The sequence below is a fragment of the Pithys albifrons genome, chromosome Z, assembly GCF_047495875.1.
Source record: "Pithys albifrons albifrons isolate INPA30051 chromosome Z, PitAlb_v1, whole genome shotgun sequence".
Lineage (NCBI taxonomy): Eukaryota > Metazoa > Chordata > Aves > Passeriformes > Thamnophilidae > Pithys > Pithys albifrons.
Genome location: NC_092497.1, coordinates 73,242,397 through 73,314,485, shown reverse-complemented (window position 1 = coordinate 73,314,485; position 72,089 = coordinate 73,242,397).

The following is a 72,089-nucleotide window of genomic DNA, read 5'->3' as shown; positions in this document are numbered from 1 at the left end:
TGGAAAATGTGCTTATAAATCCTTGGCAAGGTCACATGTTGATTGTAGAGTGGTTCTGGTCCTATATGCCTTCTTTAAATCTGATAGTAGAACAGGAAAAGACATTAAATGTTATAAAGGTGATCAGAATTACTGCATAGCTCTTTTCATTGCATTTTTCACCCTATAGCTGGTTGTAGGCATGTTTAAGACACAATACTGCTAAGAGTTGCTAGTAATTCTACCAAAGCTACGTCTTCCATTCTTTCATTCCTGAAGTTTTAATAGCACTCTCTCTTTTCCAGTTCTTGTCACATCCACTGATATATGTCATCTGTTTGTCAGATCTCTCCCATAGTTGCAATGACTATATGTAAATGCTTGTTTGAGAGGGCTCTTGTTTTCTTGACAAGTCAAAAGCCTGAAGTCAGCATGAATCTTGATCATTCGCTTATCCTTAAAAGGTAGATGTACTAATAAAAAGTAATGTAGTAGTAAGGTTAAGTAGTGCTGCCTGAACTTTAAAGTAAGCTGTTACTGCTTGTTTAAATCCTAGTTATTTGTCAGGAAACTACACCAGACTTTTCCTAGATCATCATCTATTTGCTACTGGAATAATTTGTCTACAGACATTCTGCCAAAAGGGCAAAGAGTCTGAAATTAATCTCTGAATCTACTTTGTGCAAAGGTCACTTTTTGTGTTTAGTACTTTACTTGGCAATGTGCAATAGTGTAACAATAGATCCACTGACATTATTTAAATGTAGGTATAGGTGATGGGAGGAGCCATAAAGGTGACCTGCAGTAAAAAAGACCTGAACATGAAAGTCATACCTTGTGTAATTATATTTTCATCAGTTAAATTATAATACTTACAAGAAATTTACTGACAGACATGATAATAGTCATAGATTTTTTATCCAATATTTTAAAAAATACTCTTTGACCACAAATTATGTGTTTCCCAAAACCTGAGTCATTTTCAAAAAAGCAGCCTATAGGTAACAGGGCAAAACAGCTTGGTACCTGCCTCACACTGATGTAACAATAGCATTCATTTAAGGATTCCAAGTGGAGACAAGATTCTAAAGAACAATGGTGCAAACAAACTGCAACTAAAAAGTAAGAGCAAACTTTTCAGTTTTTCTTTAAATCAGGGTCTTAGTTGTAACTTGCTTCGGAAGATCATGTTCTTTAAATAATTTCACCAGAATTAAGAACATTCTTAATGATTACTACATTGCAATTTTTTTTTTCCAATTTGTTGTTTGCCCAGGAAAACATGCAGAGACAGAATTTGGCATTACTTAGAATAAGACCTTGAACACTGATAATGTACTTCTGCATGTGCTCTACAAGCATTCACTCAGGGCAAGAGTCTGCTTCACCTAAAAGCAGAGAAATCAGCCTATCTTCTGAAGTTATCCAATTACCTTTTCTTTGGAGTCTTATTTAAAGATACAGTAGATGCACCATTTTTTAATCTGTAGCAAAACCTCTTCCCTTGCACTGAGGACAAATAGGCTATAAATTAAAGAGGAAAGAGGCCATGCATCATGTAAAGTTCATGTTTAGTAGCACAAATTGCTATAATTATGTCAGAACGATTCTAGCAAACCTTCATTTTTTTCCTTCTGAAGCCTGCTCATAAAGAGTATACCATTTCAGTGAAACAGAGGAAACAAGAAAAGCAGAAAAACTTACTGACATGACAGGGTTCTTAAAGACCACTGCTGAAATAGGTCTTTGGGATGAAAAAGCTGAACAGAAAGAAGTCAAGAGAAATGAAAATATTTCTAAATAGGAACTTATATTATCTAGTTAAAAAAATTAAGTAGCGTTGTACAGGCATCCAACTTGAAGTTGTACTCTGTAAATGTTTACTATTTCATGAAAAAAAAAGAATTTCATTATTTTGTTCAGACTGTATTTCACATGTCTGTTCCTTCTGAGGTTTTTTCCCCTAGGCTTGATAGATCATTGTAAAAAGTCTGTCTGGCAAACAGCTAAATGGAAGATGGGAGGGAGCCTAAAGACCTCTCAGGACGTAAAAGATCTGGCATTTTGCCTTACAATTAGGTTGCAGAATAAAATATAACTTAAAAGTCTTGAACCCTTTGAGCTATAATGTATAGAAGTTCTTACAGTACCTTCAATATTACACTATCTTTACACAGGGTACATTAAATGATATGATAAACAGTGTGCATAATTACTTTCTTTTTCATTTTCTTCTCCAGAAGGAAAATGATATGTGCATTATCTCATAATATCTCATATTTCTGGGTTTATTGATGCTTAAAATCTTGTGCTACTAAATTTTAAACATTAAGAGGCAGAAGCCCTACTTTTAACTTCTCTCCCACCAAAAGTTTGAAGCCTGACTCCTCTTTATCCACACCCTTCTCAGCCCCTGCCTCTGCCCAACACAGACTGTGCTGTACAGGACCTGGAGATCTGTATGTTTACAACAACAAAAGTAAAGCTCAAGGAGCAGGGATTTTCATTGCAACTAATGATTCTGGGTGCCCAAATATCACTGTTTGCTAGGTGTTGTCGTTTGCACTGAAGCATCACAGCAATAGCTTACTAGCCTGCTTATCCTATCCTGGGAAGGAAGGGAAACTATAGTTGGTAGTGACTCTCAAGGGCATAAGTAGAGTTTCTACTTCACCAGTGATGGATGGGTGGAATGTTGTCCTCCACGAGAAGTGCCTGCTCCCCAGACTATGAGACAAGATGTGAGGCTACCTACAGAATGCAACGAGAAGTTAAACAAAAATGTATTCACAGATATATTCTATTTTCTGGATCTTCCTCTTGCTACATAAGCAGAGTCAAAAGCAGAGCAAATCCTCCTCTGTCTTTATTGTGGGTTACTCTAAGACTTACCACTTTTTTTTCTTGGAAAGATGTTGGTCCAGGCCACTCAAATATATCAAATCAAAACACAAATAATATCACTGTAACCCAACCACAAGAGCCAAGAAAAAATATTCTGCTAAAGCATTAGTTTTAAACCAGCATGCCTTATAGAGGAAAGGTTACCCAGGATTCATAAGTGTTGCCTGAATTACCATGGGTTTGTCCATTCTTTGTTTTCTATTCTTCAGAACACACCCTATATAACTGAAGAGAGAATGAAAAAAAAAAAAAAGAATGCTGGAGACCTGAAAGCTGTTATTAGCAATGCTCAAAGAGGCAGATGGTGGATTTTTTCAAGGCAGGAAGCACAAACTGTGAAGAAAGTCCCTAATGGGGAGGGCGTTGTCTCTTGTGTGGGGGAGATCCCAGAATATGTGAATGTTCTGTAGGTAGTTCCTGTGTCTTCAGCAGACAGTGTGAGGAGGTGGAGCACAATGTTTTCTCTCATACTGTACACAAATGTCCTGTGGACTCTCAGGGACAATGGGCAGTAGCTTCCTAAGCTCCTATCATCAATTTTTGGAGCCCTGGCTACAGAGCCAAAAGGGCCCTTTGGCTTAGCACTTTATTCCACGTCTAGTGGTGAAAACATAGACACAGAAGTGCAGAAAAGCCTTCCCAGAATACCCATTCTGGATCTTGCTATCATGAGCAATTACACCAACTAATCTCTCTCAGAAATAACACTATCTATTTTAAGGCTTGTAAGGGTTCTCTCTGCTGTAGCTGGAAAACTCCAAACTACATTCAGCATGAAAATACAGAGTAAAACAGCACCTATTAAAAAGAGCTACCAATAAACCAGAAATTACCTCATTAAAACACTCATGACTTCATTTTTTCTGCTGAAAAGCATATTCTTTCATCCTTTCCTGAAAGGTTTTGTACTCTCCTGACTGTTGCCATAGCCTTCCTCTGCAGCTGTTCTGGCTAAATTTGACTTTAAGGGCATGGGTAGTCATATCAAGAAGCAAAGCACAAGCAAGTTCTCTTTGTACACAAGTTGCCTTGTATGAAGTCACTAACATCCTTCTTCCTGAAAGAAAAGTATCTCATCTGATATATTTGCTTTCTGTCACAAATTGTGATGCTGTTGGGTCACAGTCATCCAGTGAGTCACCATTACTCTCTCCACTTATGATATGTCACATTTTCATAATGGTCCTTGACACCCTAGTACTGTTTAAAATGTCTGTTAATTCCAAATAGTGAAAGCTAGATTTTTGAAGGTGCAAGATTCAAACGTAGACTACCATCTGTAATTACAGGTTTGTTGGAGGCACTCATTTTATTGTTTAATTGGTAAATCTGTGGTTGTATTACATATATATGTAGAGACTTTTGAAATTCATGGGTTTTGCCATACATGAATGTCATTAACATGCATTTCATTTAACCCCAAGGAGTCATTTAAACCTCTTGGGTGAAATTACATTTATACATGTTTTCTATGAAATGTGTTTTGTTTTTCCACTGCAACATGAGAGCACTGAAGGAGCCACAAAACTATAAATGTGTATGTAAGAGCATTGAAAAGGAGATTCCTTGGAAAGTCTCATTCTGTGACATCAATACTGTGGGTATAGCACTCCACTTGGGAAATTTAAAAAAAAATGGAAAAAATAAATGAAAGAAAATAAGCAAGGAAGAGATGAAAAAGAGACTGTCAAAAAGAGAATAGAAAAAGCTTTATTAAGTGTGCCTATGACATTGCTTAATGTGCAAGCTGAATATGGTAAGTTGACACAGAAACCCTGGGGAGAGTCAGAATAGAAAGGACCACCAACTAAAAGTTGTAACATTCGGTTGTGTCTGTGGTTTCTGTGTCCTGGAAATCCCCCACTGCCTGCACCCTGGTTATTTTCAAAGAGTTTTCTCAGTTCCTTCACAGCTCTTGCAGTGAATAGTCATTACAGAAGATTTTGGCCCTTCTCTGTGTCAAATCACTGCTTTGCAAAAGTTGCCATTTACACTGCTTCAATCCCCCATGATCAGGACAACAGTCCAAAATAAAACCTAGAAATCATCATTGTTTTCAGCTTGTTACCTAGCATAAACCTTCAGAATACCCTCCCAGATCTGAGTAGAAGCAATATAAGGATAATGAGGGAAGAGCTACAGGAACATCTGTAAATCAGCCAGAGATGTGCTGGAGTGATTAAAAGAAAATAGGGTAAAAAAAAAACGTGTTTTGATGGCTTGAGTACTTTTGAAAGGGAGAACTCTTTGTTAAAAATATAATTAGCAAGGACAAAGCATTGAAATCATATATAATTTATATACTATACTATATTATACCATAGCATAGCATACCATACCATACTATATTATACTGTACTATACTATGCTATGCTATACTGTACTGTACTATCCTACACTATACTACACTATACTATACTATACTATAATATACTATACTGTACTGTACTGTACTATACTATACTATACTATACTATAGCAAGGACCAACATGCTGACTGAGAATTAGAATGCATTTTCTAAATTGAAAATTTTGGGAAAATTCTGTTTTAACCTCAACCCTAAATGATTTTTATGTTTTTAACTTTGGGATTGTCAAAGTCAGAACATTGTGCTCTGTGGTGAATTCACCACTGGCTGCCACAAGAGAGGAGCCCCAAAGAAGAGATACAAGGATTCCCTGAAACAATACCTCAGCCTTGGTCATATTGACTGCCATCAGTGGTCCACTCTGGCCTCCAATTGGGATTCTCGGGGACATACCATTCACAGTGCTGCTGCTTCCTTTGAGAATGCATGAGGGATCAGTCTCAAGGAGAAAAGACAACGCAGAAAGAACCGCTCCTTGCCAATATCACCTAAGGAGACTTTCCACTGTGCTTTTTGTGACCAAACTTGCCTATCCTGCATCAGCCTCTTTAGCCACGAGCACGCTTGCAGCAAGTGTGGGTAGTGCTCTTCCCAAATCTTCATTCACAAAGCCTAGCCATGATGATCAAATTCAGAATATCCATTATTTCCTTGCCTGTACATTGAACACATTCCTACTGGGAGACACATCTTCTTTCCAGACTAAAAATAGTAAAAACCTTGATAATATTTACCCTAAATCACAGGGGAAGCAAGAGTCAATAGCACAAGAAAACTATCTAGGATATCTCTTCTCAGTGTATTTTTAGTCACCAGGTAAAAATAAATGCAAACCCAGTACCTCAAGCTTGTTCCTATGTTTTTGAGTACTTATCAGGTATGTTGATTACTTATCAGGCTCCTGCCCAAGGTACACATTGCTGAGGTCACTTTGCTCTGCAGCTGCTGACTGACCTTGAGAACAGCATAGCTCTTAAACAAAAACTTCTGTCACGGCCAGCTCCAGTCAGACACTGGCTGCGGCTGCACTTGTGGACCACCACTGTGCTGCTGGAGGACACTTGGTACAAGTGAGCTGTGCAGAAGGGCACAACTAAGTATGGACACAAATGAGACACTGTGGAACATGGAGCCTTCTTCCAGAAGTTTTAGAATCAGTTGTTCCTTTCATATTCAGTTACTTTTCAACAGTGCAATTTTTACCTTAACAACTTAAATTCTCTGCAGAGAAGATTTGCTTTTAACTGCTAACAAATTTATCAAAGCCTGTGATCTTCCCTGATAAGAACAAGTTTTCATGTCATGAGAAGGTAAATTTAGGGTGAATTCTGACAGGTGTCTTTAAAGTTTATAATGCTGACACTATAATTTCAGGTGTTATTTATTAATTTTTAAAAATTTTATTAAAACACAATAAATATTACTGAAGTTACAGGGTTTTTTTAAAGGAAAATACATGCTTTGAAAGCTATCTCAGATGTCAAACAGAATGCATTTTGCATTATTTCTGTATAAATTTTATTGAATTCAAACGTTTAACTAAATCTTTCTGTATCTAATGCCTCTTATCAAAGCACAACCCCCCATTATCTGATTACCAGAAGAATCTTGGAATTCACTGTCTTCAAATTTAATAGACTCCTGATGCTTTCTTCCTTACCTAGACTGTTTTTAAGACATTTTACAGTATTTTATACATTATAAATGGATTCCTTTCTTGGCTTAGCAATTCACCTAATGGACAATGGATACAAAAAAGCTCTAACTCCAGGGACATTAAATTGGTTCTAAACTCTGAAAATTACAGCTTTTACAAAAAGAGGAAAATACTAAAAACATATCTAATGCAACACTGCATCTCATTTTCTGCTGCCTTCAGAATATGTCTAAAAGCTCCTAAATTTCTTAATGACACAATATGTTAAAATTGCATTCCGTTATATTTAGATCTCTAAAACATTTTTTCTTCTTTAGAACCCCAAGGAGTTCCACCAGCACATGGAAAAAAATTTCTTAGCATTCCAACAGCTGGGAACATAGAAAGCTATGCACTGTACAAGAAAGGTCTGTATTTTATATCTGACCCTGGTCAAAGCTGACTACCTTAGAGAGATGCAGATACTCTCTCGTAATGAATCTGATTCTACATCTCACTTTGGGTAAACAACGGTATGTAACATTAGGTAAATACAACATACAACTACACTGCAGAAGGAAGTCCGCTGTAAAGACCTTCAAACTCTGAATCATAATTTCTTCCCTTAGATCCTCTACTTTAGGCATTTTCAGCAACCAGGAATGCCACTGATGTAGGGCCATCTCTCTGTCTACTGATCTCTTTCGTGGGAAATTCCAGTGCTGTGGAATCTAGTCTTTGACCTTACACATCTTGAGAGCAACAGCAAGCCATACATAGAAGAGGAAAAGCAACTTTTATTTTCCCCATTAATTTATATTGCTGTAGAAAGGGAATGTGGGGTGGAGGGAAGTATGCTTTCTGAATTCCTGCTGCTAGTTTATCACTTTGTGAATCAAGCGTGTTCATGACATTACTATAGTATTTAAAAAACAACAACAACAAAATAAAAAAAAACCAAAACAAAAAAAAAAGGCAGAAAATGGGAGGCTCTGACTGTTGTAATCCACCACTTCCAAATTTTCTCCAATAGTAAGTTTGCAGTAATAGTACTTTGACTTGCATAGAGAGAAAGCAGCTCTCATGGATTCTGCTGCAAACTTTTTGTTTAGAAATCATAGAAATATAGAACCAGAGAATGGCTTTGTTGGAACAGACAGTAAGGATCAGCCAGTTCCAAACCCACTGCCATGGGCAAGGATTCCACTCACATGATCAGGTTGCTCAGAGCCCCACCCAACCTGGCCTTTAACACTTTCAGGAATGGGGCATCTTCCACCTCTCTGGCCAACGTGTTCCAGTGCCTCATGACACTCACAGTAAAGAATTTCTTCCTAACATCTAACTTAAGATAATCTGATGTTAATAAAATAATTAATTGATTTACATTTCCTCAGCATCCCAAATATAGACACAAAAAGTATTATTGAAAATAAATTTATCACAGATTTATAGTTTCTAAGATTTTTGTACAAGGTCCAATTACAATCAGTGAATTTTTGCCCCACATTGTGGCACACATCTTAGATGGTCTTATTTCAAATGAACAGAGTTCAAATCCTGGAATATATATTTTTAACTATTTTTTGATAAAGAATTTTAGGTTATTTGGGACATTGTAACGATGCTCAAAGAGTTTAAATAAGATCTACAATACAGTATTAGGAGAAATAAAATTTTGCACAAAGTACAGATACATTAATATTATGGAGAATGTAGCTAAATTATAAAACTAGTCAAAATCTAGCAACAACTTGAGGGACATACAGCAATTTTGTTTGCATAGATTGTCAGTTCCTGAACCATGTTTTTCAGCTATTTCATTGTAAGTACTTGTTCCAACTGGAAAGTTTCTTTCGTTTTTAATACTGATGCCTAAATTCCTGAAAAAGACTCTCAAAACAACACTAGTGGAGATAGGTAGATAAAGTAGTCCCTTTATTGAAAACTTCCAAGGTGCACAACAAAAGTATCCACATGCATGTCAGCCAAATGTTACAGCTTTTATAACTTTCAGTAATTAACCTGTCATATCTATAGCCAAACCATGGCACCATTTTCTCCTGATGTCCACCCTTGGAACTCCTTAGAACTGCCCCTTGGAGCCTTTCTAAGGGCTCTGAGCTGATTCCTGTTTTGACTACGAGCTGTCTTATTGTCTCAGTTGGAGTTCTTGAAGGTGTTCTTCAAAACAGTATGTTCTTGATAATGTGATAATAAAGTTTAGAAATGTGTGAGAACTTGCTTAGTGACTTCTAAATACCACCTAAAATTTGAGAAACTTAGGAAAACTTATTCAACTTATATAACTCTCTGAAAATTTACAAAATACACACTAAAATCCTTAGGCATAAATACCAATAGAAGTCTTAAATGTAGTACCTATTTTAACTGTGGCAAATCTCTTATACTCAACCATTAGAGTCAAGGGAACTGTCTAATACTACAGCTTGTAGTTTATATTTTACTCATACTGTATATTGAGCTGACTAGGAAACAGATTTTCTTGAACCTTATCCACCTGTTCTTCTGTGTCTTCATAGTAAAACTGTAGTTTTTGGAAGAGTCAGTGTTTAAAAATGAAACAATGGAAGTCTAGTCAAGATTCAGGAATTCTAGTGGTATAAAAAAGCTGCGTGCTTTTCAGCAAAAATGGACATTTCAGGACACACATGGATTCTCTGGACTTAGATCAAATTTGTACTCTATTAAATTGTTACACTCTCTCTCTCTTTTTTTTTCTTTAATTAAAGAAAATTAAAGACAGGTCTGATCACATGATGGCAAACTTTCCAGACTGCAGGAAACTCAGAATATAAAGGAAGAAGGATGGAAGAAAAATTGTTGCAGGTTAGACAACATAATCTGTAGGTAATAACACAGCACAGGGCTATGAGTTAGGTCTCCTGCATGAAGGTCCTGGCATTTCATTTGATCTTGAGTCAACTACTAAATAACACATTTTCAAATATAGTCATGTAATGTATATCAAGAAAGTCTGAGTTTATGTTTTTATATACAGTAATTAAACAACTACATACATCAGTATCCCTTTTTAAACTCCTCTCAAACCAAGCATGGGAAAATATGTTACTCTTCTGGATATGCATGCATTTCTACTGGCATTATTTCTGAGTCCAGATTTTAAAGAATTTCAACTGAAAAATTGATATGAAAATGGCAGCTAACATAATCTATCTACTTCAAAAGAGTGTTGCAAGTTTTTAAGGATGACTGTTCACAAAACACTTGGAAATTTTTAGATGAGAGTTGGCTGAAGTGGAGCAAAGTGCTTGGGTAGTAGTCTAACTTACACAGTTAAAGCTAAGCAGTAGAGAAAATACAATAAAAAATAGGTAAAACAAAGTACTTTATAAAATAGCAACCACTCTGGGAAAGATTAAATATAGTATTTACCGAGAAACCTGAAGACTTAGGGATCAAGAGGTCCTATTGGAAAAGAAATTTGAAAAAAAAAATACATTACATGTGTTTTACTAATATTTGCTTCAATACATGAAACTATGCATGATTTCACTTGGTATCATTATTTACTAGTGAAGTGCTAGAGAAAATCCTACTTTTTAAAATCTTCATGACTCTAACATTGAATGATTTGCCATCTCTGGCTCCTGTGTAACAGAGCTGATAGCTGCCTCACTGACACTCCTTCTATGGCAAGAAGTCATTTTTAAGAGGAGAGCCAGCAGCTGCATTCATGTTGGATATGGAACATCAGAGCCAGGAATAACAGAGATCCAATCATTGCTTAAACCCTCAAAACCAGAGTCTGGCTTTGAATCCTTAGTCACTCAGCACCTCTTAGGTGAGATTCTAAATAAATTGCAATTTAGGGCAGGCTACAACTATAGAGGAGGTCACAATGCTTTGTCTTCTGTATATTTTTCCCCCCCAAAATTACATGGTACAACAAGGCTGAGTGTTTCTTTGGTCTTTCATGTTCTTTAACAAAATACGTGAATGTGTATTCACAACTAAGTCAGTATAGTAGTTCAGGAGTTCCACTCTAGTTTGGGACCACAACATTATTAGCCAGACAAAGTCTGAGTGCGGAATAGGGACCTGAAATGGGGAATAACGTGAGCTAGAGAAGGAATGCTATTTGTCAAAACACACACACTTGCTTAAAAAACCGGGGCACAAGACTTAAGAAGGAAAATGCAATCTTTTATTTAGGATATTTTCCTTCAAAATAATTAAAATAGAAAAATGCATCTACGCCTGGGGTAAAAAAACCACTTGAAACTGAACAGTCAAAGCAGAGAGTGTGTTTCTTTTAAGTGTATCATCTTGTCTTGTTTCCTTTCCATTAGACAAAAGGCTGAAAGAAAACTCACAGACTGCTTTGGTTCACAGGATACAGCCAAGTGGATGACGGCATAGTTGCCATTATCTCAATCAGTTTTCAGGCAAATAAACATCAGCAAACTAGTAGAACCAACATATGTCACAGATAACCCTAAGTGTGTTTACTTAATGAAAAATTCTTATTTAATTTCTATTTCTGATTTCTGCAGAAATCTAAAGGATTTTTCATTCCTTAAAATATTGAGTTTCCTTCAACCTACAGAATACGCCCTGCATCTTTGTACTTCTCAACAGATTTCATAAAAATGTAAATGGGATACTCTCAGCAAAGCCTGTGTTTCTATCAAAGATGGAGTCACAGTCATCCTAAACTATCCAGGCAGCAAATACAGAATGGTTTGTGACTGGCACAGGTGAAAAAGGTCATATAATATTTAGGCAAGATTACAGCTTAAATACTGAAAGGCACTGGGAGATTTTCCTCACACTTCACACAGGGATACACTACCAGCTTTCTCATCTACAGACCAGAGATTACCAGTAAATCACGTTCTGCTACATGTGTCCTGGTGATTTGCCCACGGTATACAGAGCATGATCAAGTTTCAGAGGCTATAACGAAGTGGTGAAAAAACTTTCCTCTTTTTCCTCTGGTTTCTTAGCTTTCAGAGAGCTTGTGTTTCTCATGGGACTTATGACCCAAATAGCCATTTCAGTTTTTACTCAATCTTCTATTTTCCCCACTACAATTTGTCAAGGAGCAACCTGTCCACTTCCTCATAATGTTCAGCTCACATCTCAGACTTTCCTTCTATTTTATTCTGCCAGGCCTTGTAATCTTTCTTCATTTCTCTTCCTTTATCCCTTTTAATATTTTTGTTTTACACTTTACATGAAGTGTCTTACAGCTGCTCCAGCCCATCTTTCCCCCTTTCAGTCACATATGCGTCTTCAAAGTAGAGAGGCACACTTCAAGCAAAAAGGTCTTTGTCCTCTTCTCCAGGCTTTGAATCAAGCACACTCAGTACAAATTTTTATGACAGTTCTCTCACAGTGACAGCTCATAAAGAGGCACCAGAGTACGAATAATTTGTACTTCTATGTTGCTAAGTGTTCAGACAAATCACAGATCTGGGTGGACCCACTGATGATAGGTTTGAAGGGTACTGGCACAGAGGCTTAATAATAGGAGTTGTTATGCATCACAAGGAAGATGGAGGTGTCTGAAGAAAAAGAAGATCCATAGGAAAGAAATACATGCTATTTAAAAATGTCAGCACTCAAAACAAATCAAATCATATTCATCATTATTTTTTCAGTATTTGTGCTTAAATGTTCTTGTCTGTGATTTCACATGTAAGTTAGGATTGCCAAGAACATGTTTGACCATTGCACTTAGAAGTTGGTGCTGTGATTCTTTTAGACTTTCCATGAATCATGGCATATGCCAATGCATAACTGCCCATGCTTTTATTGTTTCAGAGAGGAATTATTGATCAGATGAATGTACTTCTCCACCAGAGATGGTGTCTGACTATTTCAAGCACTGTTGAAACACTAGTAATTTTATCTTGCTATTGAATGGCAGCCGCATGCAGGGGAGATAGTCACCTGAGTGCAGTTACAGGGAAATGTGGGCTGCACTATGCCCTGCTCTCACTGGACCCCTGGGTGGTACATGCCTCAGGTGAAACAGTTCAGATACATCCACTGCTGGGCTGCAGATAGGCTCCTTGAAGAGGCCTCAGATTCCAAAGCTTACCTGAGATTTAAAGGGTTGCTTAAAATTTAAAACCTGAATTGTTTTTCAAAGAATCTTTTATTATCAGGTTGTGATCACTCCTACTGGATGAATCTGGCTGAACAGAAATTTGCAATAACTTCTGAGGAGGGTTCTGCTCAGATTTGTATTAAATCCACTTAAAAAACAGAATGAGAGTAGTTTCAAAAATTTTCTGTTGATGAAAAGATTTGGTTATCTTTACTTTCCAGAAATTTATTATAAAGTAATGTAGATAATCTTGTAGCCATTTGCTTTTGTTTGTGACTCTTGTGGTTAGAAGGAAAAAAAGAAGATTCCAAAAGAAGCATTATCAATAAAGATTATTCAGCTTGAGAGAAGCAACCAACTTAGAGACGATGAAAACAACAGGTTTGTGGGGGAAAAAAAGTGTTGAAACAATGTGTTATTTTAACATTTTTTATATCTTAGACTCTCTGTTTTATAGATCTTTCATAAATCACAAAATTTATCCTCCCATCCTTTCATGCTTTTACTTCAAAACATCAATTTCAATGTGCTAAATTTATTGGATGTTTTTAATGTCAGTAAGTCTTTCTCTTTAAATCTAAAAAAAATTATTTCTCCAACTTTTTTAGAGTTATTCTTTGGTACAGTATTGTTGCACAAGTCAAAAATCAGATCAAATCACTGCTTTTTTGTAAAGGTGAGTGTTTAATATTAAAACTAAACCCTCTATATTGCTTCTTTTCTCTGCCTGCACTTTCATCTCAAATGTAACATCAATGAATTCCATAAGATGATTATTCATGTAAAAATATTTTATGTTGATTTGACTTGTTGAGCCTGAGACAATTCATGATAATATTATGACCTTGCCATATTTTTATGTAAAATTATTTGTATATATCTTAATTCTGTTTTATCACATATATTCAACTACATATTTTTGGCTTTGTTCTGTTGTACTTAGTTATTTCTGTCATCTAACACTGCATATAGCAAAGGTAATTTTGAGAGTTTTCTTTCGTGGTGACACTTAAGATCATGTTACTTGGCTATTGCAATTTAGGACAGAAACAAGCAGGAAGAGAGGGTTTGGGTTCTTTTATTTTCTTCTGAGCAGAGAGGTCTTTTACTTTTTTGCTGCCATTCACTGAAATCATGCTATTACCTGTTTCTGGTGATAGTTACTTTTACTCATGTGCCCTTATCCCATGGTTCTGCTCAGCACAGCATCTGAATTGGCTAATCAATTGGCACAGATGGCACTATGCCCATATGTCACACTCATAAGCAGTTGTGGTCAGCACAGACGTACACCTAGATATAAGAGATCAAAAGCATGTAATCTCTCAAGACTCGTTGAATAACCACTTTCTTCTCCTTGATCTTGTTCAAATATATAATTGTGCACCTGTTTCAAAGGTCAGCAATATACAGCTCACTTCTTCTTTCAATTACAATAATAACTACATTTCAAAGAGATCTAGACCTCTATTGTAAGCTATTTTTAAATGGAGGAACCAGAGATTCCTAACCTGGAAACCCACAATTTATGCAAGTAGAAAAACTTTTAAACAGCCCTCTGCAATATAGTATCGACTCTGTTGTAATTTGATATCAACTGAAAATAAATCTTTATAACTTTTTTCTAATATATTTGTCTCCATGACTTTGTCTCCCAACAGAGCATATTACTTCAATTCCAAATTTTTGTTCTGCAACAGATACCAGTATTATAGCTTTTGCTTGCCCAGAAGGAAGAAACAAAATAAAACAATTTGCAAAGACAGTGACCAAATGGAAGGCCTCACCTCTTTTCCTACTACACATGGATAATCAACCTATCTTAGTATGTGGTACAGCTTTTAGAGTTGTCTTGGTTGTGCTGAACTCTTTTCACACAAGGGTTCAGATGCAACAAACACTGACATATTTTGAAAGTGGTATTTAAACAAAATTGTAACTATATTTCGTCCTGAGATCTGGGCTTATTTTCTATAACCAAGGTCTTACAGATCAGTTTATGTGGCAAGCAAAGGAAGAGTAAAAATGCAGCATTTTTTGACCATTTTTGCATCTCTTTTGCTCTCATTTCAGAGAAACAAAAGTTAACACAAACCCAAACCACCTTACTACAGTAAGTATTTAAGAATATCTAATCTTCTCAAAGCATTTTTTAAAAGAGATAGCATTGAAACCAGGAGAAACTCCTTATAGGAAACCATTCCCAAGGGACCCATAGACAACCTGTATCAATAGGCTGCTCTAAGTCTGGGGGACATGTGAGTGTATTTAGTAAGAGATTCATATTATGATGTGTAGATGTGACATGTCTTCAGAGGCATGTTTTCTATCCTCTTCTATGAACATAATAGCATTGTGTTTATTTGTCTGAGACATGACATCTGGGAGAAGCTAAAATATGTCCATACCATGGGGTAGAAAATAAGAACAAGCAAATATATGTAAGGTCTGGATTACACGTTATGAACCCCAGAAGATCTAGAGAGCACACATTTTTCCTCAGAATAAATGGTAACCAACTGAATCTAGTCTTTCATGTTTTCAGATCATTAAAGCTTATAGTCAGGAAACTATTGGAAGGCGAAGAGACAGACTAAGCTGCCACCATGAACAATGCCAACAATGAAATATTTTCATATGTGTATATCTATATTTGAAAAAAAAACAATCAACAAATAAATAGAAAACATGTCTCTGTAGTACACACATACTTCCTTTTCTGACTATACCTTTCCCACAAAAGCTCTTCTGTAATTCAGACTATGTGTTAGAAATTATTTTTCCGCCGTTTGCATGAGAACCTGTGCATTGCATCCGTCTCAGTAAGTCTGTTGTTTGACACATGCAGCAACATAAACACAACACATCAGCAGTAAAATATGAATGCCTGACACTGATAGAAAGGCTGAAATCATGCTCATCCTCTAGTACACCATGGAGTTGTAGAAATTAGCAAAAGCACTCAGGGTCATCACAATTTTCTCTTTTAAGAAGAGAGGATTTCCTGTTCCATTACCCTTTTCACTAGCTCTGTTCTGCATGTGAACTCAGAAATAATCATGTATTATGGCTTTCAAACTAATTTACACTCACTGATCCAAGCTAGAGGTGAAATTGTACTCAAAATAACAAACAGCACACACTTCACAGATCACTATACAGGGATGTTCCAATGCTTTCTAAGCACAACTAAAACAACTTGAATAATAAAACACCGAAATGTCAATTTTTTTTCCAGGAGTTCCTCTCATCACAAAGAAAAATCAGAATAGTGTGTCTATTGGAGCCATCATAAACATATCTCCTAAACATATACAAGGCAAAAAAAAAGTGACATCCCATCTTCATAAGTCACTGCCATAGTCTGCCTCACTCAGATCTATCCTGAGAACTGTATCCAGCCATTAGAGCACTAGTAGACAATAATTTTTTGCTAGCAGTCAAAGCAAGATTTTCCTGTGACTCCTGGTTATTTTGCTAAATGAGATGGTTCCATCCTTACTTTATTCTGGCCAACTCCTCTGCCTCTTCACTTATGTTTATATTTTTCGTTCACAGGCTCTTTGCAGCACAGGCTGTCTTTTTAATTATGTGTGCTAACAATACTTGACTCAATGGAGCAATAAGTAATACTGCACTACAAAATGATAATAAAATACATTTTCCTTATGGAAGAAATTAAATAAATAGTTCTTTCTGCAACTCCATTAGAGCACAAATAAACAGAGAATCTTGTACTAAGCTTTAGATGTAATGCTCAATCCCTTCAACAGAAACAACAAAACCCACAGAGACCACAGAGAAGATGAATTTCAAATTCTAGTAGGCACAAATGGACTTATATGTTTCTCCAAAGATATATCAACTAGTAAAATCACAGGGGAGAAGATTAGAGAGATAATAGCAAGTCATAGTCATGCATGTATCTGATATGCTTTTAAACTGAACAACCAACCTAAAAGAAACAACACATATTCAGAATGTCAAGAACTACTCTTTTTTCCCCTACATTTGTTGACTGCTCTTATAACATCATCCAGCCAACCAGAATTTATAAAAAAGGCTTAGACATGCAGAAGATCAGGACTTGCCCTGGTACCACTAATTGCCATGAGAGATACCATGATTACCCAGAGCTACACTGTGAAAAAAACCCATTATATGACGTGTAGCATCAAAATATTGCACAAAACTTTGGCAGACATTACAGATAGAAGATATCTAATGGCAATTTATTGTTCAGGGGGAAAAAAATTATACAAAGCCTAATATTTTTGTGGCCTACTTCTTTAAGGAAATCTGAGCAACCACAGCATGAGTGCAGAAGTGGAGAGAAAGCTGCACACATCCCTGAGGAGCAGAGAGACTTCAGGAGCAAGAGAGACATTGCAGGAGGCTCTTGAATGTAAAGGAACATTTTGATTATGATTTCTGTGAGTATTAGGACATAGGTTCTCATTCTGATTAATACTTTCATCCCAGAAGCGACATCCTTGCAATTCTATTGCTAAAATAACCTTGGATCATATCCCTACTTTATGCTTTTTTATATTCTACTTACGTCACTCTTCATCAGTTTTGATAGGAAATTTCAGCCTCACTTTCCTAAGATATTGGTGGTAATCACTACAGTATGCAAATATTGGGATACCAGGACAGAATCCACTTGTTAAGGTTTAAGTCCTATGCTATATCCTATCTGATGGACACCTGAAACCAGAGAAAGAAATTTTTAAACATTTCACTGAAATGAGAAGTGTTCAACATTCAAAGGCAATTCTGTTAATTCACAATGATCAGCCTTCCAAGTCATGAAAAGTAACACATAATGTAGACTCTAAGTGATTCTGCAAAATGCACAAATTGCATAATCAGTAATGCCTTTGTTGATACCACTTACTGCAGGTAATTGTGGCAGTGTCCAGTGATTTCAATTGTTTAGGAAATGAAAGGCTCTCAGACTATGGCATGTTTTCCTTTGACAGTGAATGACAAAAAATGCACAAATAACAATATCAATGTTCCAATTTGCCCTTATGTTCTGAGTCATATAGAACCCTTCATGATGAAGCTATTGTTTAATACATTTAGTCTGGATGACTTGCTATGAATTCAAAAGAAGAAAGCTGAATTAACGAAATTCTTTATATAACAATCAACAACAAACAAAATAAAATAAACAATCTCTACTTCTCATGTAGAAACTGCCTGAAGTAGTAACGTTAGACTAAACAAATCACTCCACCTTCCTTGTAAAATAATTGCAACCTTAATAGCTAAGTTTTGCCTATTCATCAATATTTTACAGATATTACACTTGCTTCTCTGTTGCTCTGCAATATTAGCTGCACACAAAAGGCACAAAACAAGTTTTTAAAATCAGTACCTGTTCAGTTAAGACTGATTTAATTCGAAGCATTTACATTTCCTGTGTCTTTCTTTAGACTATTCACCTGAAAGACCTGAACAAGAAGACTAACTAAAAAAAAAACAACCAACCAAAACCAATCCTGCCTCCCTCCTTCCTCCTTCTCCCCCTTCCCCCCTCTTCCCCCCAAGATACCCCCTCTATTTTCAACTCCTGGTATCCTAGAGTTTCTTATCTGCCTTTCTTGTGGGAACAATGTTTTACCAACAGCAACCAGAGTGGTTTTAAGAACCCGTCTCCACAGGACAGAGATGCAAATGGTTACACAAGATGTAAGGCCATGGAAAGTCAGATCCTATTGTGTTTAGGCTTTTCTCCTGGAAGTTACAGAAATGTTAACAGACATAAGCACAGGGTAAGAGGAGAAAGATTTAGATTTTAGTCTGGCGTAAGTCTATTTTGCTCTCTGCCCTAAAAAGAGCTTGTGAAAAAAAAACCAAAACAAAATAGATTTTTTTAATACATTAAAATATAATACATTAAGATAACAATATTAAAATAATAACTTCTGGAAATATTTGTAGAGTAAACTAGAAGCAGATCCAAGCAAGCTTCCTTTGCATCTTTCTCCATTTTAAAGCCTTGCAAAAGCCTTCTTTCTTCTCTGACACATAAAGAAGTTTAAACTTATACTTTCCAGAAGGAGGAATTCAGAGCAATAAAAATGTGTGTAGGACAGTACAGAACACACGTCTATTTGAGTGCATAAGCACACACATAAATTTATTTCTTTCTCCTCTCTGCTAAGTGCTGTGGATAAAGAAGTATAGAAAATTCTTTTATCCGCAGGCTGTCATGCTTCTCTGTACAAATATGGTCTATGTAAACGTACACGTAATAAAAACATGTAATATGAATTTATGTGTACTGAAAGTATGGACAAAAAACAATAGCTTAGATAAATACAATGTAGTGTTCATAAACAGTGATTTTGCTTCCCTATCACATGGACCCAGCAAATGACAGTAGGGAACAGGAAATGCAATATAAGGGCAGCTCTCCAGTTGAAAGACACCATTCCTAGACTACTTGAAGTATCCTCTCACCTAGCCCTTACAAGGTTAATCTTAATGCATTCTGGTTCCTTTAAGCCTCCTGCAATCTATTGGGAAGAATTTTATTTCACTTTTATACAGTAGTGAGACTTGCCCTGGCTAGTAGTGATGCATACACAGTAACCTCAGGTCACTGTGAATGACTCAAGGTTTCTCTTTTTATCTCTTACTTTGAAAGAAATGTAAGCTGCATCATCCAGCAAAGATCACATATCAAAAGAATTTCACAATCCTGCTAAATGTCTGCAGGACAATACCTTACCATCACTGTGAACATCCCACTCTTACTTTTCCTTTCCCCAGCTTTTTATTGCTAAGAATGATGTCATGTGGTCTGGAATATTTCTTCAGTCAGTTGGGATGAACTGTACCAGACATATCCCCACATAACTTTTTGCACAATCCCAGTCCACTCGCTGTCAAAGCATTTCAAGTCCTTGATCCTGTGTAAGCACTATTCAGCAATAAACATTTCTGAGTTATCAACACTGTTTCCAGCACAAATCCCAAACACTGCCTAATACCAGCTAATATGAAATAAAATTAATGATCTATCCCAGTCAAAACCATTACCTGGCAGGAATTGCAGAGAATCATAGTATTTCACTTTAAAATATGTAGTTGTAAAGAAAGGAAAGAAGCAAAGACTTGACATTTGTGCAAAAAGCAACCTCCAGTTATGCATAGGCAAAAGTGACCTATAATGAGACATCTCCCATTGTTGCATACTGAGGATTTAACACAAGAGGATATTATTAAGCCAAGAGGGAAAGGTGTTCTTTTGTATGACTATACAACATTAACACAGAACTCACATTAATAAGCTGTAGAGAAAACAATATCAGATTGTCAGTTGCACTGATATAACCTGTTAATGCAACAGCAATGGTTTTTTTGGGGAAAATAATAAAAATAGTACTGAGATTAAATGTAATGCAGAAGAAAAGTACATCCTCATATGGTCAAATGTAAATTGTCTTAACCTGATATTTCTGTTTCATGAAGATTTATTTCATTAGAGGGAGTTGATTAAAGGAGTTACCTGCTGGAACCAAAATTAACTTCAATAATAATGCCAATATGAGGGAATACTTCTAACAACTGTTACTGATGGAATAGTACAGGAAGATTTCATTGCTATGGGTGGTAACTGGGTGCTTACTTGCCCAGTACACTAACTTTCAGATCACCCTAAATACAGGAGTTAACACAAACTATACCTTGTAATATGCTCATACAAAATTATACACACAGGAATGAATTAGAAAAGTTTCTGTTAGTTGTATCAACTCGCAGAATGCAGACTTGAGAAAAACAAATGAAATTTTTGTTCATATCAAATAAAGTGTCAGGATAATACTGGAAAGTGTTTGCACAATGGTAGAAAGTGTTAATAAGATACATCTGAAATTTAAAATACTGGCCATCAGTGAATCTTATTTCACACTGAAGTCTGAAGGTGATAAGAAGAACCTGCTCAGGAAAGCAGAAACTCTCAGACAAGTAGAAACTAGGTGATTAAGACAGCTTCTGCTGGAATAATCCTTTATGAATCACCTAGCCAACTCTACAACCATCAGATTAGCAGGTGGAAATAATACAACAAGGCATCAGTCATTCCCTCCATCTGTACTTTGGTCACCCCTGGGTGAACAAAGCACCGGTGGGCAATAATCTGAGTGGACCAAATCTTTCAGAATCATGACCCGCAGACTATTTAGCCACAGACATGGAGAAACTATGGGCAAATCATGTAAGAGTGAACAAAAATGACTCAAAATAACATTTCTGTATTGCACCATAACAACACATAAAATAGAGTTTGCCTGTTTTCAGCTTCTAGGCAGAGACAACAAAAGTAGAGCATAAGGATCCTGTTGAAGTTTTTACATTTGTCTTCCTCCTATCTGTCAGTGCTATCAAAAGAACATCTTTCTTACAGGTTGCCTTAGTCATATCTGATACTCCCTGAAGACAAACATCTTCCTTAGGATACACTGGATACTTTTTAAACTGAGTAACAGGGTCTTTGGTTCCTCACAAGTTCTGACATGCATGCAGGAGGGTGGATTTCGCAAACAAACTAGAGAAGGCTGACACAGGAATTGTTAACGGAAAAGACCTAGATCTCAGATATCATCAAAAATCACAGCGCAAGCCTTCCTAATACATTTTATATTTCATGGATTACATGGATTGCTCCACTTTTCTGAAACCTGAGCTGAATAGCAAATACTCAAATGTTTTTCTGCTCTGACAAATACATTTTTCCAGCTCCTTCTGATCTACATTGTTTCCTGAATATACAAATTTAAAGTAATAAAATAAAATTAACATTGGCTTCTTTAATTTATTCTATGAATACATTTGTGCTTCTATTGTATGATAGAGTTTCTGAGAGAAAGAGCACAAGTGTCTGGCAAGTTATCAACAGAACTGTTCACAGGGATCCCATGGTGGAGACGATTCTGTCTCCAGTTACCTTTTGCACCACATTAAAAGAAAAAAGAGTAAAGGCAATGCAGTCACCTATGTATCTTCAAGCAAATTCAAATTGGAGTTGTTTAGGAAAAAAAGATTCATTAAAGAAGGTTTATGTTTAAGCATGAATGGAAAGAACATCTTTGGAAAGAAAAAGGTAGTACATTTTTATTTAGCTAACATTCTAAGCATAAACAGAAAATGTACACAGCTAATTAAAATATTACAAGAACACTAAATGTTGTCTGTATCACCTTCAGTGTGCCTTTTGAGGGGGAATGTCACACACATATTATTCTGTACCTACTGTGTTTCGTTTTATGGGTGATTTTTCTTTCCTTTTGTTGCTTGCAGAAGGGAGTGTAGTGGAGTAATTTTGGGGAAAACAAAAAAAGCCTAAGCAAGTTAGCTACTCACAGAAATCTCAAAATTACCTCTCAAGTAGACCGTGAATTCTCAGAGGATTGACTCTGACATCTTCACTAGCTTTGGTGCAAATCTGTTCAGAAAAAAGCAAGATGTTCAGAAAATTCACAAGCTGCATCAGTCTGCTGGAGCACCTCCTGGAATGAGCACTGCCACAGCTGAAGTCTGAGAGACAGCTCAATCAGTTAGTAGACGTTATTCAGACTACATAGACTTCTAAATAATCACGTATATTTTTGTCAGTTGTGTGCCTTCCATCCTGTTAGTAATATTCTAGTCCCCAATTCTCACATGTGCTGCACACAACACATTCAATACAAATAATTATAACTTGAGGCTCTGTGGTTCTGTGGTGTCAAAGGTACTAAAAGAATTTACGGCTGAAAGGATTTCATGGACACTGAAGTTGGTGTAATCATCTCTTTTCTATGGAAGTTCCACAGGAACTACATTCCTGTTTTAACTTTGAGAAAAGTGTAAGGTCTGAACTTGCAGTTGCTCATGAGAGGTGGGGCTGAGCACAGCCCAGGTATTGGTAGGGGGTGGGAATTACACACTCTCCTCTGTGAGGAGCAGGTGCTCTAAGAAGGCAAGAAAGCAAAACCGAACGAATCCTTGCAATCCATCCCCATTGAAAGGAAGCACACATTTCTGCTCAATGCAATCTTGTCTCTCAGTGCCCTCTTTCTGGGCCCAGCTAATGACTGTTGTGACCCACTGTATTGATCCTGCTGGTTTTGCTGTGGCTGCATACAGATAACCTATCTTTTGTTTTCTTCCTTTAGCTCTTCTCCCATACACTCAGAGTTTCTTGGGCAGAAACAATATGTGCAAGGTCACTTCTTTTCTTCATATTTTCCCTTCATGACCAGGAATAGTGCAATCTATGTGCTACTTTCCCTGAAAAATATTTTCAACAGGAGACTAACACCTTTTAATGGGTCAGTTTGTTCACCTTTGCTAGTGTGTGTCACCAGCTGTCTCATTTATGATTTACAGGCTCAGCCCTCACATGTGGTCTGTAATACATAGATATATAGATATAGATATAAATATACATATAGATGATATAGATATCGATTAGATATATAGATATATATCAGCCCAAGTTCTGATCTGTATGTATATATACACACACACGCTAATATATACATATGTGTGTGTGTGTGTGTCTGTGTATAATCTATATGTTTATATACAGAGAGAGAGAGAGAGAGATTGCGTATGTGTGTATAACACATATGAATATATACACTGGGTGTACATAAATGTAAAGATGTGTACATGTAAGGGGATATATAAATATAAGGTATAAACAGAATAGAATAGAATTAATATAAAAAATCTCAGAGCCACACTGAAGGTGGCATTTTCTCAAGAGAACATTGTTGCAGAGTGAGGTAAGGAAAGGAGCCTTCCTTCTCAGCACAGTAACAGAACAGCCGGAACTGTGACTGACTGCAGTGCATAACACAAACAATGATTTTTTATCTCCCAACTTTCTCTCTATGCGAAGGACAAACACTGGAAGAATCATTATGGCTTGTTGCAGAACACAGGATTTATGAGATACCCATCTTTTGATGGAACCAGTCAGCACCAGTCTGGTCAGTGACACTCAAGAGTGGCATTACACAAGCCAGTATAATTATTTTTTAATTGTCAAATGGAAATTTACGTGAGTGTTTTTCTTTTCTTTTTTTCTCAGTCAGAGTTCTGTCTTACAATGTGTATGCATAAACAAGCACAATAAAACACGCTCAGTATTGCCCCACATAAGGACTCCCAAAAGGAATGTGTGGTTTGAACTGTCCATCTCTGCCATAACATTTGTTTCCTGTTTGGTGACAGGCTAGTCTTCTGAGGACTTTCACTGTATATTCATCTTCCTTATGTGAAAAGTTGCCCAGGAAGGTTATGGAGACTCCTTTCCTGGAAATATTGGAGTCATCTGGACACAACTCTGGATAATGTGCTCTAGGGGATCCTGCTGGAGCAGAGATGCTGGACCATCACAACCTTACCCATTCTGTGATTCTGTAAAATGGTTTCAATTTTCACAGCCAGAAAAGAAAAGTTGGGATACAGAAATCTTGTTTTCAAATCAGATATATAAGAAAGTTATAACTCAGGACCCAAGTTTCAAAAAGTGGTGTGTTTTTTGCTTGGTTTGGCTTTTTGTTTGTTTGTTTTCTGTAAGACAGTGTGTAACTCACATTCCGAAAAAACAACTTTTGTGTAATGATAAAGAGGGCTGAATTTCCAGCATCCTGAATCTTTTCAAGAAGAGGTAGTAATATAAAGATTTTTCACTAAGAGTTGTTATGGAAAAGATGGGTAGTTTTGGCTGTAATCTTGGTTCAGAACTTTGTTTAAACATTATAAAACTGAAAGCTATATTGGGAAGCAAGTTGGAAAAGTATCATCCATAAACTCTCTCTGAAAAAAACTAGCCTTTCATTCTCAAGAAATCTACCTAAATTCCATGTTTTTACATCAAGTAACTTGATATTTTTATTGACTAGAAAGTTGTTATGGTGGGGAAAACGTACTGTTTTATTGATTTCCAACATAATTTCTTCATAACTAAAATCACTGCATGGCTGTACTTCATTCAGTACAGTAAGATTTTAAAATTACTTTTTGGCAGAATTGAATATTAAACTACTTGACTAATTATTCTTATTGCATTAGTTGAGGCCAGCACTATTTGTTGTACAGGTTTCATCTTTACATCTAAATAATATTAAAAACCCTCTGCAAATTAAATCCAAACTTGTGTCTAGCTATCTACCTGTGTTTGAATCTCCATCACAGCACTAGTATCTGAGTAGTTCACGTCTTTTTTCCATATGAGAAAGTAAATATTCCTGCCACTCACAGATGCCAGGCACCACTGAGGAACTAGCCAACACACAACTTGCTCATTAATCACAGTCAAGGAACTTGCTTTAGAAAAGAAACACCTGTATGAAATGTAGCAGGTTTTGATGCAGAGGAAGTCAAATTATATCTGATGTGACCTTGTATTTTGTGATTGTGCTGGTTTAAAGGTGAACCAGCAGGGGAAATGCACTCACCACGAGAGAGATTATAAGTCAGACCTAAAATTTAATAATAATATTACAATAACGACACTGACACACAAGGGAAATTGCTTTCAACTCACAAAACCCCAGCAGTATAACCCAGTGTCCTGGGGCACAAACCCAAGGGGGTTTGTTTGCCCTTGTGCTGAGACCCCTGTGGTTCCCCCAAGTCCAGAGCAAAAAGGAAAGAAAAACCTGTTGGTGCAGGTGAGGGCTGTGGTCTGGGCGAGAGCGGGGATCTCCTCCTGTCAAGGTCCTGCTGCTGCTCTGGATCCGACGAGAAGTTCCAGAGGTCTTCTTACCCACCACTTATGTACCCTCAGGGAGCATTCAGTCCCTCCCCCTGGGCGGGGACTCACACAATGGGTGATTAACTCTGGGAGCCAGGGGGTGTTGAGCTGTTGATGGCCCATAGCAGCTCCACCCCCCTCAGGCTGGGTGTGAAGGTGATAGTGGCTCCCTGGGCAGCTGCTGCTAATGGCCCATTGACCTTGGGGAATGAATAGAGGGGGTAGAATACACAGCTTTGATCACCCCCACACAGGGTTAGCTGGTCCCTCCTGCTGAACTAGGACAGTGATCCTATTCGTTTTTAAGGATGATCTGCTGCACATCTCCTGTGCAGCAAAAAGTGATTTTCTTTCTCAAAACTTGTAAGAACAAATTTTTTCGAATTCTATAACACTTTAAAATCAGATTTTACTCAGAAACTCGTATTTTTTATCTCATTTATCTTTAAAGTTTAGCTTTATCTAATATGAAACTACAGGTGCTACTTTGTGTTAGCATTTTATACACTCGTTGAGGGGACACGTTTATGGTTTTCATTTTCCTTTGTGTGTTGCCATACCTGATCTTTCTTAAGTTTCTATTAAAATTCCTGAATTTATACATTTCCTTAAAAGAAAATACTGTTAAACCTTTGCTGTTAAATTAATGATGCATTGCTTTACACCAATTAGAGATAGTTTAAATATAAGGGACAGTTGTTAAAAAGAGGCAGTGTAGAAAGGAAGGGAAATTACAAAATGCTGAGAGGTGGAGTACAGTGGAACAAATAATATTTGATGTAATCTATAATGTAAATAAACTATAAAAAGAGAAAAAATCTTTAAATGGTGACCTTTTTATCCTCAAATTGCAGACGAGACATTTCAGGTTCTGTGTAGCTGGCCTCTAAAATTCCCTGTTGTTTTTCCAAAAAGTAAGGACAATTTAGAGAGTTCAAGTGCAGTTTACATTTTAATATTAAGTGTAGTCTTTGTATGTGACTGATGTTTATTGATATGACATTCTCTAGCCTGGTGTTGACTAGAATACAACAACACTGAAAGTCATAAGTGCTATGAAATATTCATCTGACACTTCAAGGGTTGTTATATTTTTTCCTACATGAAAGTGCCTTACTTGTTGTGGCTGATCTCCACAGCTAGTAAAAAGGTTTTTGTCAAGACTAACTTCTTCTTCTCTAATGTTATTCATTGAAATGAACAAAATTATTTGCAGTGTGCTAATTGATAACTCATATTTATTAGCATCACAATTTTTGCAGACAGATATATTCTTGCATGATTAAGACTCAGTAGATTAGACAGCAGATGTCTGATAGAATCATATCTTATTATTAATTAATATTAGACAGGAAAAGAGTAATTAAATAGACCCAACCCTCCTTTTTTAATGCATATCTAATTGTAAAATGTATATGTCAAATCCTTGTGAACCACTAGCTAAGCTGACAAACAAAGCTGATAACTCTTTACTTTTCAAGGCTAAAAAAGCAGACAACAGGGATTTTTTTGGTTTTTATCTCTTTCTTCACAACATCAGCTTTTACAATAGAGAGGTTGATTTCACTTGGCAATAGGCATGCAAAAACTTTTTGACCATCTGAAAAAAGTGTCACTTGAAAAATATTTGCAAAAGAAAAGATGAAAAAGGAAAAGCTAATTTCACCAATAACATTGAAGAAAAATCCATGCAAAATCTGTCTGAATGCTGACAAAAAATTTATTCATAATCATATCCAAACTTGAGCATCTCTAGTACATGTAACAGACTGCATTTTGTTCAGGAATTACCAAATAAATATTCTTTGCAAAGTTAATAATCTGCCTGTCTTGAAAGTCACAGAATGTGCTTATTTGGAAAGGACATACAAAGATCAACAAAGTCCAACTGCTAGCCTTGCACAGGATAGCCCCAAGAATCACAGCATGTGTTTGTGAGTGTTGTCCAGACATATCTTGAACTCTGACAGACTTGTGCCAATCATATGTCCTGTGTTGAGCTGGCAAAACGCCAACTGTCCAGGACAGAGTGAAAAGGGTTCCTCCTCCCCCCAAGCAGCTAAGGGAAAACGAAGAGGGAGAGGGAAAAAAACCCTCAAAGCAGGTTTATGCTGAAACTAACTACATGTATTTATACAGAAAAGAGAGAATTAAGAGTAAACTACAATATAACACACACTTACACAAGTTATGTATAACAAGAAATAACTTCCCACTTCCCAGTAAACACAAATTCTACCATTTTAACTACAAATCATTCTAGAGAAGTCAATTCTTCAGAGACAGACTTAAGCAGAGAGAAAAGCTAAGAACAAACATTTTACTTCCCTCAGATAACATGATGGTAAGTCGGTGCTCTGGGCTTGGGCCTCCCCATCCCTCCTGGGACAGCAGAGTGTCTTGCTGGGACCACAGCTGGGAAGCAACTGAACAAGCCACACCCACACACCAGCTCTTACCCCTTTTGAGATGATGCAATATGGTATGGAATACAATATTATTGGCCAGAAGAAGTCAGCTGTTAGCTAGCTCAGCCCAGCTCAAGTCAGCTGGCAATTCCCAGGCCTAGCTGAACTTTTAAAACCTAAATTTAGGCCCATCTGGCCAAACCCACAACATCATACTTGTTATAAATTCAGCCACTATTATTCTAAATAAAATACTCTGGGTTTCATATTATTATTTCAAATACAAGCACCTCCACATACAAAAGAAGCATTACTGTCATCAGTAAAAGCATTTCTCTGTCTTTAAGATTTGCTTCCTCTTCTGTTTAAGGTTTTCAGGACACCCAGTGAGAATCTAATGGTGTGAGCACTTGCAATATGCTGACAATGTAATAAATGAAAGTGATGTTTAGGAAAATATTTAGGGCTTCCTATGTTTCTAAAGACTTCATTTATATGAGTCTTGCCTGTGCAGAGAGAATCTAGCTGTAAGAAGCAAATCAAGAGCAGTTTCAAAGACTTAGTAGCATGCAAGTGAATCCTTAATTCTGTAAAAGGGCAAGTCTATGTGTCTGAACGTTTCCATCAAATGATATGTATGGAAAAGAATTTTTTTAATGTCATTTTGCAAGGATTATCTTGCATATGCTTGTATTTTCTCTCCACTTTCTTCAAGCTTTCTTATTCAAGTTTGGATTTTGCATGGGGCAGTCATGGCAATCCTTTCTGTTTGTTTACACTGCAATTCTTGATAGTCTAATTATTGTTGCATGACTTTTGGAGTTCTCTTCTCCCGTATGTCCATATAGTTTAATTTTTAGCATCAATAAAAGTCAACTGAGTATAAATAACAATGGCCACTAAGTTGTTTTTTATTTTTTATTTTTAAATTTTGAAACATAGCTACTTGTGAACTAAGAGGCAGCATTTTGTTACTAACTCTACTTAAAGAACAGAAAATTAAGATTGTATTTTTGTTCAGAATCTGTCTGAGTACATATTAGTGACTACTCAGCAAAAAGATATCAGGAATAATTTGTATTTTACACCATTGTTTGACAGTCTTTCATATCCTCATTTTTTCTTCTGAGTTGCAATTCTCTAAACCACTGATCCTTTCTATATTAGGAATACGTGGTGGAGAGGTCCTGAGCCTAATTCGCAGTTTTCCTACATAGCTTAAATTCACAGTTACCCAGAACCACATGAAGTGGGTGAAGTTTCCCTTTTGCAATTCAGCTTTTCAAAATACTTGTATGACTGGCATGAGCAAACTGCTTTTGCAAAACATTTCTAAGTATGATAAAGTATGATTAGTATGACAAAAAGCATGACAAACTAAGAACAATGTTAGCACTACTAAATGCAATGTCCATTACTTGGAACTAACTTTTCTTTAGGACTCCCTAGAAATCCCTCCTTACCTTGTTCAGTCACAAGTTATCTTTATTCTATATGACTCTGCATGTGGATAGCCCTCCTTCATTTTAAGTTATTGTGCTTCAGTCCCTATTATTGTACAGCCTTCCCTTTTTCTGTCAATCTCAGCAAAAGACAGCTAGACTGCAGCACTAAGGCAGTACTCTTTTGACTATCCAATTTTCTTATGGATCAGATTCTGACACTCAGACTCTCACAAAGCAGTTTCATCAATCAAAGTAGTTTTCCCAATTCATGCAAAATTCCGCCCCACACGTTTTATAAACATAGTCTTTTTAGAATGCTTTTGCAGTTTGTTACAAATCATCTTTGTTTTTCTGTATCCTTTTCTGTTGCCAAGTTTTGCCCAGTTAGATCTATTCAGCCTGTGACTTTCATCCTCTCAAACCATGTCTTTGACCACACCTCTCTCATTTAATACCTCTCTATTGCCTTTAATGTCAACCATAAACTGCTTATCTTTTAAGATACTTCCTACTTCCAGCATATTCCCCTTCTATCATCTTCCCTGTTGAGGTATTTGATCCAACCTGTTTATTCCACTTGCTTGTAATGAACAATAACAAATCACCAGCACCAGAGACAATTCACCCAAGAGCTTTAAAGGAAGTCAAGGGTGATGAAATAGCCAAGCTACTAACTGCAATATGTATTCATTCACTTAAAACTCTGTCAGTGTCAGTGAAATAGGTGGTGGTCATCATGATAAAAAAGTTTTTAGAGAAGTCATAACCAAGATCGTGAGAATTACACACTAGAAATCCTTATATGTATAACAGAGAGACCAAAAGCAATTATAACTAAGAATAGTTATAAGCTACTTGACTAAATACAACATATAGAAGAAGAATCAACACAGCTTCTGTGCAGGGAAATTATGTGTCACAACCTGTGGCAATTTCTTAAAAGAGGCACTGACACAGGGACAAGATAGATCAGCTGGTACTCAAAAGACATTTCAAAATATCTCTCATTGATATATGACAGACAAAGAAGGATACTCTTGAAATAAAAGGAAATTTTCTCCCATATATAACAAAATAAGAGATATAAAAGAAAAAGTAGAAAGCAGCTTACTATTGGTACAGGAGTCTATTCAGCATATTTGCAAGTGATCTGGAAAAGGCAGCAATGACACTATGCCTTCTAGTCTGGAAGGATAAGGACTGTTTACTAAGAGCTGGACATAAACCTGAGAAGTGGAGTAAAATTGCAAATGAAATTCAATGCACATAAATGTAAAGTAATGTGTAGAGGAAAAGAAGTCCAAAGCTTGGGAAAGAGGATGGGAATGCAATTATTAGTGCTGTGAACTAAAGTCTCAAATTTATAAAATCTGTTCTTTGAAAATATTGGCTCAATACTTAGTAGCCATTTAAAGGACAAATTTAATGATAGTACCCAGTAAGTAAGAAAATGCAAGAACATGAGAGATGTATGGTAGAATTTGAAAAGTGGTACAGAAAAACAACAAAGACAATCACTATTTACACAAAGTCGTTTCTGTACAAGGACCTTCAGCTGTAGAAGACAATTGTAAAATCTGGACAGGCCTGATAGGGAGTTTCTCCCCCAGTACCAGAATGAGGCACAGGAAATGATACCAGCATGTTCAAAGATAGCTCAAGAAGATATGTCTTCCAGTAGTTGAGATGGAAAAGTAGTGCAAGTGTTCAAAAGTTGCACATGTTTAGATGGTAATTAAGCAAGTTCCAAAACCAAAAGTAACTCAAGGAATAAAAGTCTTTCAAGGCACGCCAGACAGGATCTCTCTTGGAAAACTCCTTTCCAGAATCTGTGAGAATACTGATAGGAAGACAAAACTCTGCATTTGCTCCCTCTTATAGGCACCCTTATTAACAGAAAAAAACAGGATAGCAGACTCAGTATGGTCATTTGTGCATTACTAAGTGTTCAGAAAAATCCTTTTTCCATCATCCTATTCCTTGCCCTCGGGAGGATGTGCCCATGAACACTGACAAGGTCATCTCAGGATCTTTCGGTGAATCTGTGCTGCTTCAGAAGTCCTACAAAAGCACATGACAGACAAGTTAGCATTTTATGTGTTGACCTTTTCCAATTATGATGACCCTTTTCTTTGTATTCTGCTAACTTCTATGTCTAGTCTTCTGCTTAAACTGTGAGCCCTTTTAAGTAACAGCACTATTTACTCTGTGCCTGTGCAGCACCAAACAACAATAGACACTGGTTTCTGACGAGGGATTCTAGAGGTATGAAAATTGTGGCAATTAGTGTGACAAGGAATATCAGAAATGGATTATTAAACGTGCAAAGTAGTTTTGTTTGCAATTTGCAGCTGTGTGGATTTGCAGTTTCAAGACATGTAAGATTCACTGAACTGAGGGTAAGAAGAAGCTGAGCAGCTTTCTACATGATAAATATGCATTAGCAAAATAGAACTATCCTAAGGAATGTCTGTTACAGAAAAGGTACTGAATCTTTCTTCAGTTAAAGAGTTTTATGCTTTTATATGCCTTGCTCCATTAAGTCTAAAATCCTCTAAAAATAGAAGGTGAGAATGTAGCTTCAAGTAAACTCCAAGCCATTTGCACAGACTTTTACTGAAACAAGAGAGACCACTATCAGTGTTTTCACTACAAAGGTGTCGTGTGAACTGCTGAGCCATCATGATTTGGATACTGTTCATACACATATTTTATTGTGTTTATGTGGCACCTTGAAAGGTGCCTAATGGAATAAAATATGCCAAAAAATTCTGGATCACTTTCAACAGGGTGAAAGGTTGCTTTAACAACGATCAAATATTTACTCAGCTTCCAATTACTCATTTCAGAACATGCTATATGCAGTAGAATAGCAGCCAAACATGCTGCTCTAGATATTACTTCTTTCAGATTCTATTAAAACTGTAATAGCCTACTTCCATTATACATTTTCCTGCATATTTCAATCAACATGTCACTTATCTGTGGCTTCTGAAGTGCACTTAATATTTTAATTAAAATCAATAGAGCCAAGAAATGACAAGGGTGCAGGTGGATGCAAGCAATTAAACTTCTTCTATATATTGTTAACTAGCAGTTGGAGAAAGAAGCTTCATTCAACACCTGTCCCTTTCCCTTTAAATGACAGTTAACAGAAACCCACTTAGCCAGCATTTGTCTGCTTACTTTGCTGACAGATGATGTAAAGAAGTAAGAAGTTATAGGGCCAGTAATTCAGAATTAATTTTCCCTTCAAAAGAGGGATGTGGACAACTGAGTGCAATAATAGTACCTGCTCAGAATTCAGAGGGTAAACAAGATAATTCGACATGATAGAACAGAAATAAAAGCTCTTTAAAGGTTTTCTCCTCACATGGCTCTCAAAGATACACTCAACAACATTTTATTTTCCTCAAATCAAAGTCAGACAAGTTAGCTTGATGTACTTTCGTGTGTATAACGTTCTTATAACTGAATTTAGTACAATAAATACTATCCCTTCTCATGTTTTTCTCCCCTAAAGAGTAGACCTTACACATTGTTTACTTGAAATATATAATGTGAATTAGTTCTAGATTTGTTCTGTATGTGATGGCCTATGTGGTCTCCAGCTACAGTGTTCCATATAATACACACTCATTCATCATTTATATGGGGTTTATTTCAGACTTACATTAATGAGATTGAGATCTGAATCTGGCCAGGTTTGTGCATGAGGGTCAGATGACATGGAGTTGCTATGGTAATGACCTAATCTTTTCAAATAAAAGGGTAAGTACTTCACACAAAACCTGTATCTCCTCACAACAAGTTAAATCTGTTCCTGTCATGTTCCTCCCTGAACTGTTGAACTTAGAAGCAGAATCACTTATTCTGCAAAATTTATTAAGTGATCTTCATAGTATCATAGAACAACCTGGCTTGGAAGGGATCTGAAAGCTCATCTCATTTCAGCCCCCCTGCAGTGGGCAGGGACACTTTACACTAGACCAGGTTGCTCAGAACTCCATCCAACCTGGCTCTGAAGACTCCTAGGTATAAAACATCCACAGTTTCTCTGGGCAACATGTTCCAGTGTCTCACCACTCTCACACCAAAGAATTTCTTCCAAATGTCTAACCTAAACCTACTGTTTTTCAGTTTGAAGACATTTCTCACATTTCCTGTCACTACATGCACTTGTCTCTCTCCATCTTTCCGTTAGGTTCCTTTCAACCTGCTGGAAAGCTACAATTAGATCATCCTGAAGCCTTCTCTTCTCCTAACTGAACAATCCAAATTCTCTCAGCCCTTTCTCTTATGAAAGATTTCATCTAATTTTCTTGGTGGCCTCCTCTGGACTTGCCCCAGCAGCTAAATGTCTTCCTGTGCTGGGGATCCCAGAGCTGGATGCAACAGTTGAGGTGAGGTCTCACCAGAATGGAGTAGAGGGTCAAAATCACCTCCCTCAAAATGCTGGTCATGCCTCTTTAGATGCAGCCCAGGCGACAATTTGCTTTCTGGGCTGCAGTGCACATTACTGGCTCATGTCCAGCCTCTAATCCACCAGCACCCCCAAGTTCTTCTTGACAGGGCTGCTCTCAATCTGTTCATCCCCCAGCCTGTATTGATACCCCAATCCAGGAGCAGTACTTTGCAGTTGGTCTTGTTAATCCTCATAAGATTCCCATGAACCCATTTTTCAAGCTTGTCCAGTTCCCTGTGGATGACATCCAATCCTTCCAGTGTGTCAACTACACCACTCAGCTTGACATCATCTGCAAACTTGCTAAGAGTGCATTCAATCCCTTCATCTATGTCATTAATAAAGATATTAAATAACACTGGTCCCAGTATGGGCATGTGAGGGACACCACTTGTCACTGATGTCCATCAGGACTCTGAGATGTTGACTACTATCCTCTGGATGTGACCATTCAACCAATTTCTTATCCATCTAACAGTCCATCCATTGAATTCATCTCTCAATTTAGAGAGAAGGATGTTGTGGGGCCCCGTGTCAAAAGGACTACAGACATCCAGATAAGTGATATATGTAGTCCTTCCCTTGTCCACTGCTATAGTTGTTCAACTGCAGAAGGTCTCTAAGTTGGTCAGGCACTACTTGCCCTTGCTGAAGCCATGCTGACTATCTCAAATCACCAACCTGTCCTCCATGTGTTTTAGCACAGTGTCTAGGAAGATCTGCTCCATGATTTTTCCAGGCACAGAGGGGAGGCTGAAAGATTGGTAGTTCCTGGGGTCCTCCTTTCTACCCTTTTTAAAGGTTGGTACAGTGTTTCCATTTTTCCACTCAACCAGGACTTCCGCTGACTGCCATGACTTTTCATAGAGCATGTCATGGAGCATGTCTTGGCAACTACCTCAGCTGATTCCCTCAGGATTCTGGGATGCATCTCATCAGGTCCCATAGACTTACATACATTCATGTTTCTCAGACGGTTATGAACTTGGTCTTTACTTAGAGTGGAAGGGACTTTGCTCACCTGGTGCCCATCCTGCTGTCCCTCTACTCAAGAGCTTTGGGAAGAAAAGTTTCCATTGAAGACTGAGGCAAAAATTTGTTGGATACCTCAGCCTTCTTCTCATCCATTCTTATGGGTTTGTGGTCTTCTGCAATGTTTATTGGGGGACTGCACTTTCTTTGACCTTTATTTTCCGGTAAACATACCTGTAGAAGCCCTTCTTGTGATTTTTTGCATTTCTTGCCATGTTCAGATCCAGCTTTGATTTGGCCGTCCTCACACCATCCCTATACAAGCAAACTTCATGTCTATACCTTTCCAAGGTGACCTGTCCCAGTTTCCACTGTCTATGCATCTACTTCTTTTCCTTTAGTTTGACCAGCAGTTCCCTACTCAGCCATGCCAGTCTCTTGTCTTCCTTTCCATATTTCTTCCTGGGGATTACTAGCTCTTGCACTCTGTAAAAGATTTCCCTAAAGATCTGCCAAGTTGATTCCACTCCCTTGTCCCTGAAACCAGTCTCTCAGGGGATCCTATTGACTATCTCCCTGAAGAGCTGGAATTTTGTTTTTCTAAAGTTCAAGGTCTTAACTTCACACTTCTCTTGACCTATATCCCTCACAACTGCGAACTCCACAATGCATGATCACTGCACACCATGCTCCTTCCCATCTTGATAACCTGGATATGTTTGCTTATGTTGGTGACCATCAGATCCAGTATTGCTGCCTCTCTGGTAGGTCTGTCTGTTATCTGACTCAGGAAGTTATCCTCCATACATTTCAGTAGTCTCCTGGATTTACTACAGCCCTCTGTGCTACTTTCCTAGAAGAAGCTGGGATGGCTGAAGTTCCTCAGAAAGACAAGAGCCTGTGAACACTGTATTTCATGTAGCTGGTGCAAAGAGGCTTCATCAATAGGCTGCCCTTGATCAGGGGCCTGTTGTAGACACGAACGACAAGGTTTGCTTCGTTGCCTTGGTCTCTGGTACTTACCCACAGGCTTTCCACTTGTCCATTGCTATTACTCAGAGACAACTCTTTACACTTAATCCACCTCTTCATGTAAAGGGAAACCCCTCCCCCTATCCTTCCTCACTTCTACCTTCTGAACAGGCTGTAGGCATCAGTAGACACACTCCAGTCTTGGCATTCGTCCCACCAAGTTTCATTAATGGCAACAAGGTCATTACTTTCTAGCAGCACAATGGCTTCCAACTTGTGCTTATTGCCCATGCTGCATATATTGGTGTCAAAGCACCTCAGCTGGGCTGTAGGTCAGCAGAGAGCCACCACCAGTACCCTGTCTCTCTAACCTTTGCATATCGTCCCACAGCTTGCCAAGGACAAGGGTAATATTGTCTTCCTCCCCCATCACATCTAGTTGAAAGCTCTTACTATTGTATCTGGTAATGTTCATCTTCTGGCTATGTACAGTTTTGCTGTTCTATGATTCTGAAGAAAAGTCTATGTGTATAGATTGCCAGCATGGCCTCAAAGTGAATTTGGAACTCCTCAGTATCAGAACTTAATAATTTAATTTTTTAAGGTACTACTAAAACATAAGTTCAATAATTGTTAGTTCAGTATTATAGCCATGAGGCTGTCTTCCTAAAAGTGCTTAAGTGGAGAGAATTGCTGAGAACAGAGCTGGAATCTAACATTAGACCTCAATTATACCTTTAGAGACAGAGAGAATGAAAAGCAAAAAGTAATAGAATTGAACATCTGATACAGCAATAATCAAAACAAAAATATATTTTCCACTTGTGTATAACCATTTTCCATACTCCTTTTTTTTTTATAAATTCTAGACAAATCTGCATTTTCTTGACATACAAATCACCTGGTTTAAAGTACCTGGGATTTTCAAGGTTGACCTGTGGGATGGCTTCACCACAAAAATGCTCTTGCAATGAAATCTAGTATGTGGTTTGTAACAGAAGAACAGTATACTGCCTCCATTTTTTGCTGTGAGTGGTATTTCTGTTGTTGGTTTACCTGGCTAATCTATTCACTTCCTGCACTAGTCCTGCAACACAGGATTTTTTAGGGAACTTACCCCTGTCCACATAGTCACCAATACACAGGAATCCATCTGTTCTGAGAACACACGTAGAATGGTGCTTTCAATTGCAGATGGAAAAAGGATAAGCTGGGACATATAACAGACATTTGGTTCTTGTTCTTCTGAGGCTTATTATGAAAACTAGTACTTAATACATTTTTCTACTCTTTTGTTATTTTCAAAAGTGCCTATAGGTTAAGTTACAAAATTTAATCAATTTTACATTTAATTCTCCTTGTTTTCAGGATTCTGTTCTCAGGGTTCAGGAGACCATTATTTTTGTCTTCATAAAAGTTTTTGCTAATGAAAGATATTTTTAAAATTGGGATTTTTTTGTAGTGAATTGTTCATTCTGTATTTTTGTTCTTTAAATTCAGGGTTAAAAAACCCTTTTTTCCAATCTGAATGGTGAAATGGTCTATTCTGAATAAAATACTGTCTAACATGGTTAATTAATATGATTAGAGATAGTTCTCAGGAGTCTGACAAATCATATTAAGCAAAATTGACTTTATGGTTTGCTACTGACTCTGGTTGCTAAATATAACAACTGTGGAAATCAAATAACCATCTTATTTCAAAGACATATATGATATAGATATAGATTATAGATTATAGATATAGATATATAGATGTATAGATGTATAGATAGATAGATAGATAGATAGATAGATAGATAGATAGATAGATAGATAGATAGATAGATAGATAGATGTTTCCTGAAAACAGGATATTGTTTCATTATGAGCATGGATAGTTTAGCTAGTTGCTCTTCTACTCAGCTTCTAATTTACTCACAAAATATGCATTTGTTTGTGCAGAAAATAACACCTGGCAAGGGGAAATGACCACAGATGACTTGAGAGGTTCAGACTGAGAATCAGAAAAAACCTTTCTCCTGCATGGTAGCAGAGCATAATAACAGTTCACCTGCAGAGGCCAGGGAATATCAGAGGTTCTCCACATTCAGCTGGACAACACCAAAATGTCCTAGTCTAGTGTTGGTGACAGTCTGGAAGCATTTGGGGCTGAAGACACTGTAGATATTTTCCGACCAGTATTTCTATGATTCTGGGGGAAAATGATACAATGAAGAAAAGTACACAATTATTTTAGCATTACACTTTATTGGTATTTTTCCTTTACTCTTCAAAATACTAATCTGGATGTATAGCTAAAATAAATAGTAAAAAACCCAAACCAAACCAAACACCAAAAAAAAAAAAAAATCCAAAAATAAAAACCCCAAACCCAAACAACAAAAACCACCAGGTAAAAGAAATTGCTGCTGTTACCTAGAATCCCCATTAATGAGTAAAGGATGAAAAACATTTGCCAGCCCATTGAACTGAGGGCTGTGAGCAAGGTAGAAAGTAGCTAAAGCTACAAGGAGACACATTTTTAAAAGGTACAATAAAACATATATAGACTACAGTTTCTGACTTATAGGTAAAACTATTGCTCTTTTTGGTTAAAATAGTGATCTCCAGTGAGCAATGATAATATTTAATGGTCACTTTCTCAACCCAGAAGGCAATTACTTCTTTCCCACTGTAAACCTCAATAAGAGTAATACGTGCATATATATTCCTATTTTTAAATCAGAATTAATTTGCAACAGTAAAACTAATCAGACAGTTATGGAAAACATAGATATAAACAAATAATGGATATAAATAACACAGATCTATAATATTACCAGTGATAGCTTTCCTGAAAGAAGAAAATCCCAGTATAACAGCTCTTTTCTTCGTGCCCAAAAGACAAGAAAAATGCAAAAAACCACTTCAGTTGTGTGTCTAGACATCTTTCCCTTCCCCTTGTAAAAAAATTGTCACATAGCAGCAATATTACAACATTATTTCATCATCCTTAACATCTGGAAAATTGACAGGAGGTCTTCTGGAAAGTCTTCTCTAATGTTTTAAAGTGCTTCAGGAGCTCTATTTCCCATCTTTATTTTGCAGCACTCACATTTCTTCCCATCAGCTGGTTTTCTCATTTACCAAAAAAAAGCTGGACTGATCCTATGGGTACCATTTCAGACATTTGTGGGGCATCTAGCTCTATAGGCCCTGTCTATTGGTTTTCCTTACCAGGATCAAACTCTCTCTCTGCTTTAAGCTCTGAGGAGTTTTAACACGTCACATGTGTAAAATAAACATTTTATTCTATTTCTTCATATCTCACTATTACACATTCATTTTTGGAGTGGAGAATGATGCTCAGAGAAAGTGAGATTCATATCAGTTTGTCCACAAAATTTCCATGTATCAGGAAGAGATGGGGCAAAAAAGCAAAAGCAGACACATAATACAGAATTCTTCCTCTATGTGAAATGACATTCTGTTCATAACCAAAAAAAGTAAGGTAGGTCTGAACATTAATTAGAACATTTTATGAATACCCAGGCTGTCCGGGTGCATATAGAAGAAGCTAGACCTCCAAAGCTACTCACCCATTCTCTAAAAGAGCTGGCAAAATAGCAAAGATAATAGATGTTTCAATCAAATCCCACTTGCACTTCATCCATGATACAACTGCAACTGTATTTATTGGAGAGAGTTATTTTTTAAACCTGTGCAGGGACATTAAGGTCAAGCTTCTATAGGTATATTGGTGACAGAAGGAAGACTAGGGAAAATGTAGGCTCTCTTTGGAAGAAAACAGAAGACCTAATGAACTGGGATATGGAGAGAGCTGAGGTACCCACAATTTTTGTGCCTTAGTCTTCACCAGCCAGTGTTCCAGCCACACTGAGCGAGTTGCAGAATGCGAAGACAGTGACTGGGAGAATGAAGCATGTGGTTGAGAGCATTGTGAACCTCAAGGTCTACAAGTGCAAACTGACATTGTTTACCTGGACTTAAAAAAAGCTTTAGACACTGCCCTGCATGACAACCATGTCCATAAACTGGGGAGAAACAGATTTGAGGGGTGAACCACTCAGTGGATAAGGGGATGGCTGGCTGGTTGGTTGTACTCCAATAGTTGTTGTGAATGGCTCAATGTTCAAGTGGAGACGAGTGACAAGTGGTGTCCTTGGGGGCTGGTCAGTACTGGGATCTGTACTGTTTAATATCTTTGTCTGCAACATGGACAGCAGGATTAAGCAAGTGCGCCCTCAGCAAGTTTGCCAGCAATAATGTTGCACCACAAGCTGTGTGGTGCAATTGACATGCTGTAGGGAAAGGATGCCATCCAGAGAGACTTTGACAGGCTTGAAAAGTAGGCATGTGTGATCCTCATGAAGTTCAACAAGTCCAAGTGTAAGGTCCTTCACCTGAATCAGGAAATCGTAAGTACAAATACAGGCTGGGCAGACAATGGATTGCAAGCCTGAGTCCTGAGGAGAAGGACTTCGGGATACTGGTGGACAATAAGCTTGATGTGCTCACAGTCCAGGAAACCAATTGTATCTTGGTCTCTATCCAATGTAGCATGGCCAGCAGGTCAAGGGAGGTGACTCTGGCTCTCTGCTCTTGTGAGACCACACTTGTGGTAATGTTTCCAATTCTGGGGTCCCCAGCAAAAGGACAGTTGAGGTTTCTCAAGACAAGAGGAGGCTTCTTGGAGACCTTAGAGAAGCCTTTCAGTACCTAAAAGAGGCTTACAAGAGAGCTGGAGACAGATGTTTGACAAGAGCATGTAGTGATAGAACAAGGGGGAATGGCCTAACTGAAAGAGGCAGATTTAGATTGGATATTATGAAGATATTCTTTACTGAGAGAGTGGTGAAGCACTGGAATGTGTTGCTCAGTGAAGCTGTGAGTGCCCTATCCCCTGAACTGTTCAAGGCCAGATTGAATGGGGCTCTGAGTAAGCTGGTGTTCTGCCCATGGCAAGGGGTTTGAACTAGGTGATCTATAAGGTCCCTTCCAACCTAAATCATTCTTTGATTTTATGTTATTATTGTTCTTTTTATTCTCTCACACTTTACATTCATACACTTATACTTCCAGTATTTTGGAGTAACAGTCAAGTCATCAAAATTCACTGTTGCACCTCTCATTATATCTATGTAATTTCTAGATTGAATAGAACTGAATGTGATCCTCAAGTGATTTGAGAGATTCTGCACCCCCACAGCAGAGCTCACACTTCCAGTAGAATTTTTTCAATTTTCAGAACAACTCCTTCCCTACTCTGTAACAACATAAAGTGGCAATTAGTTAAAATGACCCTGCACAATCTCCGTCTAGAGTCATATCACACTCTGACCTACCGTCACTTTGCCTGTTCATGACACTGAGGGGATGTTCTCAGCCACTTTTATTCTTAAAGTAGTTTGATTTTCACTCAGAATATGGTCCTTGCTTGGTAACACTAACGCCTCTATCCAAACAAAAGTGAAAGTTACCAAAATAAAATCTTCTTGTGTTTTTGGTGCTAAATTAGCAAGGTTCTCCTCCCCACTATGATGAGCTACAAATAAATATAGCAAGCTTTCTAGCAGAGTGTCTTGCAAGGTTTCATTAATTCCATTAGACAATGTGAAATGATGCATTCGAGCTCTACTGCACGGCAAACAGAATGGAAACTGTTTCTGAGCACGCTGTGGATCAGGTAAGTAAATCAATAGTTTGTGAGGGAAAGCTTCCAGTGGTACGGATTGCTTGAACTACTTACCGTTATGTCAAATTCACTTTAGCATGGGCAAACAGATCTACTATAAGACGAATATTGAGAGAAACACTCTTTCTACTGTTTGCATTTAAAGGCCTAAAGTTATATAGATTTTTATAATCAACTAAGTCTTTATAACAATAAAAAGGCTTTTATTTAACCTTTAAGCAGTGGATAGACCAAGAATTCCTTTTCTCATTTGGATCAGTCAGAAACCCTGTAAAGTTTATAGGCATAATTTTTTTCTTTCTTTATTCATTCCCATGTGTTTTATTTATAATTTTTAGAAAACCATCTTCTGTGGGAATCATTTTTGACACAAGACCTGAAGGAAAGTGTCTTCCAAAACAAAATAAATATTCCCAACCTTGAAAAAAAAATCCCAACAAATATCATATCTAGTTGATAACATCCTTGACAAAAAACCAACTTCCTCCTAAAAATTATATTCATTATGTCCTTAAACATTCACATAGTGTTGAACAGAGACAGAGGTAAGCACCTGTTTCAAGCACTCTGTTGCAATGAAGTCTTGTAGTAATTGCTTTTACTTTTGAAAGACAACTATCATGTTTTCTAATCAACTGTTGTATCAAAAGTGAGACCACATTCTTCGCGTAAGGTTCACAACTGGCTTTCATTTGCTCAGAACCAGAGAACCCATTTAATATTATGATTCATATAGGCTTGCATTAAAAAAGTGTTTATAATAGTTATTCAGCCTACCAACCAAGACTCTAGTTAACTTTACTGTGGTAATCTGACATTGTTTACTAACTGATTTGGGCAGCAAGACAGAAAATCTGAGATTCGGAACATAATTAAATTGAGGTTACTGAAGAAACTTAAATGAAAAGCCAAAGGACTGCATTTAAAACAATAGATTTATCTCCTAGGATATGTTCAAACTTTCCTTAGGCTTCTTTTCTAAGCTTCCTAGGAACAGCCCAAATTTGTACGCATGCTGAAAGAAAATAAGCTCATTACTGCCTTGAGGGTGTCTTGGTTCTTTACTGTTAATTTTTCAGCCAAAATATCACGACTGTCTGACAGGTTGACAGATCACTTTCCCAAGGTACTTAGAATTTTAGACAGATAACATGGTGCCTCTTCCACTCTTACACATAACTACCTATTTATGGTGCTCAAAGTTTCATCAAGCAATCAAACTTTTGCAGTATAGTATATATGATAATACATATTTTCATTGTTTTATTATTGGATAGTTACTGAATTCCTTAGTGTGGAACTCAAGCCTGTCACAGAGCCAGTTTCAATAAATGGGGGAAGGAGAAAAGGAATTTCATATTAGACTAAGGGGTTTGGAGGTGGAGGTATTAAGTGTAAATAATGTGTATTGCTTCTGAAAGTTCTGTCAGAGTTTGTTTACAGAGCAGAGCTGAGGATGTGAATGCCAACCACAAAATCCAAACAGTATCATGTCTAACAAATTATAAACACACTTTAGTGGCTGAAGTGTTGACATAAGCAATACTTTAGCAAAACAACAAAGGAACAGTAGTTCAGATGGCAATTCATTCGCTTACATTTCCCTGTATTACAAAGGAATTATCTAGGACACTCACAGAGACAAGGTCAACATATCCTAAATGAAGTCTTCAGGCAATGTACAAAACCAGGATGGAGTTGCCAGGGAATGCTTTGAACAGCCTCCACTAGACTTTGAAACTATTTTGAGCACTTATTAAAACCTGTTTTTAGGATAGTAAAGTTTAGAATGGTCAAAGATTAAAATAGAACAGGCTTCTAAAAATCCTGGATTTTTTTTTTCACCGGAGTAAATATGACTCCTTAGAAGTTCAATAGCTGCTAGTGTACAGATGTTGAAACTGGAAAAAAAGATTCTATGTTTTTAGACCCCCCAAAGCTAATAGCCTGAAACCAGTTCCCCTTGTGCAACATCACTGTTAGGACACGAACTACATAGTAACGTTCTGTGCCTTTCAGAGGTATGTACTATACTGTCAATAACTGTGCTGAAGCAGCATGGAGAACATGATCATGATTATAACAGACAGTCTAGTGTAGCTTTTTCCATCAATATTGCCATTTATTTCAGAGCAATCACCATATCTCTGTCATTCATTCCATTAATAGTGAGTGTGCCTTGCCAATGCCCACCACCAACCCCTATCCATGAGTGTCCTAGAATTTAAGAATATTCAGAAACCTGATACCAGAATATGTTCTCCACTCTAGCAAGGTTGGTTTTCTTGCTTCCAGGGGTAAAAGCTGTTTCTCATCTATGAATCCAGAAAGAAGTTACTCTCTGCAATGCGTAGCTGAAGTCAGATTTCTGAAATTACTGTCATAGGCTGTGTAAGAGTTTCATTCCACATAACTAAAAGAAACAAATTTTGCCAGTAGTCTTACGGTATATTTTAAGATCACTCAGTTTACAGTAAATGAAGCAAAATACATTAAGAAATGTAGTGGTGTTGCTGTATGCTGTTTTTCTTCCCGGTATTGAAGTATGAAAGGTTATCCTGCCTGTTTGGTGGGAATCTGTCCAGGTGCAGAGTCCATAGTGCCACTGAAGCAGTCTAGATAGGCGGCTACACACCCATAAAAGCATGATCACTGCTGCTTGCAAATCCAGAGCAAGTACTGGGAGTTCAAGGTGTGTGGCTTCAAAAATTCATTGGGTACCAAAGCAGCACCAAAAGCTCATTAACATTCACACCATTCCCAACTTCATTATCTCATCCAGATGTTTCCATAAATGTCCCTTTAAAGAATTCCTGTCCAAATTTTATTTACCTTTGTTCAACAATATTGATGCTTAATGAATAAATGCAGTATGCTGTCAGTACTGAAGACTAATTACATTTATGTATGAGCCTGAGAACCTGATTGAAAAATCTGCAGTAGCTAAACTGGGTTTAAATAAACACTTTAGTGTAGTGCTTTAATTGCACTTTCGTTTGTAATGTAATTTTTGGCTGTTTAAACTATGATTTAGTCTGAGCTAATTACAAATGATTTTCTACTCAGTAATTAATAATAACAAAATTGTAATTAGACAGCTGCTGTGGATCAGGGTGGCAGTTTATGTTTGCTGACTCATGATAGACTGACAGATAAAGTAAAGCTGCATCTGAATACTGGAATGTACTGCACCTTTCTGTTTTGCTTTCTGTTACAAAAGCTGCTGAGGTTGGGAATACTTCAAAGTGCTCCTTGGTTTTGAAGACTAAAATTTTATATTCTCAGTGGGACCTTCCTGTTCTTCTGCCACTTGTGAAGGTGGGTCATTCTTCTATGGATGATAGAGAAGGTTCCTTTCTCTTGCTCAAAAGAAAATTAAGGGTTTTTCCTGCATGTTATGTGACTGCATCACAGCAAAGTACCTTAATTCAAGGTGAAAAGACAAGCAACATCAGCAGCTTTTTATTCACTACCCACCTGAAAGCTACATACACTGCAATAAAGCAAACTAGGGATAATGCTTTCATATTTCAGCATTTCAGTAAATGCTCCATGCTCCGGAAGTGTTTGATGGCAAAACACCCTCTCCAATATCAGTATTACTTAAAATACTGCAGACCCACACGTACAATTGACAACAGTACTACTGTACTTTTGCTGATTTGCAAGCTTCTTCATCATTATTTATATTCCCCAGATAAACAGATAAACAGTGAATTTTCTTCAAATAACTGTCTCAGCTGTCCTGTAACCACCAGAGATTGATTCTGGAGCCTAAAGAGGTGCCCAAAAAAGACAGAACAGTCAGCTAATTCCTTCTTTACTTGGGGTTCCAGTCTAGTCAGTTTCTGGCATGGACTCATTTATTGTTTACATGATGTGGCAAATGTTCTGCATTTTGAAAATTCAATAACATTTTTCCAATTTTCATTTAAAAAGAAAATTAAAATACTTTAATAGGTTGGATTTGGGATACATTTGATTCTACCTCTGATTATGCAGTACTCACACAGGCTGACAGGAAGACTTTCACAAGATCACTCCTGACTAAAGTGAGGAAGACAGTCCAAGACCACTGGGGTATAAAAGTGCCTAATTTTCAAATGTAGTTTGATATATATGTTTTGTGTCTACTTTGGTACTTGTTTCAGAAGAAAATTATTCTGAAATAACTCTCTTTACACAACTGTGTATTGTTTCATTTTTGGTATGTGTGAAAAATATTCCTTTTGGAGGACACCAACACAGAGCCTTTGATCTGGGCACTCACCAAATGCACCCAGCCTCCTATAAAGGTCCCAGGTTGTAACTGAATATTACACAGCCTCAAACAATATCACTGATAGCAATATTTGGTCCAGCAGACAGGACCAAATATGATCTGAAGTAAAATCTCCAACCAGCACACAGATGTCAGGGTCTAAGTACAAGCTGCTCTAGTCTCCTGATGAAGTAATCACACAGATGGGAAGGCGGGGGAGGGTGGGGGTATGTGTCTTTAAATTCAGCCTCCAGACCAGATTCAGGAATGAATTAAGACCAGGCTTATCAGACCTTTGCCCTGTCCAAGTCAAGTCTTGAAAATCTCCAAAAACACAGACTCCATAGCTTCTCTGAGAAACCTATTCCAATTTTGATCCTTTCTTATTGGACTAAGATGCTTCTTTCTGTAAATATAGCCATGGGAGCATTAGGAGTGTTCATGACATGAAAAAAACTTGTATTTCAGGACTTTTCCCATTACCTTTACCCTCCCCATAAAATAACAATCCATACTTCTTTTTGCAAATGAATAAAAATGTGGGTGGAATTGAGTTTCTGTTTCACCTTTTTTAGTAAAATACATTATTGCAGAGGATTTATGTGGTCCACATTCTGCATCTACTTGTGAGAGATAATTTTCTCCATACACCTTTGAATAATTCTGTCAATAATGCCACTACAGAAACGGTCACTTTAATCAGTGCAGGTTAAGGTTAGCAAACATTTGTTGAGAATGCTGTAAGTTCAGTGTCTCTGCCTCAGGCAAAGGACTCATCAAAAATTTTTATCAGTTTCCTCCAGTCTTTATTCTGAGTCTGGGACATATCACTTAAAGCAAGAATTGTCATGATCCACAAATGTTTTCGACTGAAATGATACATAAGAACAAAGATCCTCTATCTTTTGCAGCATGCAATAGTGTTTGATGATGTTGAGTATCAAGTTTATTTAAAGAACAAGGTTAAAATAGCAAACAGTTTATTTATCACTTTCATTCAGAATGTAGAGCAGTCGTGCACACCAGCACAAAATACAAAGCACATCTGTACTTTCCAGCTCCTCTTTCAGGTAACATTTTAGAAGAAAAATAATGAAATTACCTGTATTTTTAAACATTCATTCACATTTCTTTTTGTGTATGATGGGCTTCCCACAACTGCTACATAAAGTACCAGTTGAAACTCATCCTCGCTTACATCTAGAAAAATATGAACAGTGCTAAATACTTTAAAGTGAATAGATTTCCAGTTAAAGTGTTTTGAACTCCTTTTAGGTCAAGAAATAACAATTTTCCAAGCTCACTGTAACAAGAGAATTAATCCTGAGAGGCAGGTGTGTGCTGCATGATTCATTTAGTCTGTGAAATTCATTGAAAATACTCCTTCTCAGAATTCTACTTGAAGCTTTTATTATAACTTTTAGGTGTGGTTCCTCTAACTTGTATTCCAAGTTGCATTTAGAGTTGATTTCTCTCAGCTCACCTAAAAGATTTGTAATTCGAAATCTCTTTCTTTGTTAAGTGTATAACAACAGAATGAGCAGCAAAACATGACGGGGGGGATGTTCACACATATAAAATTTGGGTACATTGCTGAAGAAATTTGCAAGTAAAAATATGTACTCTTTGTGCATTCACAAGAGTGGAATACTTGTGAAAATGACATTCTGGCTATAGTAAATCAAAGGGGTTTTGTGTTGAAATTCTATTTCTAGATGCATTGTGTTCAAGATTCGGTACATCAAAGAGTAATAGTGCTAAAAGGATGGTTCACACTGTTGACCCCATAAACAGCTGGTGATAAAAGAAGAGAAATAATTTTTACAGTATTTTGTCCAGTTACTCTAACCATGCTAGTATCAGAAGACTTCATTCCACAGATCAACGAAATATTGCTACTATTCCTCTTACATGCCTATGATAATTATTAATCCTTGAAAACATTTTATCTCCTTCACAAAACAGCCATTTGTTCTTCATCCTTAAAACACTCATTCCTAAGAATGAATATCAACATCAGTAATTGAGATCAGGTTTTTGGTATAACACATGGCTCTGTACCAGTGGAGAATTCTTAAATGGATTAGATGGTTCCATTTCTTTCTTTCTACTAATGAAATAAATAAGCAACTGCAACCTCTTGTTCATGGACATTCATTCCAAAGACAGATGGCTCATAACATGATAAACTTCACATATTTTTAGCTCTAGACCTTCACAAATTGCAAATTCACGGGAAAATATTCAAAAGATTTAAATGAACTTGTGTAGATGTGTACAAATTGGCCAGCTGACTTCTAGTATCAATCTTAAAACCCCTTCCTGAAAAGGTCTGGGGTTTTGGTTTTTTTTCCCCTAAAGTCTATTTTTCTCATTTGGGTTACCTTATTTAAGACCAACTGGCAACTTAGCACCACACCCACTTAGCATTGTTCCACACCCACACTGGAAGGAAAAGGAAGAGAATCAAAAGTAAAACTCTTAGGTTAAGATAAGAAAAAAATTAGTAATTAAAACACACTAAAATATAACACTAATAATAGAAAATTTGAGGAGAAAAAATGAACAAACAAAAAAGGTAAAATTCAAGTAAAACAAGTGATGCACAGTACAATTGCCCATCACCAACCGACCAATGCCAAACCCCAAACCTGAACCTCTATCAGGCACCTTCCAGATAACTCTCCATAATTTATTTTCTGTACATGAAGTTCTGTGGTGTGGAATATCCCACTGGCCAGTTCAGGTCACCTTTCCTGTTATGCTCCCTCTAAATTTTTTGTGCACTTGCTCACTGGCAGAACATATGACTGAAAAATCCTTGACGTAGAATAAGTGCTACTTAGCAACAGTAAGTACTATAAGCTTGTCTGAAAGAATTTTAATTCACCTTTTTTCCCTGTCTAACCTGTAACACTCAATTTTCACCAAATGTCATGACCCAGAAAATAATTACTATGCATGAAAAGATAACAACAGAAGAAAGAAATATAAACCAAATGTAAACCTAATTGTATAAATGTACCACATATCAGCTGATTCCTGTTTCTGCTACACTGCAAAGTGGATGTAAAACACTACTTGGAACTTGGAAATCAGGTTCATGGTTTTCTTTTAAGAAGAAAAACAGATGGTTTTCTGTGCCAGCTTGCACAGAAAATGTGCTTGAATCTCAACTTCTTTTAACACTGGAGAGACAGGACTAAACCAAAGTCAGCAACAGAGCCAATAATCCAATCTGTGTCCTTAGGCTGTTGCAAAAGAAGAAAATTTATCCATACTATCTAATGGTTGGCACCTCCCTGTAGTCTCACCAACATTCACTTCCCAAATAACTTTCAGGTGTGGCTGTGTGGCAGCATGAAGCAAGGATTGCTTCAAATAGCAGTGCAGGTGAGACCAACTTGTTCTCAGAGGAAATGTTAAGGATGCACCCATACTGGTGTAAACATTGCCATGCAATTGTACATGGGACTAAAAAAGAGAACATGCCCTATTTTATTTAGTGGGGTGACAGAGTGATTGAAAGACAGGCAAATAAATTAATGTGGGCATATTAATTTTGGAGTTAATGGAAACCAGCAGGATATAATACTGTCTAAAAATAACTTAGATTATGTTTTAATGAAAATATTCCAAAATCACCTTTATGGAGCTGACATATTTCTCCATTTACTCAGACATATTTTGAGATTAATTTTGATTTTACGTACTATACAGTAACCCCAGTGCTATACTTTAATAGGCTCACACAAGAGTGATATGACTCCTAGTGAAATTTTAATGCATAAATACTCAAGTACAATCAATGAGTTAAAGAGCAATCAGTAGTGGTATACAAAAATACAAAATTCCAAGGAGGATGTTAACTTAGACCACCACAAAATCTGCCACTGAATAAAAAGACAAAAAGTTAAACTGCATATTTATAGATACCCTAACTTTTAAAATAACACAAGCAAAAAAATTTTCATCCTACTATTCTAATAACAGTTAGGTCTACTAAAATAATAATGTGCTTGTTCCATTTTAGCTAGTGAGATGAACCTTTTGTTGTTTACAAATTACAGTAAATACAGTTTTCTTACACAGGCACTGCTGGCAAGAAAAACAAACAAACAAAAAAACACCATTCTGCCTCCAACATCTGTATGAGTTCAAGTTATAACTTCAGAAAAGGAAAAGGAAACATTAAAAACATTAATTCATAGTAGTGTATCCTGTTACGTATCCAGAGAATGAGTAACACAAACCTACAAATATCTAAATGCTCTGGATCAGAGTGGGACTGCAAGAACAGAGCAGCACATGTAAGGCAGCATGTTTTTCCTAGCAGATTCTTGTAACAGACCAATTTGTGTTGCAGCCTGTTCTCATGTGTATTTTATAAAGTGCATGGTACATGCAAGACTTTTCAGAGACTCTGAAAAGCAATTCAAAAGCAGATTCAATCTTTCCTTTCAATCTTTTGTCTGCTGGAGGGATGCTCAACACTTGCTTCATTTCTGTTCTCCTGTGGTAGAATGACAACTATGACCTCAGAGAGTTCCCAGATGGTCAAGACAGAGCACAACCCTTCGTAACTCACTATTTCATCTGTAGGAATACCACTAAGTAATTAACTCAATGAATTTGCATACATTTCCTGAGACAGAAGAAATACCTCCTGGCATTGGCGAATGTGTGGCAGCAGAAGACTGCAGTAATATCTACATCATCCTTGTAGGGAGTCCTCAGTGATTCCACAGCCGAGGCTAACGTTTCAGAGTAGTGCTAGAATTGTTCTTCTACCCCATGCTAGCTTTTCCACCAATGTTCAAGCTCCCTAAACCATTGTGAAGTGGGAAGGGAAAAATGCTTGTCAGAGAGAAATCCAGAAACTGTGGCATAACATTTAATTTCTGAGGGGCGCTTCTGAAACAGAGCTACAGACATTGCTTTTTAGCAATACAAAAATTCTAAAAATGAGAAAACTCCCTTTTTATTTTTTTCACATTTTCATATTTCTTTTAAGCCCTTGTTAGAAAAGCTATGGTCTGCTTGTTACAAAAAATTATCATTTACTTCTTCTGGATGAAAACCTGACTACCTAAGCTGAGTTCTAATCTATACACAAAACACCGCCCTTCTGATCATGTGCAAAGCATCCCTCAGTTTGTCCTCCTACCTACCACAGAAGACTGCCACAACTTGTCTTTATACAGACTGCAGCAGCATGTCAAAAGTTACCCAGATTATAACTTACACTTTTGTCTACTCACTCTAGTAAGGAAACAGCACTTCAGCAAAGGACTTCTTGTGGATTTTCAGTGTTCTTAACTCAAGTCCCACTTTATAAGTAACAGCAAGACAGATATGGAGAGTACCTGGCTACCTGCCAAAAGTTACAGTGTACACGAAGCCAAAGAGCTCCTGAGAATCTCCTCTTGTAACTTTCTTCAGTCCAATACCAGGCTTTCAAAGAGGAGTTACTGCCATGTCTCCACAGGACAGCTTGCTACCCTACCACTCTGCCTTCTGATGCCTCACTTCAATGACACACAGCAATTTGTTTACAGCTAGAAAAGTCAGCGTCGTTAAAGGACTCTGACTGGTCTCATTTGTGTGCCGCAGTGAATGTCTCTCTTAGCTTCAGCTGGAGACTTCCTTCCTCCAGGTATTGGGGATCTGTTAAATCTGCATGCATTAGACTGTTACTCTTCAGTGTTTATTTTGGTTCAAATCTGCTCATCTTCACAGGGAGAGTGTTATTAAAAGCCAGTTGAACGCAGCAGTCCAATTAAAGCACCTACATTGTCCCCGTAATTGTAAGTAACATCAATTATTTCTTTGGCTTCAGATGCTTTCTTTGAGAAAACCTTCCTTCTATAAGGGCCTTTGCTCGTCCCACGCCTGTATGAGACTCCACTATCCCAAACGGTGGCTGAATTGAGGTAAGCATTTCATATGCCCCATCACTAATGGGGTTCTTCATCATCTCACATGTACAATCATATTCTATTCAGGGCAGACAGTTCTGTCATGAAGGAGTCCCATACAGACAGGAGTATGCTCACTGAAATATGTGGCAAAAAATGAAAAAGGAGAAGCTCAAAATCATGCAGGCCAAAGAGATTCCCCTATAACACTTCATGCAAATCAGAGGTTTATAAGGGTAACACCAGGAAGAATTTTGCCAGGTTGAGCCTGTTGTCCTAGATAAGTGGAAAATCATGGTGCGATGTGCCAAGCGCAGTAGCTGTCAACATGCTAAAATACAAGTTACTACTCACAGACGTACACTAAGCCACTTCAGAGCCTGGTCACTTTTATCTGTTTTCTGATGGACATGGTCTCCTACTACTACCTAAAATTCTTTGTAGTAGACAAAATTAGACAGGGAAAAAAACTATAAAGAAGTGATAACAAAGAACAAAAAAACATTTTTTAAATCATAGCTTCTTCATTTCTTGGTTTCTTTCTTTTATTTAGATGTAGAGAGACTGGACTGTTTAAGTGCTGCAGAAGTGGTCTGTAGAAATAACATAGCTGGACTTTTCAGAGAAAAGGCAAGAATACTTGTGAAGTATAGGCCAGAGACCTATCACACCAAAACAAATATCAAAATCATGTCAAAAGGAAATCCAGTGGATGCTTAAACCAATATAAATTTCTAATCTATTATAATTGACTGGGAGAAGACACTTTTACTCCACAATTATTCTTACAGACTCACACTAGGTATAAATTTTCATTCACCATTCTCCTAAAACCTCAATGAGTCACACTGGACATCAGAAGATCTTTTTTGAAATTAGTCATAATAACCCACATAGCTGACACTTAGGAAGCTATATGTGGTTTTACGGGTTAGGTTTTGTTTTTCACATAAGATGCCAGACTGATAGATGACCTTATTTTAACATCAGACAAAAAAACCCCCTCTATACTTCTGGCAGCTACATTAAGCTTTAATAGTAACACAGTGAAAACTTCAACTCACAATGACCAAATTATCTGAAAAGAAGTGGTTTGTGATGGCATTTTTCAGTATTCATGAGCTGAAAGGGGAGAAAGCTCTCATAAACATTACAAGATAATTAAAAAATTAAGAAGGAACAGGATTCCAATTATTAATGTGCTTTATTACACCTGTGAACTGACAAAGATCCACATATGCACTAGGGCCTTGTCCAGCAGAATCTGCAATCTGCAGCGGTTGTCCTTCAACCATATAACATTTATTTTCCAGATTTTCTGGTCATTATTAATTCACCTCTGTTCACTAGAAAGAGATTATTTTGGATGGAAGAACCGATACTTCTTATCCAAACCTAAAGGTAAATTCAGGTCCAAAAGTAGAGGAGGTAAACCGAACCTCACAGATAATTGAATATTGTGATTGGAAACCTCCTTATGATCCTTGACATACACAAGTAAACTGGCACTATCACTGAACTCCAAGATACATATTGCTGTTCTTCAAATTCTTATTATATGAAAAGAATTCATAAGGAGGCAACTAAGCAAGCTTATTATGGTATATCCTGTTTTCTAAATACATCTAAAAGTGAAAGGTTCTTTGAGAAGCCGTTACCTTCTCAGGGAAATGCTAGGGCAATTTTAATGGCCATTAAGTTTCAGCTACAGTGCAAAAGTTGGTCTAATGTATTGGCCCAAATACAGTGCCTCTTTCTATCACAGAATAGCTTTTACTGTTATACATGGATTATGTCTATTTCCTCTCTTCTTTACAAAATTTAAGTCTGTGATGTTTTCATCAAGGGAAATGATGAGGAAGTTACAGAGGTCTGTGATTAAATTGGCTCAACAGCCATCTGTAAATAACCTGCAGCATACTATTTTTTTTCACTCTGTAACCTACAGTGAGTGTTGACTCGAAAATACTGTTCAGCAAAAAGGAAAAGCACACAGCTGACTGATTGGGCCCTGCACTCTGAAATGAAAATCTATAAGCAGAAAGTCGTCACAGGAAACACCAGAAAACAATTTCAAACCAGTACATCTCCCTACCCTGACATCTGACTACTGCAAATAGCTTTTGTGCTGTGCCTTCTCCTCGTCATAGGTCAGTGAGGATTACTGCCATGTGTTTCAGGGAAAGCTGATTGTTGAACTTATTGATCTCTCTAGAGTGTGGAGACACACCAAAAAGGCTGTCCATTCATAAGTGATTACAGTGATAATGTTAGAGCCTTGCATTTTCTCCATCTATTTTTTTTTCTTGCCAGTAAACTGAGCTCACTTTTTCACTGGGCTTTGACAAATCAGAGGGAGGAGGGCATCTTCTGGATGCTTCTTGCTGTACTAGTCAGACTTCACTGTTGACAGGTGACTCAAAAGCTGTACTTGTAGGCTGCAGGACAACCGTGACAACAGTGAGATAATCTAAGGGCACCACAGAAAAAAAGCAACTTTGTAAATGTCTCCATCTAGGTGTTTCCAGACCACATGGCATATTTATTTTCTGAGATCTCATCATTATTCCAGGACTGAACAGCTGCTTCTGCTCAGTGGAGCCTGGAAGGATGAAGCTTTAAAGATCTTTCTCACCTGCCTCTGGCAGTTTTTCATTTCTCTGTTCTTTGTGCATTTGTATTCATGGAATTTGTTATTGTTGTTTAACTTCCCACAGAATCGTTGGGCTGAAGCACCTCTCTTCATTTCTCTAACTAGTAGCATTTGACCTACAAGACAATTTAATCCAGCCTCCACTTTTGAATGGATTTTCCCACAAGTGGCAATCTCTAACAGGGTCACTTTGAGAGGTAACTGCATTGCAGGTTACCTTGCACCATAATGAGGGCAATTTCAAAAGGCATTCAATCAAAAGAAAGGGTGTTTTCTGCAAAAGGCTTGTGTTTTTACTTGTCCTTATGGGCAACTGAAGCTATTGAAGTATCTCAATCTGTGTCCTGTAATTGTGTCAATTTTAATTTTTGCTTAGTACAAGTTGCAGAACTTCAAGGATACTCTTAGAAGCCACTTTGGAATTCTGGAAGTTTAAGAAGAGTTAAATTGTCCCTAAGGAAATGGGAAGATTCCTGCTTTCTCTGACAGGTCTGTTCAGAAATTCCTTTTTACCTCTGACACATAAACACATAGGAAGAGATGGACAAAGCAGGAAAGCTAGAAAGTTGTCTGTGTACTATTCATCTTAGTTTGTTTTTCAGGTTACTGGAAGGCTTTCATTTTCACAGTATATCAGATATTACATTTTCCCCCTCCACATAACAATTCCTTGTCTGTATATTTCCTAATTCTTTGACATTCATGCTGCAAGATCTTGTGTCTTTTCACTACCTCTGCCTTTCTTCCTCTCTTTTTCTCATTTGAAGTTCACCAAGTGACAGTATTGATGGCTATCAAATCCTTTGTCTGTAGAAAAGGTGCAAAATGAGTGGATGTAATGCCTCCCTGCTAACTATGACACCGCTTCTGAGGGAAGCTACTTGCTGCCTGAGCCCCAGCCCTGCTGTAGGAGAAGCAAACCTTACACAAGGACAGATGATGACCTGTCCAAAAAGTGAGTGTGTGAGCTCTCTGCAGTAGGTGACAAAAAGAGAACCACTTTTATAAAATATTTTTGTCTACCACTCAACTACAGTGAATCTCATGGAGATCGGCAGCAGATAATATGCAATTATTTAATTTCTAAATGCAAAATTAATGCAAGTAGAAACATTTTAATTCAGTTTAGATGTTTTATACCAGAATGCTAAACTCCAGCAAGGGTAGAATCTTTGTATATGCTCAATTAGATCTTTGCCAGAGGGAAAAAAAAACCACCAAAAAACCCACCAAAAACCAAACCAGCTAACCTTAAACAGGTTGTAATTAAAATACCTGTTTATCTCAGTGAGATAAACCATGCCTTCTTTGAGTTTTACTGTTTGTTTCTACCTGCATGGTATCCCATATGGGAAAAAAAGAGAATACTTGGTGAGGAGCACCTCATCTGTGACTGTTAAGCCTCCTTCTTATGTTTTTAGAACCATGATATAGTTTTACCAATTTTTAAAGCTGAAAGAGGGCCAATGGAACTCCACATTCCCATCACCATTTAATTCAGAAGACAATTAATTATGGAAAGTGAGATATCTTTCCCTGAGGAGGTGAACTAGGAACACACAGAACTGGATCTGTGTGAAATTAAGTTGCACTTTCAAGCTTTTTTTGTGTGATTAAGAATGCTAGATATTTGGGCAGGGAGGAAGGGGGGGAGGTGTTATGCTTTTTAAAATAAAATAGAATTCCCTGGGCAGCCAGCTCCAATGCTTGACAACCCTTTCAGTGAAGAAATTTTTTCTCATATCAAGCCTAAACCTCACCTGATGCAACTTGAGGCCACTTCCTTTCATCTCATCACTTGTCACCTAGGAGAAGACACAGACTGTCACCTTGCTACAATCTCCTTTCAGGTAGAGAGATAGCAATAAGGTCTTCTCCAAGCTTTCCCCTTTTTCCAGCCCAAACAACCCTTGCTTCCTGTAAGACTTGTGCTCTCATTCATTCACCAGTTTAATTCTCCTTCCTTGCACACACTCAGGACCTTGACCTCTTGTAGTGAGGAGCCCACAATGGAACACAGTAAATAGGCAGACAGAATAACATTTGCAGATAAAGATGTCCAGACACACAGAGACTGCAAAAGAGTGACATTTGTCAGGAGGTGCAGGGCTCACATGGTTCCATCTAAAAATTCAGTCTGAGTTTCAGTGAACAGTTTCGCCGAGAGTTGTCAGCAGCATCATTCTTCTGTAGTTACAATGAGACAAGGAAGAGGAGTCAGCACTGAATTCACATATCTCTTACAAACTTAGGTACAGACCAGTAAGAATGTCATTATCCATTATGTTCTTTCAGTGTAATGAAGAAGGATATGGAGAGATCTTCTAACTGATGACTTTGCCTATTTTCTCAGAGGTTCACAATGAAAGGATAAGAAGACATGAGCTAAAGCTGGATCAAGAGAAATTCTGAATACAAAAAAAACCCCAATAGTTACAGTAAGGATTGTCAAACACCAGAACTAGTTGTTCAAAGCAACTGGATTATCCTTGGAGATACTCCAAATTAGACTGAGCAACTGATGTAAACTGGAGCAACTTGAACTGTCCTCAAAGTTGGTTTTGCTTTGAGCAGGAGATCAGACCAATCATAATTTTGTGATTGCAAAAGCTATGCACTCTTGAGAACCTTGATGACAGGGAAGCACCTGGCATGGCCATATCATTAGTGTTCCACGGGAAATACCTTTTTGTTTCCAGTGTTTCAGAAAAGGGACAGATGTTTATTAAACAAGTTCAAGTAATTAGACACGCAAATATGTTTTATATGCAGTCTGTAGATCACCACAGACATACTGATTAATAGAATAGTTGTTCTGGAGAAACCCATAAGAAAATGAAATCAAACTGCCTGATATTTCTTCAGTCATAAAAATGAATGTCTGGCCTCAAGAAAAGACAGGGCAATAATGGAAAACATGATACACAGATGTAAGTGTGCCCACCAAAGCCCAAAGACAGAGACGGAGACTCTTAGTCCCAGAAGGCTTATCTGTGGCAAGTTCCCACAGTGCCTAAGCTCTCACCCATCACAATCTTTTCAAGGAATGCTGGAATGAATGTGGAAAGCTCTATACTGAAGGATTTGAGACAACATTACTTTCAATCATGCTGAGGAGATGTTGAAATAGTATCTGAAATGCCACATTATTCTGCTTCTTCTTCCTGGGCACTCATGGAAGGTGGCAGGTTGGCCCCCATACAGTTTCACAGTGAGATCCGTCACATAGCTCAGATAGAAAAGATCACAGTTCTTTGAACACAAGACTTCTATTCCAGGCAAGAAATTTGATTTATCTATTCAGAATTGGCAGTCCCTACAGAAATCACAGCTCATCAATAGTGACAGGGTGACAAATTCCCATTCCATAGCATGTTTTGCCCATGAACACAGAATGCTCTATATGGGTAAATGAATAACACAAGTGTCCATATAAGCAGATACATGACACCTAGAAGACTAGCATTCTCTGACATGGCTCTCTGTACTTCTTTTCCTTTGATGTCTTCTGAGGGGACTATTTTATTTTCCCTTGCCTAGTAAAATTGTAAGAGCCATGGTAACCACAATCAAATGGCACACCTCATAGTTTGCAGGGTTTCCTCACCCTGGGAAGCATTCACATGAATAACCAACATGAATTTGTATTTAGAACTTGATGTATTATTCAAGTGAAATAGCTTTTCAGTAATTTTAATTTGGTCTGGATATTTTTACAAACTTCTACCTGCTTTGTGAGAGGTATCACTTATATAGGACTCTGATTCCCCAGGGGTTTTTAGTGGTTTTGGTATGCATTTATATGTATGTATAATGTGTGCATATACATACATACATCAATATATATAATATATTGCTATATAGGCATCTGGAGCTCAGGGATTATGGTGCATATAGAGAAGGAGATGCAACAGTTGCTTTGATTCAGTATTCAAAGACCAGTGCTAGAATCTGTCTCACTGTCCACTTGTCCTGTTGCCATCTGGGACAGAGTTCATTTTCTTCCTAGTAGGTGGTACAATTTTGTGTTTTGAATTTAGTATGAGCATGTTGATAACATATTAATGTTTTTGTTGTTGCTAAGTAGCATTTACCTTAAGTCAAAGACTTTTCACTGTGTCATACTCTGCTAGTAAGGAACTGCACAGAAATCTGTGAAGGAACATAGCCAAGAAAGGTGACTGGAATTGGCCAAAAGGACATTCCATACCATGGGTTGTCATATGTGGTATATAAACAGGGTGAGTTACCTGGAAGGTGGCTGATTAATATTCAGGGACAGGCTGGACATTGATCAATGGGTTGTGATGTATTGTGTATTACTTGTTTCTCTTAGGTTCTGTTACATTATCCTTACTGTTGTTGTCATTATTATTTTTGTTTGGTTTGTTTCAATTGCTGAATTGTTCTTATATCAACTCATGAGGTTTACCTTTCCTTTCCTATTCTCCTTCCCATCACAGGGGTGTGTGAGGAGTGATCTAGTACCTTAATGGTACTTAATCACCAGCTGGAGTTAAACTATGGCATGACATCTTTCCCTGTGCACAGCTGTCTGAAAGCTGCTGCTGATTTGATTCTATTGTGGTATTTTCAGCACTGCCATTGTCACTTTGGGAGTTGCAAGGAGTCTTGATATGACACTTGGTAGTTGATAAGAAAGGAGGTCAGTAAGTGTCAAAAGTAGAGTCTCTTTCTAGTTTGTCTCACAATCAGGTTTCATGCTCTCACACTAGAATTACTGCCTTTAGCAAGGAATAAAGCAATAAAGGGTGATATCTTTTCACGTTTTTTCAATATACATGCTGACCTCCTTGGCAGCATTTGCTGTTCTTCAAGCTAACTTCCTGAAACACTTATTATAGATACCTTCTATGAGAGCATTCTCTGACACTGAGCATATGTACATTTGGGTATGTTTGGACAACACTCTTTTACATTACATTCTACTGTTAGGATTTTTGTCCATAATTATATTGTGTGTATTGAATTATAGATCATCACACCAGCTTTTCACCGTTCTCTGATACCTACCTGCCCTTTTGACAGTCTGCAGGCAGAGTTTATTTATTCTTCTCTTATCAGTGGTGGCAGTCAGAGTAAAAGCTGTTATCAGGGATTGACTTTGTTTATTCAATGGAGGAATGTTCTAAGGATACTTTTCCTGCTGCCAAGTCCCCCTTTTGTTGGACATAGTTTTCCTTCAAGAGTAAAGAGGAAATATGATAGAATAGCAGAAATAGAAAAACCCCTGTTGTCCTACTTGACTATTTCAGCAAAAGAAATAGAATTTACAACAGAAAGTAAAGGTTTTACTATTTCCTTCCCTTTTTCAAACTATTCTTCTGAACTACAATATCAACAATCCTGTAACAGAAGTATTTGAGGTCTGGTGATAACAAAGCTAAGACCATAAGACCCACTACTTCTTTTCCATCTGCACATTCTGCAAAAGAAACAAGATGGAGTGAAAAGCAGAGTGCTGGGAAAGGCAGCTACATTTCCAGTACTACTACATTTAAAAAAATAATTATTACCAACAGCAGTTAGTAAGTCAGTACAGGGTTACTGGTTATGTTTTAGGTTTGGATATGCCACTGCACCTTCTTTTCACAGCAGAAACAGTACTCAGAGGTAACAGCAGGCTGATGGCTGTTACACACCTAATGTGCTCTTTCTCATCCACTCTGGATATCTACTGTCTGCATATGGTGGAGATAGTCTACTGCCTGACACATTCTGTTACTGGTTTAAAATTCACCAAAAAACAGGTGTACCAGAAGAGATTTTTCCCCAAACTTTGCAAACAATTCCAAGCTAGAAATGCAAACCAAATATTCAGCTTTTATGATAGTCTGGGTTTTAATAATTAAATAACTCCCACCATACGCATCTGATTCTCAAAGGCAATAAAACATTTCTTAACCCAGGACAGTTAATTGAATTAATATTGAAATTCTAGTCCATGTAGCCTTTTATCTATCTTGTGCTCAGGAGGAAGTCAGACACCATGGAAAAGCTACTTCAAAACTGTCTGAAGCATGAAGTTATTTTAGAGTCAAATCATGAACGTGTCACAAAGTAGGTACAAAATTCTGCAATAAGAAGGGTCATATTTGAACTGCATTAAGCAATCATTAAAACAGCTTGACAGTTGCCTGGCACTTGAAAATAAGAAGTCAACTATACTGGCTGTATTTCTACTTTTTCTGTGGCCCCAGCACTCAGAGATTAGTAGTTCTCAGTCCTGTTAAAAGAATACTTTGTCTTCTCTTCCAAGAAGGCATGAAACAAATGAATTTTTTTTGGAGGAACACCATTTGATTTCTTTACTCTTCTTTTTCAAACAGCTGGCTAGAAGGAAACTATTTGCTGAAGGGTTCTCAGTGAGAGGCAGGTTTGCCTATCATCTCCACTACAGTGCTGAGTTGTGGTACTGCCTAAACCTCATTGTTTATCTTAAGCTGAAGAAGCACTGCAAACACAGGTGAAGAAGTAAAATCATTTTTTCCTCCACGTGTCCCCCACAATATCCTTATCTCTAAACTGGAGAGAGATGGATTTGGTGGGTGGATAAGGAATTGATGTCACATCCAGAAGGTAGTGATGAACAGCTGAGTCCTGAGGTACATCAACTGGTGTCCCTCAGAGGTCTGTACTGGGACCGGTGTTATTTAGTGTCTTCATTAATGATAAACTAAGGGATTGAGTACACTCAGCAAATTTGCAGATGACACCAAGGCAAATGGTGAAGGATGGGATACCACCTGGAGAGAACTGAACAAGCTTGAGGAGTGTGCCCATGGGAATCTCATGCAATTTAACAAGACCAACTGCAAGGTGCTGCAGCTGAGTTGGAGCAACCACCAAAATCAGTACAGGCTGGAGGATGAATTCATCAAGAGCAGCCTTGCCAAGAAGGACTTGGGATACTGGTGGATAAGAGGCTGTACACAAGCTAGCAATGTGTATTTGCAGCCCAGAAAGCCATTTGTATCCTGATTTGCATCAGAAAAAGTGTGGTCAGCAGTTTGAGGAATGTGATGCTACCTCTCTGCTCCACTCTGGTGAGACCACGCTTGGAGCACTGTGTCCTTCTCTGGGATCCCTAGCACAGGAGGGACACCAACATGTTGGAGCAAGTAAAGAGCAGGGCCACCAAGATGATTAGAGGAATGGAGCACCTCTGCTATAAGAAAAGGCTGAGAGAATTGGGATTGTTCAGTCAGAAGAGAAAGTTTAGCGACGACCTATTTGCAGCCTTCCAGTACCTGGAGGGGCCCTACAAGAAAGATGGAAAGAGACTACTTACAAGACCAGGTAATGACAGAACAAGGGGAAATGGTTTCAAATTGAAAGGGGGTAGGTTTGCACTAGATATTAGAAAGAAATTCTTCAGTGTGAAGGTGATGAGGTCCTGGAACAGGTTCCCAGGTAAAACAGAGGATGTCCATTCTTGGGAGTGTTCAAGGCCAAGCTGGATGAAGCTCTGAGCAGCCTAGTCTAGTGAAAAGGTTAGACCTACTGCCCACAGTAGGGAGGTTGGAACTAAGTGATTTTAAGGTCCTTTCCAGCCCAAACCATTCTATGATGCTATGATGTATTTTAAGAAATTCAAGATACATTTTAGTCTAGTACATAATATTTGTAATCACCTTGAGAAGTAAACGACTCCCAATATTGCTTTTCAATTATACATAATGAACTAATGAGCACTGGTTGATTAGTAATCTTGCAGCAGCATGGACCTCTGCACCACCCCTTCCCCCACCCCGCACCATTTGTCTAACAGAAATAGGCCTCTAAAGGACTGAAAATTCGAGGTCTAAAATCTGGTTGAACCTGTCTATTTTAAACTTCAAATGTATTAAAATGATTCCCTGGCAATCCAAATGTATAGGGCTACCAGTAATAGCCACTGGCAGTTCCATGCCAGAAGAAGTATTAACTTGCTGTCCCCCCTGCCAACTGTAATGTTTAATTATGTGACCTAGAAGTGGAAAGATTTCATGTTCTTTCAGTGTCCTGTATTTTCATATTACCTGTGTAAACCTCAGTTTTTCTTGGCTTGCATCATAGCTATTTGATCTTCCTTTGTACTTTTTGAATTTCATTATAATTGCCTAAAATTGTCTTTATTCAACCATTAGGACTAAGAATACTTATATTCCACTACTGTCAAGCTGTCTGTTTTCTAAGGAAAGTTAAGGTTAGCAGAAGTAACACCCCACTAAATGGAGTCAAAAGGACTTTTCACAGCCAGATTCCTCTCTCCCTCCCACCACTTTTCCACAGGCAAGGAAACTCCACTAATTATTTTACTTGGGGTTTCAGGGTTTAACTCTTGAGAGACAAATCTGTAGAATTTCTCATCTATCAGTATTTGTGACTTGAATTAATCTGTTTTATATTATAAGGATTCACAGCATAAAAATACCAAAACCTTCCTTATTTAGCCACACAAGAAATGAAAAAAAGTCAATTACTATAATGAAGTAAGATGATGTTGGTTTTGGCCAGAAAACTCTGTTATAGCCTCATGAAGAATCAAAAGATAATGGGTATTTTTGCTGGCAGCAACTTTTATCAATACTTAAATACAGAGGTAAAGAAAACAGATTACTCCTAAAAGGCAGCAAAAAATTAATATTGTGACTGTAGGGGATAACCAGCTGTGGTTTCATGACGTCCAAATTTTAAAAAAGAATAAAATCACTAACTTTTGGGCTGTTGGAATTGTGGATTTGAATGTGTCTGTTTATGAAACAATATTATAACAATGCCACTGTAGATACTTGTAAATCATTATTTCTCTATGATAGATGGAAAAAATTGAGAATATGGAATAATGGTTGAAATTTTGGAAATGATGTTTTATTTTGAAGGGCATTAATTTAATGAACATTATCCTAACTGTATGATATCTTTGAGAAATAGTGTTATCACATGAGCTGAATATCTGTATCTCTAGCTGAAATCAAAAATCAATTCCGATTTTTTGCCAAATATTTTCTCTGAGCCAACCAGAAAATACATTACTTAATTCAAGTTTTTTCAAGTCACGCCCTGTTCTTTATCAGCACTGTCTGGCAAAGCACACCATATTGTTTACTCCCAAGGACAGATCAGCTCTTCATATAACAGTTTTTACATTGGCTATACTAGTTCTTTCTCTCTCGTGCCACAAGAGTGTGATCCCTCTTCAGAAACTGGCCCCACAGTTCACTGATGTAAGCTACCGTTGCAATTTTTAACTATCATGCTATATAACTCAAGTGCATTTTCTGACTGAAACCCTGATCTAACTGCAAAACTCCTGTGCTTCAAAAATGCAGAGGGACTCATTTGACTCTCTGAGTATGGATCAAGATTTGCAGCCAGGTTACAAACACTGATTTTTTAGTTTAAAAGGTATACACAAGGATTTTATCTTTAAAGATTGGAAGGATAGAGTCACTTACTGAATATTTATTAGACATATGTGTGAATGGAAATATGCCACATAAAAAGATAATTTACATCATAAATTTGACTAGATACTCATCAGCTGCTGGAGATGTCATAGAAGTGTATTGTATCACCTTTTTTTTTTTTTGTAACTGCCAAAATTTCTTCCTCTGAACAACATTCCCAGTGCCACGTGCCTTTGTGCTTTGGTACTATGTTTTTCAACTAGTATGTAATTCACTCTGCGAAAAATGTTTAAGAACTCTGCTCTATAATTATCCTTGCAGCATTTTAAAAGAGGTCTTCAACTTTTCTCCCAGTGATTGATCATCACATTTGCAAAAATGTATTGGCCTATCACACAGAAGAGTTAACTCAGTAAATTCAGCAAATAGAGTTTGGAAACTGTGGTAGCTGTAAATCTCCAAGAAAACAGGATTCAGAAACTGCAATAATTCTAGCACAAGTTTCACTTCAGAAAATATTCTAAGTTAAGATTTGGTATGTAGGGAAATAGAGAAGTTTTTCATCATTCTCTGTATTATTACAGAAGTGAGGAGCTGGGACCAACTCCAGATTGGTTTTAGATGTTTGTAAAAGAAATGTCAAAAACCATTCAATGTTCTTATTTTTTGAGAAACATATATCTGAATTATTTGAGGGTTAAAGCTCCACACTTAGTCTGAACTTTTTTCTTCAAGGTAACAGTACATAACAAAAGCATATGTTGGAAGTTTTGAAAGGCACTGTTCTGATTTTAATAAAACATTTATTTCTACTGATGTTTAGAATAGTTTCTCTCAATTTTGGAAATGTTTTCATTAGATTTCCCGCACAAGGTGAGGAATAATGATACAATATCATTGAATTGAATTGCCATTATGGCAGGCTTTGCAATGAGCCTTTTATGGCACACAATTTTATAGTTTGTGATTAAAATTAGTTGCTTCAATTATATATCTTCATGTGAACATGCACATGAACTGAAACACACTTTTATATATACATGCATGTAAGTAAATATATACACCATGGAAACACATATCTGAATAAAGAAGATACTGCCACTGCAAATTTTTTTTTAAAGTTCAGCTCTATGATATTGACGGAGTCCTAGATAGCAATGCCATTTTCTGTACATAGCTTTTTTCCTACCTTTTCTGTTTCCCTATCCTTTCTTTTATAACATAAGTAAGAGTATTGTGAGATACTTGCATCATAACTGACACACATTGTGAAATCAATGTTTAAGGCCCTTTGTATAGCTATGTCTGTCTCTAATGTCTTCAGCCTTTTCTTGCCTTAGTCTTTCCATCTTTGGCAATTATCTGCATGCCTCAGTTTCTTCATTTGTGTGGTTATTAGCCTGAAAACAACAGGAGTAAGTTCCTCTGGTTGTGCTGATCATGGAAGCTGTGACAGATTGGCAGATCTAACTGGTCTCATTTTACCCATTTCAGTTAGCCAAAGAATAGGTTTCAAAGGAGTGCAAATCAGGATGTTCTTCCTCCTCTGCTGAGCAGCATTTCTCAAGATTCACCTGTGTGTCTGGCATCCCATGAAGAAAGCTCATATGCAGGATTTGAAATATTGAGATATCCATAAATTGCATTAGGTTTGCTTTCTGGAAAACCACTGTATCATTAAAGACTGCTATTTTCAGAGTTGAGAATAGATGAGGTCTTAAAAGACATAGACAGGCAGAGATTGCCCGCACTTTGACAAAGCCTAAGTTTGCAGTTACCTTACTTGGCAAATGAGCAACTGGCACTGCCTACACAGTGCCTTAACCTTTGTTGTGCATGGGAAATAAAAAACCAAAACTATTTACAGCATGTGAGAGTCAGAACTGCTATTCCTGACCTCAAAGTGTCATCTGTAGCCATGACGATTCCTCCCTTTTCCCTTCCTCTCAAATGGACATAACATATATATTTTTTCTCAGTCTTTCGGCCACCAGAGCTAAAGATGTAAGAACTGGTAAGATTGACGTCAATACATACTCCTACCTCTACTACCATTGTACTGTACTTCAAACAAGCTCTGCTGACTTTTACCATCTCAGATTTTGTAATGTTAAAATTGCTGACACTTTTTTTTTAAAAAAGCATTGTAATGGTTAAAATACTGATGAAATATAGTAAGTGTTATTTTTAATAATTTAACATAATGGCTGAAGCCTTTTCACTAAAGTAGCCATTAAGTGATCACAGTTGCCTGGCCTACACAAATTTATTGTGTCTCATTCTATTGCTCATACCTTCAGAACCATTATGCCACACAGTCTGACAACAAGGTCAGAAATCATGCAGGGAAAACTGTAGAAAAAGAAAGGTCAGAAATTGAAACTCTTATTATTATGTTCCACTGATAGTAACATAGTTGTAATTAGCTCTGCCTCTCAAAATTTAAGTTTCTCATGCAATCATTGTTGCTGCAAGTACATGTCTGTTTGAATGTATTTTCATTCTGAAGCAGGACAATGCACAGGAACACACAATCAGAATTATGCATTTTTAAGGTACTTCAGCTGTACTGCTCTTGCTTTAACTCTTGATTTGTTTACCAGAAATATTTTTATAAGATTCCCCTATTTGTGTCATTATAGTCTCTTGATTTTTCCCAGAAGCCAATGAACTGTTGCAAAATAACTTCTGTTACAAACTGTTATTTTTCTAGTTGTAGGTAAGTTTATTGGGGCTTTGTTCCTTTTTATTTCGTTGCTGTGGTTGCTTTTACCAATACTGAAACAAAGTGAATGCCATAGAATAATAGACTCACAGAATGGCCTTGGTTGGAAGGGACCTTAAAGATTCGCTCATTCCATTCCCCCTGCCATGGAGAGGGACACATTTCACTAGACTAGCTTGCCCAGATCTCCATTCAAAGTGGCCTTGAACACTCCCAGGTCAGGGTGTGCACAAGTTCTCCAGGCAACATGTTCCAGTGCCTCACCATCCTCACAGTAAAGAATTTCTTCCTAGTATCTGAACAGAGCTGCTCTCAATCAGTTCATCCCCCAGCCTGTATTAATACACCTTGCAGTTGTTCTTGTTAAGCTGCATGAGATTCCCATTGGCCCATTCCTTGAGCTTGTCCAGGTCACCCTGGGTGGTATCCTATCCTTCATGTGTATCAACAGCACTACTCAGCTTGGTGTGGTCTGCAAACCTGTTAAGGGTGCACTCTATTGCTTCGTTCATGTCATTAATGAAGATATTAAATCACATTGATCCCCTTATGGGCCCCTGAGGGACACCACTTTGTCACTGACTTGAACTCTGACTACTACTCACTGTATGCAACCATCTAACCACTTTCTTATTCATTGAACAGCCACCCATAGAATCCATCTTGCCAATTTAAAGGGCAGGATGCTGTGAGTGACTTCTTTACAGAAATCCAGATAAATGACATCTGTAGCCCTTCCCTTGCCCACGCCTATAGTCACTCCATCATAGAAGGCCTCTAAGATGCTCAGACAGGACTTTCTATTGCTAAAGCTGTGCTGGCTGCCTCAAATCACGTTCCTGTCCTCCATGTGTATTACCATAGCTTCTAGAAAGATCTGTCACAGAGTCCTTCTTTCTACCCTTTCTAAAGATGGATACAATGTTTTGCTTTTTCCAGTCCCCTGGGACATCCACTGGCTTCCATGACTTCTCATATCATGGAGAGTGGCTTGGCAACTATGTCAGACAATTCCCTCGGGATTCTGGGATGCATTTCATCAGGTCCCCTAGGGTTATATAAGCCATTCCTATACAACAAGTCAGCAAGGAGACATCAAGTGGCTTTTTAGCACAAACCTCATATTTAACAAGCACAGTGGTCAAATTCTTTCCTCTCAGTCTAGTTAGCAATTTGAAGATTTCATTATTTTTGTAAATGTTCCTGAACTGATCAGTCAAGGAAGGTAATAATGTAACATACCATAAAAATTAGCTTTGCACCTCATTTTTGCATGGCCTTAGGCAAAATGGTTAACTTTTTAGATTGTTTTTCCAATAAGTTTTGAGCAGTAGTGATAATAGTGACCAAGGAAGTCAGTATTTTTAGCACTGAGTATGATTCTGCATAACACCTGCATATGTTTTCTTCCATAGAATTTTCCTGAAAATCCAACATTAGGCATAGATCAAATTTTTCCTAATCTCCCAAAAAAATTAGTGACATCTCAAGGAAGTTATTACAGTCACATGTTTCTGATAAGGATCTCCAATAGTAAAAAGGGGCATGGGCTCAAGCTCTGCCAGAGGAAATTTAAGTTGGATATCAGAAAAAAATTCTTTACAGAGAGAGTAATCAGGCATTGGAATGGCCTGCCCAGAGAGGTGGTGGATTCACCGTCCCTGGAGATTTTTAAACACAGATTGGACGTGGCACTGAGTGCCATGATCTAGTAAATGGACTAGAGTTGGACTAAGGGTTGGACTTGATGATCTCAGAGGTCTTTTCCAACCCAATCGATTCTATGATTCTATGATTAATATACAGCTGATGCCAAATTAGGTAGACCAAGTTACAACTGGCCCTCATTTTCATGTGAAAAATTGTGGGTTTTGAAAATCCTAGCTGAAGGCTTTGCTGAAACAGTATGCTGTTCACATCAAAACCCAGTCACATCAGGTATTCTAGTCCTTGGTATAATACAAGACCCAGGGGGACTGATCAGTTTAAAAAGAGAAACAAGTCTGCCCCAGGCAAAAAAATAATTCAGAGCAACACTAACTCACACTACCAAATGGAATAAGGCAGCAAGCTTTCTGGTCTATCAATAGTTTTGCTCTCTCTTCAGCTACCTTTCCCCCTACAAGAAAAAAAAGTAAAAATCTGCTCCTACCAGCTATTGCAGCTTCAGGGAATTATTATTCCTCCTAACACCAGTTAAGGTCAGAGTATTCTTCCTACCACAAACAAAATTCCATATATATGTGCTGGGTAAATAGGAAGCATTACAGGAAAGATATTTCATTGTCCTCTCTTGTACAAATGTACAGTACTTCATTTCTGGCTAAAGGCGGTGCTATACCAGCACCTCATGGAAGGAATTACATATATTGTCTTTAATTCCTCAAAACCCAGTGAAAGGAACTCCAGATAGACTGGTGTTTCATATGTCCAACAGCAACACCAGTTCAGGCACCAATAAAATGCAATAACATCACGGTGTTACACAGGGCGTTCCTTCCCCTTACCTCCATTTCCCTTGCTGCAATCAACAGCTAAATTGATCTGACGCTTTATCCATACAGCAAGGATCCTAGGGAGGGGGTGCGTATGCACTGCATGAAGTGCAGTGGGGAAGAGAGCACCTGGATGGGGGTTAGGGAGTGGGTGGAAGATAAAGGATTCAAAAGTAAAGTCATCAAAAATAATGAGACTGTTCTGCCCAGCTTCCACTGCAGCAGAGAAGAAAAGTGCCCTTTCAAATTGGGTGTCCCAACTTCACAGCTAAAATAACTGGTCATAGAAAGCTGCAAGCAAATTGCCTTGACAAGGCTGTTACTGCTGTTAAGAGTTCAAAGGTTTTGGACACTAGGTCAGTGGCTGCCAATCAAGCAGACAGAAAAAGCTGCTTATTGAGCCTGTGATTTCTACCTAGATTGCTATTATCCCTGACTATTCCTGTACCTCAGCAGCTACTCTGATTAAACTAGCCTCACTTTTACATCTCTTTCAGAGTGAGATTCACACACTAATTAGTTGCCTGCTCTCCACTGGGATGTCAGACCCTCAGTCAATTTATCTCTATTTCAGCCTGCTCAGAGTGACTTCCCCAGTTATCAAAATTTAATCATGCCTTCAAAAATGTTGAAAAGTGGTCATTAGAGGCAAAAGGCCACAGGATACAATATTCATTTTTCTCTATCTTCCAGTCATCCAGCTGGCATCTATAATGGATATCCTGGGGGCTGTGAGAACACGTTGATTTATGCAACCTTGCTCTTGCTCTCACTGTGGTGCACCAACCTACTTTAAAGAACAGGTTTTAACAAGGTCTGAGGTGGAAGGACATTAATCATGGTAGCATTGTATGTGAAAAAGGGTGCTGTGTAGTCAGAAGAACCCCCTACAGCAGGGCAGTTAGATTTTTTTACCACCTTCTCAGAGATAAAGGAGAGTTTGACAATTGATTAGACCTTTCTGTAACCTTGCAGTCCTGTGAAATGATGAGAGAGAGAAAGGGAGGGGAAAGAATGGTGAGAGGGGGGTGGAGAGAGAGAGAAAGAGAGAGAGAATGATTCTCATACTGACGGTCTTAAATGTGCAATAACTTTATGATTCTTGACTGAAACTGGCTATCAAAATCAGTCCCAACTCAATACAGTCTAAAAAAGAAGATCATTCTTGGAATAAGAGTCCTTTCAGCTGTACATGTCAGAGGCAATCATGGGCACAAGCAGCCTGCAGTGACTTCCCTGAATACTCTGTATTGCACAGTGAAACCCTGATAAAAATGGCATTGGATAACATCAATCCAAGCTGTAACATTCCAAAGTAGGTTTCAGCAAAATCAACAGTGATGAATTGAAATTTGTTGACAATAGGCTTGGGGGTGGGAGGGGGCGGGAGTGGTGCTGGTATGATTATTATTCTCTCTTTTTCTTCTTTGAAACCAGAGAAATGATTTCCAAACCTTGGTGCGCACAACTGAATGCATATATTTGCATGTGATGAGCCAATGCAGGATATGAAGGCAAAATCTAAGTGTGCAAATCAGATCCTTGCCTTTGCCCATGGAGGGTACCCTGGTGAGAAATGCATATGAAAATGAGCATTGAAAACTGTGAGCTCACCTCATCTGTTTACTCTACCATGACATCAGGTGTTTTTGCCCTTGGCCAACAGAAAAGAGCAGAGGGTCACAACTTAAGAGTGGCGAAAGCAGGACACAGCATGTTATGCCGAATCCATACATGCTCTGTCAACGTGACTTAATCCTGAACTACTGCAATCCCATTGCTATTTCAGTCCTGAGCTTTTCTCCCTATCAGATGCAATAATTGCCACTTTCCATTATCCTGTCCTGGGATGTCTCAAACCGAAGAAGTCTCCTGAGTTCTCACCCTCTCTCCTTGCTGATACTTGAGACCCTGGGGGTAAATGTTCAGCACAGTATGCAGGCATTGAGCAGAACAACTCATTACTGGTATGGGGAGGAGAATGCAACTATTCCTCATAATATGCTGAAAATTTAACCCAGGGTGTCATAAGAGACTGTTCCTCTCCACAGACAAAACTAAAATCAGCTGGAGAGAACGTGGAAAAAACTTTAAAGCATTTTCCAATTCCCCCTCTTTGCTCTGGTGGACTGAAATCCCTTTCTTGGCTGTGGCCAGCCTACCAGTCTACCTTAGTTTTCTCTTTCTGAAGCAGGTTGCCACAAGCCACTTCAGAAAGTGTCTGTCAAGAGCAATATTTGCCCATATTTGACATTGGTCTAAATATTACAGGTCAGTAAGGAAAATGGCATCAGATCTTTAAAAGATTTGGAATCCCAAAATGCAGGGCTAATTTTTTTTTTAATTATACAAGGACATTCCCCACAACACCTTCTCCCAAAAGAATGTGGGGATGTCTTCCAGGCTATGACTCAGTCTCCATGTTTCAAACATACACTGCAATACCAGATAATGACTTCTGCATTAGGTCATTAACCTATTTCTTGGTCTTTGCTGCTGCAGCTATTCTTCTTCAGCATGTCAGCTACTACAGGCAAGGAGTAGACTTGTCAAAAAGCAGCCCATGTTATGATACACCATGAGACACATTCAGAAGGATTGAGACTTATAATATCCATTGGAGTTATGAACAGGAGAGTGCATGTGCCTAGCACATTAATTTCAAACTGGATCCTTTGAATTCAGGGGTACAGGTTTACACTAACAAAGCCTGAGTACATTAGCCAAATGTAATCAGACATAGTACTTGTCTTGGAGTGTAGTAGACTGAGTGATACTGCAAGGTCACTCAGTTTTCAAAAGAGGCTGAGGGAGTTCTCCTACAGTTTCTACCAGTTGTCCAAGGTGGAATATGTAAAAAGCACCTGCATCCCACATTATCTGTATTTCTGGATGACCTGTGAAAAA